This window comes from Apis laboriosa, unplaced genomic scaffold (assembly GCF_014066325.1).
Source record: "Apis laboriosa isolate Shangri-la unplaced genomic scaffold, ASM1406632v1 scaffold34_cov151, whole genome shotgun sequence".
NCBI lineage: Eukaryota > Metazoa > Arthropoda > Insecta > Hymenoptera > Apidae > Apis > Apis laboriosa.
Window position 1 is genome coordinate 434,624 of NW_025222928.1, and position 71,904 is coordinate 506,527.

At 28.2% G+C, this 71,904-nt stretch overlaps 8 protein-coding genes across 28 annotated transcripts in view; 5 read left to right on the forward strand and 3 right to left on the reverse strand.

Moving 5' to 3' along the window:
* The first annotated feature begins 9,359 nt into the window (after positions 1–9,359).
* LOC122714840 (acetylcholine receptor subunit beta-like 2) lies at positions 9,360–12,655 on the forward strand. Of its 7 annotated transcripts, none has more exons than XM_043936544.1 (13): positions 9,368–9,452; positions 9,521–9,653; positions 9,813–9,970; positions 10,038–10,082; positions 10,140–10,249; positions 10,365–10,545; positions 10,694–10,850; positions 10,926–11,053; positions 11,128–11,303; positions 11,391–11,543; positions 11,606–11,730; positions 12,060–12,172; positions 12,371–12,655. In XM_043936544.1, the coding sequence occupies exons 2-13, from the start codon at positions 9,602–9,604 to the stop codon at positions 12,575–12,577; spliced, it is 1,605 nt and encodes a 534-aa protein (XP_043792479.1). In that variant the 5' UTR covers positions 9,368–9,452; positions 9,521–9,601; the 3' UTR covers positions 12,578–12,655. The 7 variants fall into 7 exon arrangements, with proteins under 7 accessions (XP_043792477.1, XP_043792479.1, XP_043792481.1 ...); XM_043936546.1 differs by having other exon boundaries at positions 11,618–11,730; XM_043936542.1 differs by having other exon boundaries at positions 9,360–9,452; positions 9,530–9,653; positions 10,038–10,249.
* Positions 12,656–13,072: 417 nt separating this feature from the next.
* Positions 13,073–17,469, reverse strand: LOC122714839 (E3 SUMO-protein ligase PIAS3). 4 transcript variants are annotated; one of them, XM_043936536.1, is made up of 9 exons: positions 16,748–17,469; positions 15,721–15,887; positions 15,380–15,478; positions 15,091–15,232; positions 14,635–14,925; positions 14,452–14,553; positions 14,123–14,363; positions 13,608–14,024; positions 13,073–13,511 (listed from the first exon to the last, which is right to left on the reverse strand). In XM_043936536.1, exons 1-9 carry the CDS (start codon positions 16,769–16,771, stop codon positions 13,303–13,305), a joined length of 1,692 nt encoding a protein of 563 aa, XP_043792471.1. In that variant the 5' UTR covers positions 16,772–17,469; the 3' UTR covers positions 13,073–13,302. The 4 variants fall into 4 exon arrangements, with proteins under 4 accessions (XP_043792471.1, XP_043792472.1, XP_043792474.1 ...); XM_043936537.1 differs by lacking the exon at positions 16,748–17,469 and adding an exon at positions 16,426–16,737; XM_043936539.1 differs by lacking the exon at positions 16,748–17,469 and adding an exon at positions 15,571–15,608 and having other exon boundaries at positions 15,721–15,861.
* A 483-nt stretch (positions 17,470–17,952) lies between these two features.
* LOC122714947 (DNA polymerase iota) lies at positions 17,953–20,722 on the forward strand. Its single transcript, XM_043936757.1, has 3 exons — positions 17,953–18,254; positions 18,447–18,623; positions 18,727–20,722. The coding sequence occupies exon 3, from the start codon at positions 18,816–18,818 to the stop codon at positions 20,511–20,513; it is 1,698 nt and encodes a 565-aa protein (XP_043792692.1). The 5' UTR covers positions 17,953–18,254; positions 18,447–18,623; positions 18,727–18,815; the 3' UTR covers positions 20,514–20,722.
* Positions 20,723–22,522: 1,800 nt separating this feature from the next.
* LOC122714652 (chymotrypsin-2-like) lies at positions 22,523–25,115 on the forward strand. 2 transcript variants are annotated; one of them, XR_006346682.1, is made up of 6 exons: positions 22,523–22,751; positions 23,654–23,813; positions 23,896–24,145; positions 24,287–24,424; positions 24,517–24,707; positions 24,890–24,933. XR_006346682.1 is itself a non-coding variant. In XM_043936172.1 (5 exons), exons 1-5 carry the CDS (start codon positions 22,736–22,738, stop codon positions 25,037–25,039), a joined length of 714 nt encoding a protein of 237 aa, XP_043792107.1. In that variant the 5' UTR covers positions 22,523–22,735; the 3' UTR covers positions 25,040–25,115. The 2 variants fall into 2 exon arrangements, 1 of the variants encoding a protein (XP_043792107.1); XM_043936172.1 differs by lacking the exon at positions 24,517–24,707 and having other exon boundaries at positions 24,890–25,115.
* Positions 25,116–26,383: 1,268 nt separating this feature from the next.
* On the forward strand, positions 26,384–33,184 carry LOC122714760 (tripartite motif-containing protein 2-like). 6 transcript variants are annotated; one of them, XM_043936406.1, is made up of 12 exons: positions 26,384–26,816; positions 28,594–28,855; positions 30,199–30,361; positions 30,439–30,612; positions 30,689–30,892; positions 30,981–31,229; positions 31,338–31,524; positions 31,671–32,107; positions 32,183–32,365; positions 32,458–32,565; positions 32,678–32,816; positions 32,886–33,184. In XM_043936406.1, the coding sequence occupies exons 2-12, from the start codon at positions 28,698–28,700 to the stop codon at positions 33,122–33,124; spliced, it is 2,241 nt and encodes a 746-aa protein (XP_043792341.1). In that variant the 5' UTR covers positions 26,384–26,816; positions 28,594–28,697; the 3' UTR covers positions 33,125–33,184. The 6 variants fall into 6 exon arrangements, with proteins under 6 accessions (XP_043792341.1, XP_043792346.1, XP_043792342.1 ...); XM_043936407.1 differs by lacking the exon at positions 26,384–26,816 and adding an exon at positions 27,913–28,012; XM_043936410.1 differs by lacking the exon at positions 26,384–26,816 and having other exon boundaries at positions 27,924–28,728; positions 28,852–29,597.
* A 3,236-nt stretch (positions 33,185–36,420) lies between these two features.
* Positions 36,421–44,758, forward strand: LOC122715071 (protein FAM117B-like). 2 transcript variants are annotated; one of them, XM_043936987.1, is made up of 9 exons: positions 36,421–37,668; positions 38,641–38,801; positions 38,962–39,059; positions 39,224–39,363; positions 39,450–39,616; positions 39,795–39,924; positions 40,263–40,343; positions 41,336–41,471; positions 41,750–44,758. In XM_043936987.1, the coding sequence occupies exons 1-9, from the start codon at positions 37,428–37,430 to the stop codon at positions 41,928–41,930; spliced, it is 1,335 nt and encodes a 444-aa protein (XP_043792922.1). In that variant the 5' UTR covers positions 36,421–37,427; the 3' UTR covers positions 41,931–44,758. The 2 variants fall into 2 exon arrangements, with proteins under 2 accessions (XP_043792922.1, XP_043792923.1); XM_043936988.1 differs by lacking the exon at positions 40,263–40,343.
* Positions 44,759–47,571: 2,813 nt separating this feature from the next.
* LOC122714948 (sorting nexin-29) lies at positions 47,572–52,220 on the reverse strand. 4 transcript variants are annotated; one of them, XM_043936758.1, is made up of 12 exons: positions 51,811–52,218; positions 51,001–51,263; positions 50,305–50,606; positions 50,106–50,231; positions 49,784–50,030; positions 49,589–49,718; positions 49,262–49,503; positions 48,973–49,188; positions 48,731–48,887; positions 48,501–48,641; positions 47,860–47,999; positions 47,572–47,726 (listed from the first exon to the last, which is right to left on the reverse strand). In XM_043936758.1, exons 1-12 carry the CDS (start codon positions 51,811–51,813, stop codon positions 47,642–47,644), a joined length of 2,052 nt encoding a protein of 683 aa, XP_043792693.1. In that variant the 5' UTR covers positions 51,814–52,218; the 3' UTR covers positions 47,572–47,641. The 4 variants fall into 4 exon arrangements, 2 of the variants coding, with proteins under 2 accessions (XP_043792693.1, XP_043792694.1); XR_006346746.1 differs by lacking the exon at positions 47,572–47,726 and having other exon boundaries at positions 47,863–47,999; positions 48,501–48,570; positions 48,636–48,641; positions 51,811–52,219; XR_006346745.1 differs by lacking the exon at positions 47,572–47,726 and having other exon boundaries at positions 47,921–47,999; positions 48,501–48,658; positions 51,811–52,220.
* A 6,533-nt stretch (positions 52,221–58,753) lies between these two features.
* The window catches only part of LOC122715063 (pikachurin-like), a 189,036-nt gene continuing 175,885 nt past the window's right edge, over positions 58,754–71,904 (reverse strand). For both annotated transcript variants that reach the window (XM_043936974.1, XM_043936976.1), the window contains exons 10-15: positions 69,259–69,482; positions 64,706–64,955; positions 62,181–62,464; positions 61,496–61,741; positions 61,269–61,372; positions 58,754–60,039 (exon numbers count right to left, since the gene is read on the reverse strand). In XM_043936974.1, coding sequence (XP_043792909.1) covers positions 59,891–60,039; positions 61,269–61,372; positions 61,496–61,741; positions 62,181–62,464; positions 64,706–64,955; positions 69,259–69,482 — 1,257 coding nt within the window. In that variant the 3' untranslated portion in view covers positions 58,754–59,890. The remainder of the gene's footprint in view (positions 60,040–61,268; positions 61,373–61,495; positions 61,742–62,180; positions 62,465–64,705; positions 64,956–69,258; positions 69,483–71,904) is intronic.

The window sequence follows — 71,904 nt, forward strand, 5'->3', positions numbered from 1 at the left end:
TATATATATATATATATACATGTGTGCATAGGTGTCGTCGCGTTGCCCGTAAGCGTGCGTCCACACGGCCGAGGGGTTGGAAAATACACGGGCAGACCATATTCGAGCCGCAAGAATCAAAAGCACCTGCGTGCGAATTACGAGGTGACTGGTATATCGCGATATCAAGTCGGAAATACGTGAGGGCGCGCGTAAATTCACCCTGTTTAATATGTAAACGACCCTCTCTATCGATCAGAGAAAAATCGAGGCGCGCGCTAAGCTTATGCCACGCGACAATATATATCGCATCATATCGATGGGAATCACTTCCACGGGATATGATAATTTATATCCCTTAGAAAAGATTTTCGAAAAGATCGCTATTACGATCCCCGGGTGCACGGCTAGATCGTTGGAAAATATCGCGCTTAATTATTGGCAGCCCGTAAATCAAGGGCGAGGAAGGGGTTGAGGGTGGTTAACGATAACGCTAATAGGTGAAAAACGTCCTCGTTCCAAGTAATTTTTATTAATCGGTCGTCGTACATCATATAACCGATATCTGTGTCGTTAAAGGACGGGGGGAGGGTCGTGATTAATGATTAATATAAGTTAAATTTGCAAGTCGGCTCGAACACATAAGCCACGATTCTGAAACTATTTTTGAAATATTAAAGATGAAGCGCGGAAGAAGATTTGCCTATTGGTCGATTTTTCTGGAAATTTTTTATAACTTTTTCTTTTATATTTCATCGTTTTCCTTCATTAAAGGAATTATTGAATTATGAAAAGTGATGAAATTTAGAGATGGAAACTTTGCGCTTAACTTGTAATAGCTTGACAAGTATAGTAGAAAAATAATTTTATTATCGTAAAGAATTTATTTTATATATGGATACTTTTATATTCTCTCCGTTATGAAGTTATTCTCATTGATCGACAAAATCACAGAATTAATTGCAAAATAATCCACGATACTTGCAAATGTTAAAATTGTCGAAAAATCCTGTGCACGATTCGAGGCAAGTTTCTAGATAGATACTCTGTATAATATTTTCTCATGCGTTAAAAAATTGTCACGAATTTTCAGAAATAATCCGGTAAAAATTCGAGAAGCTCGAATATCTTTAAAAAAAAAAATAAAGAAAGAAAATTTGGTAATAACCACGAAATTGCGTACTCGAGAATAATCTTAGAACGAGCGAGCGAGTACTCGAAAATTCTCAGAGAGACTCGGTGTCCTGTTTTCCCCTCCGAGGCCCAATGATGTTCTCTCGCCCTCTCATGGTAAATATTACATCCAACGTAACGCTCTTAAGCGTCGTTTTGCATAGAACGTGTCGGCTTTAAAGCGAATGGACGCAGTGGATCCTTCTTCCCGGATCACCGGCTTGTGCATTCGGAAGGATATCCCGGGCTAACTCGAAAAATCTCAGAGCTCGACCGACGTCGGCGTCGCGTCATCGACACAAGAAATCCTCGAATTTCATTATTCAGATGAGCATCGTTCCATGACTGATCGATCGCTAGGCAAAGTGAGTGCAGAATTACATGAATAATCTATGTCGCCCTGAGTGCCGGATCCTCCTCTTTCGAGCTTTCAGACCATATCGCCTTTGAGCCAATTCATCCACTTCCGGTAGAGCGCGCCACTTCCTTACCGGCCTGCCTTCTCTCGCTATTTCTTTTCGCTCCTTTCCCTTTGGCACATGAATCAACCAAGCTACATGTATCACGTTACGCTTGTGCATGTGTTTATACACAAGTGAACAAGTTTGATTCGCGATCCCAAAAGTTCCACTTTTCCCTCAACTCGTGCAATTTAACGATCGTTTGTATCAATCGTGAAAAAAAATTCTCGTCTCGATCGAAAGATTCTGCTTAAGCGATGTTTTGTCGAGTTAATGCATGCTTTATTCGAATTTCAATAGCAAACTGCAACAATGAACGGTGGAGTTTTTAGTTTGGAGGGTTTAGTTTGGAAAGTTTTTAAGTAAATAATATTGAGGAAATATCATAAAGGAGAGGAGTTTGGAAAATTGATTGAAAAATGAATAGCTAATGATGTTAGCAAGAATCATTATCATTATCGTTAAATTCATCGATCGATACATAACATTACGTGACGACGGTATTTGTTGAGATATCTTGCAATGAGGATAGAAAAAATTAATTACTTTCTCATTTTTAATATTCTTAAAACAGTTTATGCTAATCGTGAAAATCTAGTCGTTCGTGTGTATATTCCATTATCTGATTAATAAAAAAGAATCGAAGTGCGATAGGATAAAGTGTCATGAATGATTAATGAACGTTTCTAAGCCACGCTACGTATACGAGAATTATCGAACAGGATTTTAGAATAATAAAAAATAAATTGCCCTGTTTCACGATTCACGAAAAAATGTAGTAAATGTAGAAAAATACTTAAAGAAATGACGTTAATTCGGGAGAGGAGAGAAATGATAAATATTATTCGCGGGAATAAATTTACGCTTAGCGTAATTAGAATGATAAACGTGGATGGTTTATGGGTAGGCGTCAATGAGTTACACGAAGGTTGCGATCGTAGTTGCATAAATTGATTTGAAATTCATTGTCTGCAGTAAAACAACGATCGGCGCCCGCATTAAGCTCCATGCAAATGAACGTGAAACAGAATCACAGGACAATGTTCTACATTATCGTTTACATCGTTAATACCGTACCATCCTGTTCGAACCGCTTCAGACATTCGACATTATTTTTTATGGAACATCGACATGTAGCTGCAATAATGATCAAGGAGCACTATCAATAGATCGAATTCTTATGATATTTAAAGAATAATATTTAGTTAATTCAAATAAACTAAATATACAGAGATCACTTAAATAATCAAAGTGTTATTTTGAAAATAGATTTACGTTTTTGGAATGAAAAAGTTATTAGAATTAAAAGCGATATGAAAAAACACATTTAGGATTTATTAAAACTCGTCTCAACGAAATCGAAACGCCATTCAAGAATCATTTTAAGATTATTTAAAGATAAACTTTAATTTTAAACTCAAAGGATATTAAGATAATTCAAAGTAATAATTAAAGACGTCACGCAATTAATTTTGATTATTTCTGTTCGAAAAAAACATTTACGAACTCAAATTCAACAACAGCATTTTGAGAAATGAAATTTCTTCGAATACACGTTTCCGATATCTTCTTTTTCCTCCTCTATTTTTCCATAAATTCATTTTAACCGATACGTGTCTTTGTACATCGCGCAATTTGTACACGGTTTACAGAAACAGGCACAATAAAACTTCGGTTAAAAACAATTATTTATCCGGATCCCGCTGTTCCCGCGCAATGAGGGAAAATGAGTCGAAGTTATAAATAGTGCGGCCCCCGCGGGTAGCCGACCGTATTTCTGGCTATACCATGGAAAGGATAAAAGGGGAAGATCTATGGAGGACAGAGGAGTCCACGGAAAGAAAAATAAATCTATTTTTTCAGTTTCACCCTTTTGTCCCGCTCGACCATTGCACCGCGCGAACTCGAAGAATTACAGCGCGGCTCTTAAGTAACCGGATGTGATTAGAGAGTAAACCCGCGGAAACGCGATATCCACTACCCAGATGTATGTAAACCCTGATACAGATAACTATAACAATCTGCGTGATACGTTTCTAAAACGAATTTTAGAAAAACTCTTTTGCATCTCTCCTAATTATTGTAATTTATTTTATTTACATTAAATAGCGTCTCTTAGCATAATTTCCTCTCTTAAGTAAAGAAAACAAAAAATATTAAATACACGTGCAATATAAGCGATTTACGCTTTATTAATTGAGAACCACCGAGATTAATTACATCCACGTAACATTGATCTGCGTCTACATTGATTATTTTCCGTGGGTAAGAAGCTTATGCCGAGAACATTATGTCGAGAAATCGTTCAAAGGAATCGAAGAGCAAAGAAGCAACCGATTAAAAATATATCGTTTCATGGACGAAGAAACGATGGTTGTCTCGACGACGGATACTAATTCCCGCAAAAAATAAATTGATCCGGAATCGGTCGACGTGAGACCGAGTTCGACGGGCATTACAGCTTGCGTCGATCGTTTCCAATTTTCAAACACGTCCCCCGGGGACATAATTTCTTCCACGTTCTACCCTTCGCCCATGGTAACTAACACTTGCGACTGCGCGCTACCCTACGCTCGATCTATTCGTCGTGGTTTTTCCCCCAAAAGAAAAAGGAAGAAAGAAGGGAAGAAGGAAAAGGAGGAGGAGGAAGGAGGAAGGAAGAAAGAATAGAAAAAAAATTCCTGGCTGAAAAAAGAAATGCTACGTAGACGCGTAGCCGGATACGATCGTTCCCGAGTTGCAATAAAAATAGTTGGACACGGTTAACAGGGATCGAAAATTATGGTCCACCCCCTTCGGGGCCGGCCAGTGTATCTAACGTTGGTAATATCGCCGTCTGGTAAACCGCACATTGCGACTCATACCGATCCGGTACGATGTTAACCACCGTACACGTGTGTGTCTCCATACCGCGTGGCTCCATCCCCCTTTCCTCATCTCCCTCTCCTTCTCTCCCTCCCTCTCTCTCTCTTTCTCCCGATACAACCCCTCATTCCAACCGTTTGTCCACACCATACACTTTCGACTAAAGTAGTAATGAACGCGTTCTGCAGTTTGCACTCGGCGCGACCCCGCCATTATTACATTGCTCGAGCTAAATAAATTATTCCGACGTGCTACCCCCGTGGCTTTCGTCCTATCGTCGTCGTATGCGGGAATACTCGCACGACCCGGTCCCCATATCATGTCCGAAAATTCCCTCCGCCGCAATTCTTACTTCCCTGTCGACTCTATCGTGTTCCCAGTCAGGACAATTACGATGTGTCGATGTTTATGATGTATGCGTTCGATCGATATATGTTTTCAGATATAAAGTGCATGTACGGAATTTTTCATCGAAGCACCTCGGATAACGAAGAGAGTTTGTACGAATGATGTAAATATAATATAAATTTGTTATTTAAAAAAATTCTTTCGAGCAAATATTATCTTATATCAAGAAAATAGAATGTGTATAAAATGAAAGGATAAAATCGTTGAATTTAACTAATCTTCGCAATGATATGCTTCGAGACATATGATACTAATTTCCAATTCAGAGAGAGAGGGGGAGGAGGAGGGAGAGGTAGAGAAATAGATGCGTACGTTCGTAGTTAAATGTAGCAATGTAAGACAATAATCGGGAAGATAATTATATTAATAATTGTATGGAGGTCAAACGCGACCGGATGGCATGTGCTGGCGTGCATACGATAGTAAATACATCTAGGGTGCGTACGTGCGGAATACATATGCACGAGACTGCATCGTGGTTGGTTCGTAACTCACCAGGATATTGGATACTCTGTTATCATAGTAAACCTCCATCCCTCAGTGAAGCCGGTGACGACGTAATTATCTCTAGTAATTAAAGTACACACCTACTTTGCTCGATATTGGCTCTTTAGAGCCTGCCACGGACGAAGTGCGCGGAATTATGGAAATCATAAGCAAGCAACGACGTTTAACTAACGTTGCACGGGAACGATCCTGACCAGAGATAACGTGTACCATCGTCTCGGTTCTCCACCGATATTGCGCGACTTCCGCTAATATATTCGTGAAAAATAAATTACGCTAACATGGTATTGTCGCAAAGAGCTTGTTTTATATTTAAAACATAAAACTTTTGATTGAATCCTCTTGTTTGATTGAATCAAACACAGAACGATTCGATGCAAATTATACGTTCTGAAAATAATAGTTTTAATTGAAGAAACGTGTAGAATAAATTGGATAATATATATATCGAAGATATTTAGTTAGATTTGAAATATTGTTATAGATTTTTGAAATCAATATATAGATATTTTTTTCAATTCATATTTAGTTTCCTCGATTATTTTTAATCCAATCCAAAATATATTCATATGTAGGTATATAGTATAATGTATTCATTAAAATCCATTTTACAAACTATTTCGATCAGTTTAAATGGAACACGTATTTTTTCGAATGGCTCTCGCGATTCGCATAGATTGCGATAGAAAACAAGAATAGCAGTTACTCACGTTATACGATGAAAGCATTTGGCACCTGAAGCCTTGCATTTGCAGATTTGTCTGCGTCTCTTCTAGACGTTCGCCACTCTCCTTTCTGGAAAATTGTAATGCGCCGTCTTCTTGCGGACCACCAGCTTTTAAGGGATTTATCGAGCCCCACATTAAATGGCACTGATCTTAGTAAATCCAGATGGAATTCTCGTGTTTCCGCCACTTGGCGTAGCTTCCAGGATTTGGCGGCAACCGTCGTACCTCTACGCCAAAAATCGATTTATTCGCATTAATCGTCGGCTTGCGGAGTGCACGACATATTTCCATATTAGAATTAAGTGCTGCGTCCCTAAGTGACAGACAAAAAAGCGATGAGAAATGTCCCCAATAACGACCAGCTGTTAGTTGTAACATCAATGTCGCGACGCTTTCTCGTTTCACGTGTTGTAATAAATAAAATTCTGTAAACATTATAATTTGCAGAATAACCACAAAAATGATATTGACTATTCTGCGTTTATTGTTCCATAAACATGAAGAGTTTCAATAGATGTTACCAGTTTTATCTTCGTTGTCTATGTAACTTACTAAACAATTCGTATAATACTATTTAAAATTAAATGTCATTTGTTAAAATTAATATATTTCTATGGTAAATATAAGTTGAGAATATACTTACATATATATTGTGACAGAAATTATACTTAGCAATGTTAAAGATGAAAATTTACCTACGCATAGTTATCACGTAGGTTTATGTAATGCTAGCATATTACCAACTGTAAGCATTATGTGTCCAAAGTTCAGTCAGTTCACCATTCAAAGTTGCTTTGCGAGAACAAAGGATTAGGATCGTGTGCATAGCTATTACAGTTACAAGTTCTAAAGCTAATGAAAACAGGTTTGTAATTGGCTCGGCAACAATTATATATTTTATATAAAATAATCTTCTCTACTTTCCTATAGTTTCTCAACTATGAAATCATTGTTGATGATTTTGTACTTAAGGAAAACTAAATAAAATACAACTAACAATTCTAATTCTATATTTCTATAAATTACTCTATTTTAGTTCAATAATTCACGATCTGTCGTCTCAATTCATTCCATTTTTTGTCCATCAAGAAAAGAATAGATTATTTATAAAAAATTAATTGTAAAACACAAAATATCAAAATGACTATAAATTTTTTTCTTTTAAACATTCTTTCAAATATCGAGAATACATAAAAATTAATAATACACACGAAATATCAAGGAAACTATAAAATTTTTTTTTAAATGTTATCAAATTATAATTCGACAAATCTATAAAACAAATCCCTCGAAAACCTATCAATTTTATAAAGCTATCATTACTTAAAAACTATCTTCTGGCGGAATATATAGAGAAATCGAATAAAAAGCTGTGATAGAATGACCGATAGGTTTGGTGGATTGGTGCATCTTGCACTTACGTTTCTTTCTGTAAAATAGAAGAGGGGTGAAGAATAGACACAGCGGAGGTAGTAAGTGGCCTAGTAAGTCTCACGATAACAGTTATAAATGACCCTCTCGAAGTATGGCGCCGTGCCATCCAACCCTCAGCTATACTCTAGACACTGGCTCCTTCGTAATCTAACACATGCCCAGACGATATAGTCGTAAAAGGTACTAAACAAACATACGCTAAGTGGCCTGGTCACAGCGTGTGCACGACTATACTACGGGCTGTTTACGTATCCTTGATCGATAATCGTGTATGCTGTTATGTGGTTTTAGATCGATTCTTTCTCCTAAGATTGTTACACCACGGATATCATTTTTGAGGAAGATATCTCTATTTCAAATGTAAATTTTATTGAAACATGGCCATAGTACTTTTCGCATTTACTACTTTGACATAATTACGATGTTTTCTAGACCATTTAACCATAACCATCTAAAACGAACAGTTTTTATTAGTTTTTTACTTTAATTTATCCTATATTTAGGATTTATCCTATATGGATAAATCTTTGAAATATTAAACAAAGAAACAAGAATTTTATTATTAATCTTTATTATTTTTTAGAATTTTTTATAACTCATTTACTTAATAGATTATTCCAAATCTCCAATATTTATTATATATTATTATATATTATTATATATTATATACATTTATTATATATTATTATATATTATTATATATTATAAATCACACATTACTCACATTGATGTCACATTGCTTAGTCTCACATTGTTTTTAAATAAATTTTTTGTATTAAGCAGATTATCTTTGATTATCTTCTTCTTATTAGAAAATATTAATTGAACATAACCAATAAGCAATCTACAAAATATTAAATATCTATAAATAATCATTATGAATTTTTATAGAATAGTTTAAGAATACTTTTAAAAAATATTAATAGATAATTAGACATATTTAATAATTAATTATATGAAACAAATTATAAAAAAACTATAACAAATATTCTTTAGATTATGTTTAGTAAATACGATTATATATTAAGAAAATGCACTTCTAATTGCATTAAAAGTCAAAATATAATGATTATCATATAATCACAAAAAAAATTATTATCAATCAATTTTACACTGATTTCTAAATATCATTTAAAATAGTTTTTTTATAATTTTTACAGCAAACTGTTAACCATTTCATACAAATAATCTGAGAATAATTTTCTAGAACCTTGAAAATGCATCCAAACGAGATGTTCGCGAAATCTCATATAGAGTGCGTTACTTGATGAACAAGGTTTATAAAATGTCGGTAACAAATTATAAGAAGAAACCATCTATGTTAAAATTCATATACGACATTATGATTGATAGATTATATTTTTAATGAAGCAATGCATATGATCATGCAATTTTATTAGAAAAAATAATATAAAAATATTATACATGTAAAAATTATTCTTACAATTTTTCAATAGTTTCTCCAATAGTATATAACCTTAACTATTCAAACAATTTAATATTCGTTACTTAATTAAAGTATACAAGTAAAAAACTAATAATTTTGTTTAATTTATCACTAAAAACACAAGAAAGAATATAAATATAAATTAAATATATATAAAATCTGTGAAAATTAAAAGAAACAAAGATTTGAATGGTAAAATATATGTACACTAATGCACACGAATTTGCTACTAACTAATTGTACTAAATACATGCGATTTTAAAAAGATATGCGCGCGTCATTAATACGCATGCGCAGATATGTGAATCTGTAATACACAAAGTACAATGAAATGCAGGTTGGAGCAAGTGTCATGGCGCTAACTTCGGATATCGATTTTGGTCCAGTGAGATGCAGATTATTCGTATTCTATTGATAGCATTCCCAATTTATGTTTAATGTTCAATTTAAGTAAGATAAATATTTATAATATTAATTTTTTTATATTTATTAATTTATACTTAAAAATTACTATATAGTATTCGCAGATAAACGTATTTTTATTGGGAGTGGTCATTGCATCTTAATCCTATATAAATTTGTAAATAGTTTCGTTTAAAATGCGAATATTGACGCTCGGTGTTCTTTTTAATACTCTTCATATTATATATAGTAAGTATTTTATCTTTTTTCATCATAAATATTTGAGAATCATTTAAATCTTTTAAAAATTTTGTTGTACTTTTTTTTATATTATTTTGTCATTTACTTCGATTGTTTTCTATACAAAAAGTAGAATGACAGAAAAGATTTATATTTTTTTGTATTTAGGTGTTGCTGGATTGAAAATTTTCGAAGCAAATCCTGACACAAAAAGACTTTACGATGACTTATTATCGAATTATAATAGACTTATACGACCTGTTATGAACAATACCGAAACTTTGACAGTTCAACTCGGTTTAAAATTATCACAATTAATTGAAATGGTATTAAATCATACAATTTTTTTTTTTTTTGATAAAGTAATATTAATAATATTACTTAAATTTACAGAATTTAAAAAATCAAGTGATGACCACTAATGTCTGGGTAGAACAGGTAAAATTAATGATCGAAATAAATGTTTCATTCATTGTAAATTTTATATATTTACAGAGATGGAATGACTATAAACTAAAATGGAATCCAGAAGAATACGGTGGCGTGGAAATGCTATATGTACCTTCCGAAAATATTTGGTTACCAGATATTGTCCTGTATAATAAGTAAATTTTAATTTATATTATAATTTATTAATGAATCAATATATAAAATTATAAAAGAAAAAATTTGAAAATTCATACTTATATAAATAAATATTAATGAAATATAATTTTATAGTGCTGATGGTAATTATGAAGTGACACTTATGACAAAAGCTACATTAAAATATACTGGTGATGTATCTTGGAAACCGCCTGCAATTTATAAATCATCTTGTGAAATTAATGTAGAATATTTCCCATTCGACGAACAATCGTGTATTATGAAATTCGGTTCATGGACTTACAATGGCGCTCAGGTTATAATTCAAAAATATTATTTATATTAATGAATATTTTTTAATAAAAATCAAATAAAAATAAATTAGTTTAAGAGATTAATAAATAATTAACTTAAAATTAATATTATTTACTGAAAATATATTTTGTAAAGACTTTTACTAATAGGTAGATTTAAAACATATGAAACAAGAAGCTGGTAGCAATTTAGTTGCAAAAGGAATAGATTTGAGCGATTTCTACTTATCAGTAGAATGGGACATTTTAGAAGTACCAGCATCGAGAAATGAAGAATATTATCCATGTTGCACAGAACCCTATTCTGGTAAATAAATTGCTATAATATTATAATATTATAATGTTATAAAATATAAATGCATTTTAATAATTATTTACACAGATATCACCTTTAATATTACAATGCGAAGAAAAACATTATTCTATACGGTTAATTTAATAATTCCTTGCGTGGGTATTACATTCCTTACAGTACTTGTATTTTATCTACCAAGTGATTCAGGTGAAAAAGTAAGAATTATAAAAAGTAATAGACAAATAAACAGATATTCCATAAATTTCTTTAAAATATTTAATTTCTATAGGTATCATTATGTTCTTCCATTCTTCTCTCACTGACAGTATTTTTTTTATTATTAGCCGAAATTATTCCACCAACATCTCTGGCTATACCACTTTTAGGAAAATATTTACTATTTACTATGATTTTAGTCACTTTGTCGATATGGATTACTGTATGTGTTTTAAATGTCCATTTTCGGTAATCTAAAATAATATTAATTTTATACTGTATATTAATTATTTTATCTATAAAATATTTAAAATCATGTTTAATTGTATTATATAGATCTCCATCTACACATAATATGTCGCCATGGGTTAGACAAGTATTTTTAAATTGGATGCCGCGAATTTTAATGATGCGTCGAACACCATATTCAACTCCAGAATATGATGATACATATATGGATAGCGGATATACTAATGAAATAGATTTTAGGTAAATATTTTAATATCTATCGAATTTTTAAATAGAAAAAATTTCAAAAATATACATTACAGTTTTCCTGATAGCGTTAGTGATTATCCACTGGAATTGAAAGGAAGTCCTGATGGATTTGAAAGTGTTACCTCTCAATATAAAAATATACGAGAAGATGATGCTCGACATATTCCACATGCATCAGGTAAATATTTAGATTAATGTATAATATATCATATAAAATCATTTATTAAATTTAAATTAAAATAAAATTATTTATTAAATTTATATCAGTGCATTGATATTTGAATAATCTCGCATGAATATTATGAATATACAGTATTTTTTAATTTACAAAATACACAATACATATAAAGAATTACATGGCAACAAAAAAATAAATAATCGCATATTAGAATAACGAAATAATTCGATAATTCAATATTCTATACAATGGCGTCTCACATTACATAAATAAACTAATGTTATGTAATATATATTTAAATATATGCTAACAATAAAATACTGTTATAGTCACCGATAGTGAAAATACAGTCCCAAGATATTTATCTCCGGATGTTATCTCAGCTCTTAAAGGTGTGCGTTTTATTGCTCAACATATAAAAAATGCAGACAAAGATAATGAAGTAAGTTGAATACATATTGTCTAAGTATTCATATGTTTTACTTTTGATACTTTTTTTAACATTTCAATTATATTCTTTAAAAAATATTTATATATATATATATATATGTGTGTGTGTGTGTGTGTGTGTGTGTGTGTGTATGTGTGTGTATATTCTTAATCTTAAATTTTTTTCTTATATATTTTTTTATATTTTTAGGTTATAGAAGATTGGAAATTTGTAGCTATGGTTTTAGATAGACTTTTTCTTTGGGTTTTTACATTGGCATGTACTGCAGGAACACTTGGCATAATATTTCAAGCACCAAGTTTATATGATACAAGAGAACCTGTGGACCAACAACTTTCTGGAATATCACTTCGCAATTATATGTATCCAAATGTAGAAATTTCTTCAGAAGAATAAATTTTGAAATTCATAATATGTATAATACGCGTAAAAAAACTATATATAATATAAAAATATTAAATCATTAATATTCTATTTATATCTATTTTATTTCTTATAATTTTAGATTGACTTTTATAAACACAGAATTTATATCAAATATAATCTAAAGTTTTATTAACCCTGAATTAAACAATATTCACAACTAAATATTTTATTTAAAAAAGCAATTTTAAAAAAATTTTTAGGTTTAGTTATATTAAAATTTGTAGTACAAGTATTTACATTTTATATTTCGCTCTTTCATTTACACATTAAAGTTAATAAGAAATTTATATTACAAAATAACCTTAAAATTCAAAATGACTATTATTTTAGACAAAATTATATATGATTTTATTATGATAATGAAAAAGTATAATAAAGCAATTTATTATTTAAATTAATTTGATCTTATTTATACATTATGAGTTAAATACCAAACAAATAATGTATCATCTCTACATATCTAATGAAGGAATGCTAGATTATTATACATATATAAAAAAAAATATTTTGCTTATTTTTGTCAAATTTTAAGTACCAAAAGTAAAAACGTTATGAATTATACTTATTATTATACAGTAACTTTTTTGTAAGACAATCACAAAACTATTAAACTTTTAGTTTTTCTTCTGTACAAAATTGCATATTTGTTTTAAAATTTGGCAATTTGATAATAAATTTAATAAATACAAAAAATTCTACTCTAAATCGATTATCATTAATTCTGGCGATTCACTTGTACTGCTAATCGAGCTAGTTTGTGATTTTTTTGGTGAAGAAGTACCACTAGCTATTTTTTTTGTACTTTGTGTTGGTGTGGTATGTTCATCATCATCATCACTATCTGATATTAAATCAATCACAACAGCTCGTTTCTTTTCCTTTTGAGGTGTAAGGCTGCTTTCATCTAAACAATTAAATGATTATATTAAACATTTATTAACATAAAAACATTTATTTTTAAATTTGCGATATATATTTATAAACATATTAGAAATCTCACCAAGATCAACTGTATCTACATCGATTTTACGATCTTGCGAATTTGTAATAACTTTTGTTTCATTCTTCTCTTTATCCTTTTCTTTTTTTAAAACTAAATTTTCCCAAGATCCGTCTTGCAATAATTGAATTTCATTTACATCTGGTAATAATTTCTTAGAGTTTAATACTTCTTGAAAATATCCATCGATAACGAGATTATCATATAACGCTGGTTTATCACAAACTGGACAATTCCATGTTGGTTTTCTTTCATTCATTTGAAGAAACAATGATGCATCAAAACATTGTAAATGCGAACATGTTGTCGCCCGACATGGTGTACTCATTCGCATTTTGCCTAATGGACAAGCTAAAGATACTCTAAGCGAAGTTGTCGCTATTTCACTATCTGCATCTTCGTTAAGTTTTTCTTTAACTAAAAAAATCATAATTCATAATAAATCATAATAAAATCATCAATAAAAGTTAATAAATTTCAGTATTGTAAAATATTCTAATTGTAGAACTACTTACTTAAACCTCTTGTATAATCCGAATGTCGAACACCCCTACTTTTTAACCTTGATAATAATTCAGCACTTGAAAGTTTTCTTACTAGATATATCGCAATTGCATATCGTCTACCATAATCAGCCGACCACGTTACGTGAATTTGATTTGCTACAGTAGGAGATAATTTAACTAAAGGACTAATATTAACAGGCCTTGGTGGCCTCTTTGGTTCTACTCCGGGTTTATTAGTAGGTATTGGATTCTGAAAAAAAAATTAAATATTTTATTTATAAAAATTTTAGTTTTAATAATATTATATTTATATGTTTTCTATATTTTTATAAACTTACAGGTAAGGGACACAATTTTCCATTAACTTTTACAGCAATACTTGGTGGAAAACAATCTTCTTGTTCACATGAAGTCTCTTGTAAACAAAATCGCATTTGTATCTGAAATAACCATAGTTTAAATTATGAAATATTCCATACATATTTAATATTGTTTTAAAAGAAATAATTTTCAAAATGTACCTGTACTGTATAATCCATTTTACTTCCTGCACGACAATCACGCGAACTTGCTACATCTGTTGATTGCTGTGGTGTTAAATGAAACATAAACGTATTTTCTTGAAGTCGCATAGATCCCTGAGGCATTAGACTAGATGGCTTTAATAACTCAGCCAATAAATCAAAAAATGGTAGCTTTTTAAGTCTGACATCTGGATGAACAGGATACTGACTTCTGGGTTGAATTTGTAATGGTGATGGTAAAACTTTTGGTGTATATGGATATGGATTGTAAGCTGCACTTGTTGTTTGCTAAAATGTTAATATATTAAATTAAATTAAAAAAGCAAAAGCAATTATCTAAGACTAATATATGAATAAATCTATTGATATAAATTTTTATATATATAAAATGTTAACTAATATATGAATAAATCTATTGATATAAATTTTTATATACATAAAATGTTAACTTACTTGTGGTGTTACACTAGTATATCCTGATTGATACACTGGATTGGTTCTAGGTGCTTGAGGTAGTGATGCTTGATGAGCAGGTGGTAAATCTTTTCCACTAGAAACTGAAGACTGTGATTGTTGTTGCTGACTGATAGCTTGTCTTCATATTAATTGAAATAAGAAACAATATTATCAAATCTAATTTAATATAATAATTTAATATAATAGATGTATATAATAGATTATATATTTTTTTTAAAAATATGTTCTTTACATTTCATACATTCTATTTGCTTTATGTATTTACCTTGTATAATAATTTCTGGAATGCATGTTTTGATCTATCTGTGGCTCACCAGAACTACCTGTTTGACCATACATTTGATGTGCAGCTAATTGATCAGCTCTAAACAAAATTTTGAAAGAAAGAATGAAACTAAGGTTTTATTTTAATGACCCATTGATATTTATAACCTTACTATAAAAATAATAGGATACCATAGTAGATATGGAGAGAAAAATATTTTTCAATTTTACTGAAATAAACAAACAAATAAAATATATAAAAATTTGATAAATCATAATAGAAATTTTTAATAATTTAATATAATCAAATAAATAGTTAACATTATTAAGCTTTATACTCACTGTATAGTTTTATATAGTTCACGTATTTTGAGTTGAATTGGATGAGACCTCAAACGTAACAATTCTAATGCACGACCTTGTAATTCGTTTTTTCTACCTGATTTATTTCTACCAGCAAAACCAAGAAGCATCTGAAGTTCAGATACTCGAAAACTCAATATCATATTCTGAAATTAGAAAATTATATGTATATATTTTATATAATTCATTGTTAAAAAACCTATTATTTTAATAAAAAAAAAATATGTTACAAATATATATATATATATATATATATATATATATAAGTAAAAAGAATTAATATTTTAATTCATATTCAATTACAATAATTCAAATTTTATATAACATTTATTTTGTATTTTATATGTTATATTGGCTTATATGAATATAATTGTAGAAATATGGAATAAAATTAAAGATTCAGGTATAAGGATCATACTTCATATCAAATATAAGTTTTTTATTTTAACAAAAATCATATAATATATTTTTATCAATATCCATATTGCATTAAATAAGAATTTATATTAAATTTATACAATAATAAAATAAAATTTATTTTTCTAACCACAAATAATATTATTTATTTAACAATATTTACAGAAAATTCAAATTTTTTGTTATTAATTATTAAAATATATGAAATTAATCACAAAAAAATATTGAAAATGATTTTAAATCATAAAAAGTAAATGTTTAGGTTACCTGTGATTACGAAGATATGGACGTGTTTTGAGAGCATTATTCAGCAAACGTAACATAATTGTAAGCACAATATAACGAAGAAAAAATGCTATTGATTAATCTTAATATTTCACTGAAGAAAGAAAATAATTATAAGAATAATGAAGAAAAACGCGCTCAAAGGTGTACTAGGCGTCTAGTAATACAATTCACCGACGTAAATCATAAATCGCTGATACCCCGGATATAACCACGACAAATTCACAATGCAGACGTGCCGACTTTTCTCTAAAATTTCACACATAGTCTAACTGCACTGCACCACTTCTAATACTTCACTCACCTCTAATTCTTTGGTCTCCGCCATCTTCTTAGACGATTTTTTTTGCGAAGCCGTCTTGCTTATATTATTTCCAACTTTCAATAGAAAAATTCTCCTACCCCTTTCTTACTCGAGTTGTTTGTATCGCAACTCGCCTGTATATTTTTCTTACTTTTAAATGCAACTATTGAATAATATTATTTTATGGCGCGAAATTAATTTTTACATTTCAATTTTGAAGTCGCTTTAAAAAATCTAACTTTTCTAAGAAAGCAAAATTCTTGTAAAAATTTTTAGTTCAGTCGTCTGAGATGAAATAATTATCGATATTTGACACTTCGTTCGTTCGAAATGCGAAAAAGGATTTTCCAAGATGGCTGCTTTCGCTTCATTGGCTTGTTCAACTTTAATTTGTGTAATTCAATAATTTTGCAATATCAAAATAATTTCATCATCTACTAATATTAGAAAAAGAGCAAGTTATTTAAGTTTTTTAAAAGTTATGAATTGAATAGTTCTTGTAACTTTCAATTAAATCTATATAAATGGAAAAATCTTTGAATGTATTCTGGTTATGTTTCATCTATAAGATTGCAAACATCCAACCAAATCTTTAGCATTACTTTGTAACTAACGTGCAATACATTACAAGATATTATAAAAATATAAAAAACTTATTATGATATATACACTTTTAAAAATATAAAATAATTTTTAGATTTTATAATAAGTTCTTTAATTTTGTTAAAATGCACATTATAATAAAGAATCACAATCATATATAGAAACACGAGTGAATGATGTAAAATAAAACTTACAAAATTTTCTGGAGAATCTTTATAGTAATTCATTTTTACTATATTCGTAATATATTTTTACTAGATGATGTATAATCTGATTGGATTATATCTAGAGAAAAAATACGTTTTACTGTAGATTTTATCTACATATTGTCAATCATTTCTTTATGTTATTTTAAATATCATTGGTTGTTAACACATGAAAATGAGCCATTACATATATTCATAATATTCTTTAATGGAAATATATATTTATATTATATACTGGTTTATCTTAAACATTTATTTGTATCAAATTTAGAATGAAATTTTATATATGTATATATTTATATAAAACATGTATATATATGCGTATGTATAAATATATAGATATATATATGTAGTATATAGAAAGATATACTATGACAATTCAAAACATGGCTACCATGTGAAAAATAAATTAGTCGCATTACAGTTTGTAAACAAATTTCTATTTAGTTTTTACGATAGTTTTGTTTCGTGTTAACAACGAAACTTAACAGCCGTAAAAAAATATATTTCTTCAATGAAATTTATAAAAAGTTTCTGAGAATTTCGGAAGTGAAATATTCGTGTTTTTAAAAGTTCCAGTTACAATTTGATGTCTATTTAATGATCTAACGGATTTCTGAAAAATAAAAATATTTCTGTATTTTAATGTTCTTCGTGGTTGTGAGACAATATATCTTTCAAATGAATATTAAATAATGGTAACCTTACTTTATAATTTAAAGAAAATTCTAAAATATAATAAAATAAAACTAATTTAATAAATGTGTTTCGAATTAATTTATTTAAGAATAAAAATGATAACTAATTATACAATTATATACCTCCATATGTAAGTTAAAAATAATAAATTATTTATATGTTTTGACTGAAGAACTTAACCTATTTTTTAGATATACATCTAGTTAAACATATCGACAAATAAACAATTATATATTCAGAAATTATTATATAAATTTGTGCTAAAGTGTGTTAATAACAAAAAGAAAATTATTCTTTGTTAATATCATAAATAATATGAAAATATGCATTTAAAAATATATTTTTAATCAAATCTGTTTTTTAAAAAGGTAATAAATTTTGCTATATTATAAATATATATTATAATAATTATTTGTAAATCAATTATTTTTATTATTTCTAATATTAATTAAATATTTACTATTTTTACAGATTATACATGTTAAAATATTAAATAAAATATTTATGTGATAAAGATTCTATGAATAATAGTGTATTACATTATTTGTAAATTGACCTCAATGGATTCCATTGAATTTGATGCAATTATAAGACATCCAAGAACTATAATTCATATAGATGTTGATTGTTTCTATGCTCAAGTAGAGATGCTAAGGCATCCAGAGCTAGAAAATAAACCATTAGGAGTACAACAAAAAAATATGATAGTGACAAGCAATTATATAGCACGAGAATATGGAATTAAAAAATGTATGTCGGTACAAGAAGCTTTAAGGTTATGCCCAGGGCTGGCCTTGGTAAATGGTGAAGATTTAACAAATTATCGTCATTTTTCTGCTAAAATATTGGAAATATTACATCAGTTTACTCCATTAGTTGAAAGACTGGGTTTTGATGATAACTTTATGGATGTAACATCTATTGTACAAAAATATATGAATTCTGGAAATAATTCAGAATTAAATATAAATATTTCTATGGAAGATGAAAATCCAGTTGGTGAAATATTTGGAGCTTCTGAAGAAGAATGTCCTTGTGGTTGTCATGCTCGATTAATTATTGCTTCCAAAATTGCAGCAGAAATAAGAGAACGAATTTATAAAGATTTGCATGTTACATGCAGTGCAGGAATAGCACATAATAAACTTTTAGCAAAACTAGTAGGATCATTGCATAAACCAAATCAACAAACACTTATATTCCCATGCAGTGCTCCTATGTTATTATCTAATATAGGATCTGTATCTAAAATACCAGGTGTAGGACAAAAGACTACACAATTGTTAATGTCTAATAATATAAAGACTATAGATGATTTACGCAAAACATCTTTAGAAACCTTAGAAATGAAAATTGGCATTGATCTAGCAAGAAAATTAAAAGATAATGCTGAAGGTATTGATGAAACTGTAGTAAAACCAACAGGGAAAAAGCAGTCTATAGGTTTAGAAGATGGATTCAAAAGTGTTTCATTAGTAGCAGAAGTAGAATCGCGATTAGGGGCACTTTTAAGAAGATTAACAGAATTAGCTATGGAAGATGGAAGAATCCCGGTTGCTATGAGATTAACAGTTAGAAAACATGATTTTAATAAATCAAGTTCGGGTAAAAGGGAAACTCGGCAATGTGCTTTACCAAAACATTTACTGCCTTCTTCAAAATCTGGTGTTTATGATCATGCTAAAATGTTGACATTAGCAATGAAATTATTTCATCGTACTGTTGATGTTTCTAAACCATTCCATTTAACTCTTCTAGGAGTTGCTTTCACAAAATTCGAGGAAAGATCTTCCGGAAAAAATAGTATTACGTCTTTTTTACGAAAACAAGTCGCAGTTCAGTCTGTTTTAGATATAAGCTCAGAAGAAGGTATTTCCGATATTAATCTCGGGTCGCCAATGAGTGTGAATCAAGATAGTAATGATGGTTCTGCAATGAGTACCACTTCATCTCCAATTTCGAAGTCAATAGGTACTAACAATCAGAATACAGATGATGATTTATTGAATGAAATAGAACCTTTACCAAAAAAAACAAGATTAGAAGTATGGTTAAGTGGACGCAGAGAATCTCCAAGTAATGAAATGGCTGATCTTCGCCTCAGTCCTTCATCACCAATGCAATTGTCTCCAAAAATTGACGCAGCTGTTCTTAAATCTTTACCTATTGATATACAAAGAGAAGTGACCCGTTCTTGGCCGACAACTAGTAAACCAAAACCCAATAATATACTTAAATACTTTATAGCCAATAAGTGACGGAGTTTTATAGCCTAGAATATAATATAGCCATCATTCTGTATACACTTACACACCTACAATATTGGATGGCAGCACCATGTGATATTATGAATTTAAGTTACTAAATATTTTAAATCAATTTGCGATTTTGGGTATTAATCTTCTGTATACATATTTTCTACAACATTTACATTAAATGAATGTTAATACAAAGTAACTTTATCGTATAATTTTGGTTACTTCATTAATCATCATTAAAAAAGACCTAAACTAGATTTGCACGATTTGCATATTTATTTATAAATATAAAGCATATTTTTATTTATTTATCTTTGATCAATTCAAACACAATTGATTAAATTAAAATAGGCAGATTTTTTAGTTGGTTTAAATTTAAAAAATATTCTCAACAGTCAAAAACAAAAAAAATAAAAATATAAATTGACTATTATTAAAAGTATTCCTATTTAAATAGAATTCTCTCTAATTCCTATTTTAAGTCAAAGGTAAAAAGCATAAAGTAAGTTTTATTTTCATTTTCCATGTGCATATTTCGTATGATCTTTAATTTTGATATTCATAAATATTCTTCATAAATATTCTGATTTTCATAAATAACGTTTAATATTATTCAACTGAATAAAAATTAAGATTAAGTAAGTTAAATATTTTTGTATTAAAAATTTATTTAATTCGTTACTTTTTTTTTTCTTTTTCTATATAATTTCTTTTTTATTACGTCTCTATGAGTATTTCAACGGCAGAAAAATATTTTCATTTAAATTTTAATAATTTTTTGTGTGTGATTTATACATTTTGAAAAGATGATCCGTTTCGTTCAACGGGTGCTGGCATTTAATTTTGTATGTACTAGCTATTAAATTATAATTGTATGATTTTTTATGTTTAAAAAAATGAAATAATGTTTATATTTTTAGTATATTATCGATGTTATTCTATATGTAACGAATGTTACAAAAGACATGCCGTACAGAAATACTCACTCACCCTTAAAATACTAAGGAGCATCATTCGAATGAGAAGGCACAATTTATAATATACAGTTATATTCAGAATATTAGACAATCATAAGGTTTTATCGGTTCGATATGATACAAGGTCAATAATATATATTTAAACGAACACAAATAAAACAAAAAGAAAAAAAATAAGCCTATGATCCACGCTTTTCAAATATTATATTACACAAATTCACTTTTAAATGATTTACCGAAAAAATAAGCGTGCATTAAAGCGTGGTCACTGGCAAGTGATACTGTAATAGTAGCTTTTGTAAATGATCATACTTATATAAGGGTACGGACAATTTATACATATATATATGTATATATGTATATATATATGTATGTATATATATGTATATGTATGTATATACATATATTCTCTTTATATATACATATATATGTACATACACACACACACACACACACACACACACACACACACACACACACACACACATATATATATATATATACATAAATAGCTCGAATAACAAAATAAAGAAATATATACGCGATAGAAATGATTACTTATGACCAAGCTTTTTTTTATGTTTATTTATTTACTTATATGCACGGGAGAAGCGGTACAGTTCTGATTATTAACTTCTGGTTGTGAAATACATGAATATTTTATATATATATGCAACGAGGAATATGAGCAGTTGCGAAATTCACATGTATTTGTCAATACTGAAGTTCTGATTAATAAGAATAATACGCAATAGTTCGCATTTTTTAGATAATTCTCAGATAATTGATAATATTCAAGAATTAAAAACAGGGAATATAAAATGAAATTGATTTTTTTAAACAATTGATTTTGTATAAACAATATTACATCGACGGTTCATATTACCTCTAATTCATTTAAATAAAGGAAGTTCAAGTTGTACGATTTTGTTGTTCTCTTTTTTATTATTATTGAATAATGCTCCTCGTTCCTTATCTATTTCACAATATATTTAATCTGTTTTAAATCACAATTAATAATTAAATCATCGAAATAAATTACACATACAATTTCGATATTGAAAAAAAAATTATTTTTGTTTATATATGCTACTACGCGTATAATAAAAATATTATCTTAATAATAATATTTAATAATACAAATTTAATTTAAGCACACTGTACGTTCGTGTGTGATGACAGAATTAGACCCTTACCACTACCATGTAATTTGAATGAGGCCAATCACCCAGCCACCATCTCCGAATGGAACATAATCAGGGTGAGTCATGTCATAATGGAATAAATTGTTAGCTTTATGCCTTTTTAAATTATCTTGCGCACTCGTTTAATAAGACCCTTAAATAATCCCTTTTGAATCATCGATGTATAGACACAAATCGAATAAACCAAATAATTTTTAGTGTATATCGAAACCAAAATTCTGTTGTACAAATATAATTTATAACTATTGCGTTAATTCTTTCGAAATTAGTCATGTAACATCATGAATTACATCAGCTTTCAAACAGAAAAATATTTTGTAACTGTCAATAAAAATAATTTTAATAAATTTTCTTTAAAAATAAATTTGAATTCTTAAAAAAGTGCAATCTAAAAAAATTTTAAATGAGGACAATATCAGTGAAAATAAAACAAAACTGAAGATAAAATAAGGTAGACAAACCTGTTATCTAAAAATAGCAAGATTATTCTTTGTTGAGCCATAATTAGGAAACCCCCATTGAGAGATAAACGAATACATTTTTAATATTGTTAGTCTAGGATCGTTTTCCTCTTAAATAAACAACATGAGTTTTCTTAGTTATTATCATAGTATATGTGAGATACATCTGAATAAGCTTTTTAGGTAATATCTGACCTAAATTTAAATACTGTCCAGGCATATCTTTAATTTCCACGGTCATTAAAAGTATAAATACTCCTCAAATATATCCAGTATGCCAAGTTGACAGTTTACCTATTGTCACAAAAAACCTATTATCTTAAAATGTTTTCATTTTTTAATATTTTTATTGTTATTTTTATATTTGAAGCATCAGGTAATAATTTCTTATTTAGAAAAAAAATAAAACACCGTAAAAACTGTAAAAATCGATTAAAAAATTATTAACATATTAAATTAAGAATCCACATTAATTATTTATATATAATTAAATATAGCTGCAAATATAAACGAAATTCCAAAAATTGTCGGTGGTTCTGTAGCAGAGGATGGGCAATATCCCTATCAAGCCTCACTTCGTTATAGAAATCGTCATTTTTGTGGAGGATCAGTATTAAATAAAAGATGGATACTGACAGCTGCTCACTGCTTATCAAGGTTGATAGTAATTAAATTTCTATATACTCTATATTTCTAAATAAATGATTTTCCTCTTTTTTTTACCTATCGATTATTTTAGTTTTAATGATACAGCAATAACTGTCGTATTGGGTACTAATACTTTAGACAAAGGCGGTGATAATTATCAATCTGAAAAAATAATTGGCCATCCAAAATACAGTTCTATATTGATCAGAAACGATATTGGATTGATCAAGTTGGATAAGAATATCATTTTCGGAGATAAAGTGAAGCCTATTCAATTACCCAATGAAAACTTCAATAAAATAGATTATCCTGCTGTATTATCTGGTTGGGGAACTACTAGCGTAAGCATTGATCTATATGAATTATAATTTTACAATTTTATTTTATTATTTATTATCATTGTACTTATATATTTATATATTTATTCTTATATATTTGAATGGCAATTAATCACAATACCAATTATATACAAATCATCAAAGTATCCTGGACAAGTGCCAAATGAATTATACTATATTCAATTGAATGTGATCGATCAAAAACAATGTTTAAATGTCAGCTTCCGTGTCACCAATGACAATATCTGCACACTTAACAAGAAGGGTGAAGGCGCTTGTCACGTAAGTGCATTCATGTCTAGTACTCTAGAAGAGGGCTCTTTCATGTCAAAGGATCCCTTAACTAAAGCGGCACTTTTCTTTCTTATTTGTAGTCCGTCGACGAAAACTGTGTCGACGAAAGCGTAACAGTGAGCACCATTGAATCCCACTCACCTAGTTTGAAAAGAATTACATTAACTATGCGGGATGTATCGCACCCTTAACTTTCTTACGCGATAAAATAAAATAAAATAATTGCCTTTTTATTCTTTTATTCGATGTACGAATTTTTTACACCAACAAAGTAATTATTGTATCTCTATATTGATATTATGACATTAATTCACAATTTCATTTATAAACATATAAATATGCAATAATTAATTTATCTTACTTATAAATAAAAGGTTTTTTTTAGATAATTTTAATAATATATATAATATCATAAACATTATGTGTATTAAATTATTCATTTTTGAATCACAGGGTGATTCTGGTGGACCCTTAGTTGCCGATAATGTACAAATCGGAGTAGTATCCTGGGGAACACCGTGTGCAAGAGGTCAACCGGATGTTTTTACTCGCGTCTACAATTATATTGATTGGATCAAAGATCACATAGAAAATAAGAATTAGAAATATAATTGAATTTAATTGAATTACATGAATATTGAATGATGAATTATATATATCTGCAATCGTTATTTCTGAATACAATGTAAAATAAATCATTTCATTAATTAAAAACATTATTTAGCTTTTTTTAAACATTATATATTTATAAGAGAAAGAAATATTAAAGAGAAAAATAGTAGTTTAAGAACCATAAAATGAATCTTGAAGAGACTAAATATACGTACTCTAATTTAATAATCAAAGAAATTATATTATATTTATAAAACATCAATTTGTAAAATAATTTTTTTTTTTGATTTTATTTTTAATTTATTATTTTTATTTTTTTATGTTTTCTAAATTGTAATTTATTTATATACATAATTGTTAATTTGTATATGTTATTATATGATCTACGCTTATGCAGATGCATTTTAAGGTGACACTAATTTTACATTTCGTAATACATGAATTAATGTTACGCATATCTAATGCGTTGAATTAAATAGAACATTTAAGCACATATATATAAAATACTTATTCGAAAAAGTATATGATCTTTTACAGATATAATTTAAATTAAATTAACTATTACATTTTATGTACATCCAATATATTAATAGATACTAATATAAGTAATATTTTTCAATTTTAAATTTCGATTCAAAATATATATTTTTGTTTTCTTATTTTTATTTTCTTATTTTTGTTATATTAATTATCTTTCGGCCAAACATCGAATGATCTGATTTTAATAGCGCATGCTTGAATTGTATGCATTAAAAATTATTTCAGAAATAAGAAAAATATTATGCATAATAACATTTTCAAATATAAATCTTATATATCTATAAAACTATGTTTTTCTAATAATTTTACAAGATATTAATTTTAAATTAAATATTTATCAAAAATTATATAATGGAATAATGAAACAATTAATCCAAATAATAAAGTTTTTTTGCAAACAAAATCTAACAAACATTACGATAGCTTTAGAAATTCTTTTGACTACACCACTGCTAGCACTTATTCAAAGATTGCCAACATCGAGGCCAAGGATGCGCACTACTACCCCGATCTCGTCAATGTTTACAAAACACATATTCTATATCAAATTGCCAATATTTAAATTGTATAAGACATCAAATTGATATAATATTGATATATTAATTTTTTTCAAACTATAATAAACAATAATCCTAATTTTAATTGAAAATAAGAAAGAAAACTCTACAATGTATATAACTAATGTCCATTTGTCATATGTATGACCTAAATCATAGTGCGCATGCGCAATTGAGCAAGGACAGTTTAGAGGTTGTACTTTCATCCCCTGTTTCTTATATTTCGCGATTTCTCAGTGCCATGTTTATTCGTATCATTTTCTGAGAAAAACAACGTGGTGTGAAAGACGAGGATTGGTGGCCATGCCACCTGCTGGAGCTTAATGTACATTATCTGAAATCAATATCGCTATCCTTATCTTTCGTCTTATGAGCAACGTCATTCTAGTAGTTTGCACTAGAGAAATATGAGCGCGGTAGAAACTGTACTCGGGGGATTGTGTTAAGAGTGGTAAAACCTTCGGTGTTTGTAGTGAGAAAAATAATGAATGCCGATCTATCATTATTATTAAATTTTTATCAAATAAAAATACTATAGTTACGAATTTGTTCTATTCAGATACTGTTAATAAAATAATTTAATAATTAAATGTGAAAAAAATATCGTGTGTACAAAATACAATTTGTATGTGTGACACGATTGCCAAAATTGCAAAATTGAGCATAAAAAGGTTAATATATTGGTATAATCTATCTGTTCAATATTATATAGGAAACGATGCACCACTAATACTGTTTTGACTCATGTATTGGAGATGTATTAATGTTCATCAATTTTATTGTTTAGAAGTGTGACAACGAATATTAAATAAAATCTATAAACGTATATATTTATGTTAATGCTTTTATATCCTGATGTTGTAAAGTTCTTTTAAAGTAAAAAATATATAAATGTTTTAAAAATATATAAATAATGTAAAAGATATATAAATGTTTGACTATATTTCGGCATTTTTCATTTGTGATAAAAGATCAAACGTTCAGTATTTGAACATAGCTCATTGGAAAATGCTGTTGTAAACAGTCATATAATATTGAAGATCTTGCTACACTTAAATTGCTGTATCATGGTGCTTTGTTAGTGTGCATATCACGCCTGTGTAAGATCCTTGGGACGCCATAAATAATATATCGCGCCAATACTGCTTGTATAAAAATAACTTATCATCTGAGTTTATCAAAGGAAGCTTCATGAGCTGCTGTCCATTCATGTAAGTATGTGACGAACTTTTTTAAGAAATGTGTATACCTTTATAATATAAAAATTTACATAGTTTACATGATAGTACGTGATTCGTATTTTAAGGATTGATAAAAATGAAGATAAAGATATATATTAATGCTTTAAAATATTATATAAAAATAAATTCATTTTTTGTTTAAATAAAAATGTGAAAATATGTTTATAAAATATAATTATTATAAAAAATTAAAAAAAGAACAAAATATTTTCAAAAATAAATTTTTTTAAATATATATATATATATAAATATAAATAAATTATAAATAAATATAAATTTAAATATTTATTTTGTATTAATTTTTATAAAAATTAATAAATATATATGATAAATACAAATCAGATTTAATTTTTTGGAAAAATTGATAATATTAATAAAATTTTTATTTTTTTATTTTCTTTTAATTATACATTTTCTGTGACTTTCATTAAAAATGTAATTATTTTTTTCAATAAAACAAGTTTCTAATCAGATATGATTATCGTGTATGACTGAATTCATAAGCACTTAAAAACCATATTATAAAGTGAATGTAATGCTGCATATAGATGAGAGTTTATAAAAACATGAAATTCGTGACTATAGAAAATGTACAGCTGTCTGAGAGCCGGCTGTAGCAAGTGCACGTAAGTAAAGCATCAGATGCTACACCTTTTAATGGGCGACTGCGCAGTAGACAATTCAGCCGACTATGTAACCGTGTACCTCGCACAAGCATACCAGGCATTTCTCCGTCTTTGTATAGCTGCCGTTGGTGTTGTACGTCTCCTTACCCTTCAGGAGACGCGTGTATCTCTCTTTCTTTATCATCGCTTTCTCCTTTATATTTCTTCTCACTCTTGTGGTAAACGCTTGATGGTGCGCCAATACTCAGGGACGTATTACATTGCGCACAATACTTAACATAATATTAATGCTTTAACTTAATATTTTTTAACAAAATAACTTCATTTTATTCTTGCATTATAAATGCTATGCTTATTTGTCCTACGTTAATTACAACATATCAAAAATTCATACATAAAAATAACGCATTTGTCAATGTTATCTATTTATGATATTCTTCATAAAAATGCGCTTATCTATTCAGTTCAATTCTAAACAAGAAATTGTTTTTATCATAATGATTCAGATGAATTAATTATTGAAATTGTAGTTTTTATTTTGTATAAGAATAGTATTATATTGGTTGAAGAAACTTTCGCAGAAACATAAATGAAGAAAGGAAGAAACACATCTTGATAGATCGTAGCCGCGGGCACCCGCATAATATACCTATCATTTCGTCCCTGGTAGTGGTGCCGGCTGTGGATGCAGGCGAGAACGTGCGCAGCTGTAAAACGTGAGTCGCTGCGCTCCGCAGCTGATGCGGTTCGTTGTTGTCCGTGTCTGTATTTATTTGGAAAAATGCGACAGAAGAGCAACGAATTTCGACAGTGTTTTTGCTATCATCTCAAGGGAGTAGGCACGTATGTGATTCCGCTGATATATTGCAAGTGATAGTGACATATATAATAAACATTTAAAATGATATTAAAAATTTGCAAAAACAAACAATTTTAAAAGTGAAATAAAAATAAATCTAAAGTTTAACAAAATTGTTCTTTGTATTTTTTAATATAATTCACGATTTAGTAAGCTTTTTAGAATATAAAAAAATTCATCTTTACAACTATTTCCGTGTCAGGGACAATAGGTATTAGAAAAAAATATAGACAGAGTATACATCGGCATATGCTTTGTACCTGGTGGTTCTTTTATGATAAAGATTATGAAAGAAGTGTTGTGTTCATTGATAATATTTTATATGAATGTGTATTGTATTTGAAGTTATTAATACTTATTAAGAAAGAAAAAAAGACAATGCATCAAGTAATTTTATTTGAAAATATTATTAAAAAAAATTGCATGTAGAAAGTTCCTTACTTCGATAGCACTTGGAAACAGTATTTTCTTTTTGATATTGATATATTTTGACATTTAAATTCTTCAGCATGAAATTAAAAGATATAATTTATACAAAAGTCATTTATTGAACTTATTAATATTGTTAAGTTCATTTGATAATGAAAATTTATACGAGAAGAAAGAGATATATTCCAAGCGTGCATCGACACCCCGCTAAAACGTGTGCAATGTAACGGATGTATATATTTCTCAAAGCAACGACAGGGCTATCTCCATTATGGAGGCACTGCGTTTAGCTATACAGTGAGTTTATTATTCAACAAATGTTTTTATAAATAATTTGTTTTAATATATTTAATACTACAAAATTTTGTTTATATTTGTTCACTTATTATAGCCAAACAATTAAAATAAATTGTGAACGTCAAAATGTATACTTGTTCACAATTCATAAATTTTTGCGACACCCTATATATTTTTTATTTTTATAAAATTAAACAGAGAAAATAATATTGTCATAACAATTGAGTATGTACAGCGTTAAAAAATTAATTATGATATATATAAGAAATTCTTTCATGAGTATATTATAATAATATTTAAATTTATTAAAATTATTTTTTATATTCTTGAATTATATTTATTTATAATATTTAATATGTTGATAAATATATTTTTCTTTATTAATTTTACTTATATTTTTCGAGATTATATATAATATAAAGAATAATATTTTATTCAAAAATAATATTTAAAAAATACATAAAATTTTCTTAATATTATTTATATTATATTATATCAAAACAAATTTTTTATTTTATAAAAATTTACAAAATTTACATTATTTTATATTTCATTTAATTACAATTATAAATTTAATTGCGAATTATTTTATATTTTACAGGACACGGCTAGGGGAGAGGATGGTTAGTATGAGCTCTATGCTCGTGGAAACTGTTAGCATAAACTATGAAGATTTTAATGAAAGTTTTTTAACATGTGGTACATGTCTTTGTGTTTATGATGGTGGAGAACATACCCCAAAATTATTACCATGTTCACATACTGTAAATATTATATCAGTTATTTTTTAATATCATTTGTATTATTTAAATTATAACTTATTTACATTTTATATGTATAGGTATGTTTACATTGTTTAACAAGAATTGCTGCATCTCAAACTCGTGAGACTGGTGCTTTTCGATGTCCTATTTGCAGAGAATTAATAACAATTCCTCGTGGTGGAGTTCCTGCTTTACCACCTAGTTTTCTTGTAAATCAATTGCTTGATCTTATGTCTAGACAAAGAAGAGAGGTTTGAAACAATATTTTTTGTATAATTTTTTGTTGTGAATATTAAGTATTTTATTAAATTTTATTTATTATTACAGGTTATTCCAAAATGTTCAGTTCATATAAATCAAGAATTATTATTTTGTGAAACATGTGATACAGTGTTTTGTACAGTATGTACAGGTGGTAATCATGCAGGAACATCACCAGGATGTACCGAGCATACTATCATACCTTTTAGTATTGCAATAAAAAGAATGTCTGAAATATTGCTTTATAAAGCTAATGAATGTATATCTAAGGTAATAATATATTTTTGTCATGATTTTTTGAAATTTAGTAATCATAGAGTATTATAGTATATTAGTAATCATAGAGTATTATATTTAGTTAACACAAGCCCAGGATTCTGTAAGTACGGAATTACAACGTTTGGAAGCTTCAACAGAAAAATGTTTGAATGCTGTAGATACTGAATTTGCAGAAATTATTTCAAAAATAGAAAGAAGGCGTTCAGAATTGCAAGCAGCTGTTACTGCTGCTGCAAGAGATAAGAAACATGTCTTAGAAGAACAACATGCTCTAATAGAAGCTGAAAAAAATAAAGTGCAAGGAGAATGTGAAGGTTTACAATATCAGGTATGATATTAGTAGATATTGGATATGGTATTACTAATAAGGATTAAAATATACACCTATATCTATTTATTATATAAATATAATAAAAAATGTATATTCCTTTTAAAGGTTGAAGTTCGAAATATTACACAAAGAATCGGTAGTTTATCTGATCAACTTGATGCGGCATCAGCACTTAGTGAACCTAAAGAAAATGCTTTTATTACTTTTGAATTTAATCACAATAATGCTCTTTCTCAACTAGAGGAAGCTCTTAATAATTTGGGAAGAGTACGTTCTAGTACAACATTGCCAGGTATCCTGAGGATTGATAATACAGTAAAGTACCTGCTTCAAACTTGTTATTAGTCATTATGCAAATGTTATTGCTTTATATTTTTAACTTGCCATTTATAAAAAAATTATATTATACTTAAAATAATAATATATATTTTAAAACAGGTTTATGCAGAGCCCGGTTGAAAGATCCTGCCATAGTTAAATTACAAGCAGCTGTTATAGTAGAGACTGTTGACTATCATGGACATCCTAGAAATGTTGGAGGAGATCTTATCACTGCAGAATTAACTTTAGCAGATAGTATTCATTCAGAAAACCAAAGTTCTAGTATTGAAACTGAAATATTAGATTTAGAAAATGGTACATATGAAGTACTATTTCGACCTCCATCTGCAAGTCGTTATATTTTAAAGTTATCAGTTTTTGAACGGCCTATTAAAGATTATCCTTTATTTTTTGATGCAACTGAACATAATGAACCTATTAAGATATATGGAAGACGAGGAAATGGAAAAGATGAATTTCATCAACCAGTAGCAGTTGCTGTTGATGATGATGGCATGATATATATTTTAGATACTGGGAACTCACGAATAAAAGTATACTGAAAAATTTAATCTATTATAAGTATTTAAATTCTTATATTTAATTACATATTTATATTATATTTCTAGGTACTCAATTGTGATTTAGAATTTCAAAGGCATATAACTAATGAAGGTCTAGAAGGACGTAGTTGTACAGGAATTGGTATATCTCAACAAGGTATCGTTGTTGTTAATTGGAGGACACGTAAAATAACTGAGATGAGTTCTTTAGGAGATACTGTTAAATCTTTTTCCCATAATGCATTTCAAGTTAGTATTTATTTCTATAATATTATAAAATAATTTTTATTATTTGATTATTTATCATATTAATATATTTATTTTTTTTATTTATTTTATAGGAACCAATTGATGTTGCAGTTGATAGGAGTTATGGCCATATACTTGTTGCAGACAATGGTCAAAGTTGTGTTTTTGTATTTGATTCTGATGGCAAAATTCTCTTTCAGGTTGGATAATATTTAGGTTCTTTAAATTTATAATTAATTATTATTTTTCTCTTTTATCATATATATATATATATATATCTTATATATATATATCTTAAAAATTAATTAATAGGTTGGAAAAAGAAGTACATTTAAATTAATTACGTCTGTGACTGTTGGACCCAATGGTGAAATAATAGTGGCTGATAGTCGTATACAAGTATTTTCTGCTAAAGGAGATTTTTCTGAAGAAATTTATTTAGAAGGCAAAGGTAATTCGTATTTTCATTATTATTATATTATTATATTAAGTACTATATTTATTATTTCATATATTATAGGAAAAGGTACTTATGGAGGCCTTGCTGTTGATACAGAAGGCAGAATACTTGGTACTCGTACTGATAAAGGTCGCAGTATAATCCAAGTTTTAAAGTTAGGAGGAGGTAATATTTTAACTGAAATTGATTCACATAGTTCAAAACTACGACGTCCTTCAGGTATTGCAGTACTACCTGATAATCATTTAGTAGTTGTAGACTTGGGAAATGATTGTATAAAAAAATATAGATATTGGTAAAAACAAGTTGATTTGAAATCAAATTTATCATATATTCACAAAAATCATTCATACATTGCAGTTATATACCAAATATGCATTTAATATAATTTAAATTATTTACTTCTATAAGACTTTTGTTACGATTTTATGTATAATTTTAATTTTTATTGCATTTTTTGTGTATCATTTTTTGAAGTTATTGATTTGGATAAATCAAAATAATTTTTTTATTTTGATTTAGAAAGAAAAATTGGTGATATTTAATATAGATTGCGTGTAAATATATATATGTATGTAACGTTTATATATAAAACAAAAATTTTTATTTATTTATTTTAAATTTTACATAATTTGTTCTTTTAAAATAAAACAGATTTAATTAATATAATATAATTTTTTAAATTTTGTATCATTGTATCTGTTAATTTAATTTTTTTAATTAAATAATAATGAAAGTGATTTTTTTTTATTTTTTTAGAATAATTTTGGAATATATATATGTAATAGATATTTTTCACTGCCATTTCAAATTCATGACAATTGTCATCAGAGTTCTATATATTTCAAAAAAACGTATTGTATAAATGTAGTAATAAATTCTTGAAATTCATATATATATAATAATATCTATATAAGGAATTTATGAGAAAATAATTTAAATGTTAAATGAAAGAGTTCCGTTTATTTACAAATTCTAATATATAGAATACTTTTAGAAATTTTTTAATAGATAAATTTCTTTTTTATATTTAAATCTATTTAAAAAAAAAAAAATCATTTACATTTATTCATGTCATCAATATTTTGTAAAGAATATCATTGAAAAATCAACTTCACAATTAGTAAAAAATTTAATATAATTATAATTGTTGTTTATATTTATTATAAATGAAAGAAAGAGAAAAAAATAAAACACTCACTATAAAATTAAATTATATAATAAAAATTATATTTATTTTCAACAAAAATTTAAAAAAGAATGTTTCGATTAAATATATCTTAAAGTTATTTTTTTTTTATATTAAAAAATATATTTGTATCATTTTCATTAAATCAATGATCAATAATATTTTTTATAATAAAGAGCATAGTTTAATTTTATGAATATTAAATTTATAAAAAAAATATATATATATACATACCTAAAGTGCTTTGTATGAAAATCTTATGTGAAAAAATGATGATAAAAAATAAATAATTCTTTAAATTTTATTTATATTTCATATTCATCTCAATATTTAACTCATTTATTTTACAAAAATTATTTCTTATGAATATTAACTTATTTTTGATTATCATTCAAAGCATTTGTCATAATATACTCATTAAATTTTTTGATTTAGAAGTTAGATTGTTTTTTTTATTAATTATAAATTTTTTATTAATTTTAATTAAAAATTGATTAGTGTATTATAAATAATACATATTATAATAAGTAAATAAAAATAACTTAATATTGTGTGCTAATATTTTTCCAGTATTATTACAAATTAAAATAATATATTTTATTTGTATGAATTTAAATGAATTTTGTATAATATATAAAATTATGCATATACCATTTATACATAAATGTATATAAATATAAATAAATATATATATTTATGTATAAATTATTATAATTATTACATTGCAAATATTATAATATTTTACATATTTGTAAAGATGTCATTTTTATAATGATAAGTATCAATATATAATTTATGCATAAATTTATTTATTATATCATGCCACAATTTTTTTATTTGTAAATGATTATTAAAGAAATTTAGATAAAAAATTCAAACTTTGAATTTTCAATAAACTTACATTAAAACTGATTATTGTGATAAAAAAAATAAAAAGAGTTTAGCTAATCTTAGTTTTCTTTACTTATTAGAATTGTTAAAGCTTAAAATTTATTTTTATCTCAGCATTTATACATTATCTTTATATTAGAAATTAGTTTAGAAAAAAAATGTTTATTAAAAAAAAAGACAGTTTTTTTTTTAGTATTGATAATTAATAAATATAAATTTAAATGGACTGACATACAAATTAAAACACATGTCAGTATTGTGTTCAATTGTTTCTAATAATTAAGAAACAAACTCCTATAAATAAGAATAATTTGTTATATTATTATATATACTATATATAATATTTCATTATTTTAAATTTATGAATTTAGTCATTATATTTATATTTTTCATTCATTAATAAATATAATTTCATTTATTAATAATGCTAAGAAAAGATATATAATATTCAACAATTAATGCATATACAAATATATTTTTACTCTTTTATTATTATTTAAATAATTATATGTATGTTAATTTTTTGTCTTTATAAGTATTACTAGTATTACTCTTTATAAGTATGTTACTAGAATAATAGAAAAATTCTCTAAAAATTGTAAGATACTATAATTTTAAATAATTATTTTTGGAATTGATATACAGCATTTCCTGTAAATTATTTTGCAAAATAATTTAGTATTATTTACAAATATTGTGTGCATATACATACTTATATGTATGTATATGCATATATAAAAGTATAATTAATTATAAGTATATTATGTCATTAGTTTTTAGTAAGAAGCATGGCAGTGCCTTTATTAAACAAATTTCCATGCAATATAATATAATATAAAGTTGTGTCATTAATTTTAATATTTTTATGCTGACAACATATGACAAGTGACTTAATATGCTTTTAATATAATAATTTTATATTTTTTAAATTACATATCATTATTTTATAGTTTTTTTACATATAAATAACACATGTCATACATAAATCAATGCTTTTAGGATTTGCTTTAGCTTTATTTTCATATTTCATATTTCAATTAAAACAAAAATTTTATATTTTATCAAAATATTAATTTTATATATATATTTACTAACACATTAAAAGTTTTGACTGATTTTTCAATATTTTAAATTTGATATTATTTAATCTAGTCATATGTTATCAATAATAACTTAAAAAATATATGTAATAAAAAAACAGTATAATGTACAATATTGTAAATAAATATATGAACTTAATTTATAAAAAATAAATGTTATTATCCTGAATTATTAAATATTAAGAATAGTTTTGTTAATATTTATAAAAAAATACAAATCATTTAAAATAAACAAAATTTTGATTTTTTCAATAATTTTAAATGGTAAATATAATACAAGTAATTGAAATAATAATTTTAATTATTATTATTTAATTAATTTTAATTAAAGAAATTATAAAAATTTAGAATTATCAATAATATCGAAATCAATCTCGCGCGTAAATATCGGTTCGATAGTAGTAAATTGAAACGATTATCTCGAGATTTTTCCTAGCGAGAGTATCGAATGAATGTAGCGTGCACGCGCCGTAGCTGAAAAACGTAAGCTCGGATACTACGCTTGTGCTAGTACGTGCTCCGTACACGAAAGTTATTCACACACGCTATTCATCGGCTTGTGCTCCTCCATTACGTACATAACGTGAAACGTAAGACGCTACATACTGGTCTATACGTGTGTCGTGCAGGTGTATATAAGCAGAGTTGCGCACGTCGTACACGAACACCAAAACATCCTTTCGATTGAGATGTGATTTTGTGCTAAAAAATGTGTTTAAAATGATTCGTATAACCTTCAATATAAAATTAATAGCTAAGTGACGTTTGTAAGAAAACTAATAATTCACGAATATCAAGAACAACCGTTAAATAACATTTTCGACGGGACATCAAAGTAATCGAGAAAGGGCGAATTTGAGGGCCACTGCACAAGCGCGAAGACGAGAGAGAAAATTAGAGAACGAGAGAGTGAGAAAACGATAGGACGCTAGGTACGGTGCTACGGTGGTAGTGAATGGAACGCGGCCCCCACGGGTGAGCGTAGTACGACGCTCCACGGGCTAACGTTGCACCAATGACCAGCCGGGACGGACGATCACGTGACGTGCGTGCCGAGGCAGCAGCAGAACATTGCAAATGACAAGACGCGTAGGGCATTGTCGTCGCGCCGCCGCTACCAACGTTCTCGTCGTAGTTGCTGGTGAATTCGTCGCGCCGTTGTCGTCGTTGCTACCATTATCGTTGATGAGATCTCGTCCGCCACCGAGAAGGCAAATATTATAAACGATTCTGAAATCTGTCCTCGCTGCTGTCGGCACCACCGCTGCTGTCGCCGCGTGTGCGCGACAAAGTCGCGGGTGCTCGGAGGCCTCGTGCCCTGAACGGTGCCCGCGGCGCCCCGTCCTTAGTACAACATACTTGAAACAGTGTATCAAACGCACCAGTATCAAAGGCCCGAGTGCCACCTGCCTATATGACAAAATGTCGGGATCACAGCGAATGCGAAAATCCTCGCCATGCTCGACATCGAAGCAAGGCCCAATGCGCGCGACTCTACCCGTAAGTTCGCTGCTAAGACAAGGCCGGCAGGGCAGCAGTCTCAGGAAGAGCAATAGCAACAGTCCCACCGTATCGCCAACAAATGCGAGTGCGTGGCGGGCCCGCATCTCGCCGGAGACTTCTTCCTCTGGACAACGAAGCCCCGGTTCCCTCTCTTACAAAGGTATTTACGTTCACTATTCTACATGTCACGTACTTACTATACACTGTTATCTTTCGCTACACTTTGTTATGTCTGTCATTTTAATTTTTTTCATATCCTCCGATTGAATCCTTGATTAAGGACTATTATTTATTCCCATTTCCTTTTTTCAATGTCAGAATACAACCAACTATAAATGTTTATTGTGTATTATATATGCATAAATTTTTAAACGATCTTATATTTGCAAGTTTATCGTAATTTTTGTCGTTTGTAAACATGTTAATGTTTTTTATAAGATTCCATAATTTGTTTATATATATCATATATATAATTAATTGTAAATATTATAGCTAAGATATCAAATAAAAAATGTTATATGTATTTTAAGTTCTGTGATATATTAAATTTTCCTAAATTTGTATAATTTTTAAACGTTTTGTATGTTATTTAATAAATTTATTAATTAAGCACGTTAAATTTATATTAATTTGCAATTTTAAAACAATTTACTTATTATAAATGTAATTATGCATTATTGCTTTCATTATATTTAATAAATATATATCAGTAGATTAAACAATAATAAATGTAATATGTAATATATAATAATATATATAATAAATTATATATATATATATATATAAAATATTTTAATGTCATAGGAAATAAGCTAATCTTTTTCTGATTTCTTTAATTATAGATCTATAATTATTAAAATGAATAATTCGGTAACCGAATATAAAATTTTAGATCGGTTCCACAATAAACAGTTAAAAAATTCATTATTTCCTCTTATTATTCAATTTTTATTTAAATTTTATTTATTTTATCCAGTAACCGAATATATTTTTCATGGTCCGGTTCTGGTTTACATAATCCAATTTTAATTTACATATACACAATAACAATACATTTTTTATTTAATTTCCTGTAATAATTATTACATTTTTCATAAGAATTATGTTTATTTAAAATTTTTGTCATACACAGCAAAATCAAAAACATTAAGTGGAAGATGCAGCGAAAGTTTAAGTGGAAACCAAAATATTCGAAGGACAGCATCATTAGATACAATCTATTTAAAAGGACAATGGCCTCGTGATTCATATTATATTCATTCCAGTCTTCTTTTGGTTGATAAATCTACACAGGTAAATTTTATTTTATTTCAAATATTTATTTAATTGCATTTAATGTTTTTATTTTTATAAAAAATTCATTATGGCATAATATTTTATCATGCAATGTGATGATATTTCATATTTTTTATATCAGTATAATATAAGAATCAATGAAGTTATTTTTCTATAGACAGAAGAATGGTCCAATGAACCAAGAAAATTACACACACGTCATCCTACAGAACAAACAACCACTGATGAAAAATTGGAAAAGTATTTTAGGCACCGGTATGTATATTATCATTACATTTATTTTGTTTTTATTTTTTAAATGATAATGAAAAATTTTATATTATAAAATGATTAATAGATTTAAAATATAATTTTTTTTATGCAATATATTATTATGATATTTATATATTTATTTGAATAAAAAAAGATATATAATATAGGTTACAACGTACAAATAAGGAAAGCACCAGCAGTAGAGAACGAACAGCAGTATTTGGACTTATAATGCCAGGTGGACCACCGCCAGCTTTTCCTGCAGATCATACAGTTTTACCCAGTATTGCTTCACAAACGTCTATACGTGAGTTCATTTAAGAATAGGGACTCATATAAGAAATCTTTTTGTTTCTAGAATTGATTGACATGTTAGTTTTATTATTGTACCAGACAATCAATTTGGTTTGAGTACAAAGGCAAGTCCTATGAATATCCCTGTGAAACCAATGAGGCCTCCAATGCGTTCTTCTATTGAAGGACTAAATCAAGAAATTGAAGGATTAGTTCTCAAATCCACAACTAACCCTAGTGATCCTGATCATCCAGTGGAAGATAAAGTATGTATTTATTTATATATATTTATTATAATATAAACATAATTATTTTTAATAATGTAATCTATTTATTATAATTTTGATATATGATGAATAAAATAATATATTTAAAATAATTTTGAAGTGAAATTCAGAAATATTAAAAATTGATTTTAATTTAAATATATACTTATTCTTGTAGTATGCACGATATCGTGAACAAATTACACCGGAAGGTCATCGTGCACCATTAGCAGATTTATTGAGGGCTACTCGTAGCGTGAACACACAAACACCAGCTACTGATCTTCCCTCCAGTTCTTATTCTTCAGGTAAGTTTATATTTTACTATATATTATTTAATAGTATTTAGATTATAAAATAGCTGTTAATGTTTTTAGAAAATACGCGAACTATATAAGTTTTGTTAAAAAATTATGAAAACCTAATCCAAATATTAACACTGTAAAATTAATAATTATATGCAACATTTATTATTAGTATTTACAATTCAAATAGTTTTTTTTTGTACTTTGAAAAATATAAAAATATTTTATCTATTTTTGTTTTTTTAATAAGAGTATATAAATATATATGCGTGTGAAGTATTTCTGGTTACTGGTAATACTATAAATAACAGACTAACTATGGTGTGTGCCTGTTGAGACAGGCCCTCCATCTAGGAATTCTGAGTCTCCGCTGATTCCTGGTCTTATGGATGCGTCCCGTCCGCCTAGCGATCTCTTACAAGGTTGGCGCATATTTGCGGAAACATACTTTTTATTTTTCATGAAATCCCTTTTGATCAAATATATTTGTTTTTTTTTTTTCGTTTTTATTTTTTATTTTTTTTTTTATCTTTTTAAATGTTCATATACATATAATTAATAGAATTTTATATATCTATTTATAAATTTTTTATTATTTCGTATATGTATCTATTTCGTACATCTATATATATATATATATATATATATATATACACACATTTATATTTTAATCTAAACTATATGCATGAACTATTTTTCTTAAATATAAAATTTTAAAATTAAATATTTTATAAAAAACATGAAAATTAATAATAAAATTGGGATATTTTTAATTTTAAACAATTATATTTTATATTTATTAAAATTTTAATATATTTTCACAGAATATCAAATCAAATATTTACAATACATATAATATTATATAGTAAACAAATTTATTTTTAATAAATTAAAATATATTTATTATATCCTTTATTATTTTATTGATATTTGCATGCACATGCAATACTTTGTTTCATATAGGTGTTTCATATTATATATATTTTAATTTAATATTTGTAACTATTTTTATTTAAATTATTATTAAAAAATAAATTTACATCATTTATACAAATAATAATAATAAAAATAATAAGATTGAATATATAATTGCATGATAAAAAAGAAATTTATTAAGTTAAGATTTATACCAACTTGTTTAATTCATAATTTTTATGTAAAGAATTTTAAATTAATAATAATATTATATTCAAATATTATATAAAACATTTAATAACTTTTAAATTTGTTTATATATTCTATATGTTNTTATTTTTTTAATGAATGAATTTTTAAATATGTAAATCATATAATCATATTTATGTTATTAAAAGCATGAATTAAAGATGTATTTGCTTTTCAATTGATATATGCAATATATTTATGCATTAATTTTATATGATTATTAATTCTGATATTGTAATTTATCTTAAAGGTGGAAGTCGTGGTTCAACTCCTGAACAAGATAGAGAAGGACGTCTTGGCACCTCTCCTCACATTAATAGGTTCCTTGCAAGAGAACCACCTGATGGCTGTGAGAAAGTCAATCTCAAATTTGTAGAGGATGCCAGGTAATTTTTTTTAATTAATATAGACATTATTATTTTGTAATAATATATGTAAAAATTTTATTTGTTATGTGTTTTTTATTAAATTGTACATATCTCATTTAAAAATCGCATAAAATTCGTATTATTCAAGAAAAAATAATTTAAATTCTCTTAAATTGAAATTTATTTAATAATATCTAACATTATTTATTATATTTATTATATTTATATTTATTATATTTTTATTCAGAAATGTAAATATTTTAACATTATTGAAACAATTATATTTGTATGTATAGGCGACCTATGATAGACTTGAGCAAATTAGACTATTGCCCAAAGCCGTGTGTAGCATTCCAGTTAAAACCTAGCTTGGGATCAGCGTTCCTGCCATTACAACAGCCAGCCAGTCCAACAATGGTTGCCAGTGCATCACCTTCTTCGCATACAACACCAACTACACCTCCTCCAAATCCATAGTCCTGCTCTTTACCTTACAGAATAATGTTCACAAACCCGATTGGTATATATATTTTTTTTTAATGACCTCATGGGTAGAAAGTGGTTTACTTTGATATGAAAGCTTATACCAACAAAGAAAAGTTACCGAAAAAACAGCCTGTTTCCAGTGCGACCCAATATTCGGGCATCGTGAATGTGTAATTAAAAAGTTATAATTGCATTGATATAAAATATTGAAAGCATCTGAGCTCCGTTAATGTTTCAAACAATAATAAATACGAGGAACAATAATTTGTGATAACTAAAAAACGACATTTAGGAATGAACATTGTGTTCTACAGGGAGAAAGACTAATAAAAATTGTGTATTCTAAATTTAGTGCTAAAATGTGCTAAACGACTTTAGTTTTGTATACAGGGATAAATATTCAAAATGTCAAAGAGTATTAAATTTGATTGTTGGAAAAACAAAATTATACAGATACAAAATGGGTACATGTGCCTGGATATGTACATCGGTACCCTTTTATAAACTTTTCATTAGATCTTTATCACTTAAATAATTCGAATTCATAGTTAAACAAAAAACACTCGTTAGAATTTTGTATCGTTTTGTATTATTACTCATATGCTAAAAATATTCAAATTATTATTATATGAGGAGCTCGAAAATATGTATCCCTATGGTACATTATTTTTTAGAATTATATTCTCTTAGAATTATACACGTACATTCTTTACTACTTTTTTTAAGAACGCGTATGTAAGATAAAGCATAAATTAATTGTCACGATATTAGTTTATTTTGTATTACGTGTACAAATGTGCACTTTTGCATAGCTTCTTTTTATAGTAATGTCTCTTAGGCAATAAGTTTCTATTTTAAAAGTAAAACAAGCACTTTGTTCAATTATAGTGTTCAGTGTCATAAAACAACTTATGGAAGTTAAGTTAATTGCAAGAGTATATTCTATTGTTTAATAATTATATTACCATAGGGTTACAAAATTTTTGATTTAATATGTTATGTTAGTTTACTATCTGAATATGTACAACCAATACAGCATGCAATGACAGGTTGATGGATGTATGATAGAATGAACCTAATGATATAAGGTGGAAATGTAATGAGTAAAAATATGACAAGTGGTAAAATTAAACATTGATTGAAGTAACAAATAACGACATGTGCTTTAGCCAGTGTGGTATCAGATGTGCATACAAATGGCTCCCTAACTTGGCACAGTATGGGTGTGCGTGTAGGGTTTTGTATAAACGTGGATCATAGTAAACAAATTTATAATCTACGTTCTATACAAATAAGTATGCATGTGTTGTAATATCAGAATCCTGATTAAGCCATCCGCGAATAACAGTAAACTTTATTATTGAAATATTATATTATAAGTATTTGAAGTTTTATATCTTTAAAACTTAGTTATTTAAATTTATGATAATATTTTTTGTATTTTTATTATGTTAATAATTATCAATTGTTTGTTCTTTTATTAAATGTTTTTACAATAAAAATAATCAAAGAAATATCAAATATTGTTAATAATCTTTATATAAACAAATTACTTGCTCTAAGAAAAAGATCAAGAGTTATTTGTGTGATGGCTTAACTTATTATTTAGTATATGCAGACATAGCCACTCAAGAAGTTCAATTTATTTTTTGCTTTCTAATACAAAACGTTTTGCAAACAATTTTATAGTTATGGTCTGAGGAATAAGGATCTTAATATAAGATCAAGAGCAGGGAAGAACAGTTTTTTAAATACAATAGTAATATACTTTCTAATATTATATTGTATCTAGCTACAACAGTGAAAAATGTTAACACATAAAGTACCTGGCACACTGGTCTATGCTCTCTTTTATCCAGCTCACTAGAAAGTTCATGCCTTAGAATGCGTGGCAAAGTGTGCTAAATAGACAGGAAGGTTAATGAGAGAGTCAGGATATATACAAAATGCACTGGCTAGTTAACAAGTATACAATACAAAACTAATCTGCTATCTAGCTTAAGAAGATTTTCTTTTATTTATTTTCGCTATGGACCTAAATAACATCTATCCCATTGCTATAAAAATACATGAATGTAAACGTAAAGTTTGCAGGCGCTCTAAAAAAAGAAAAAATTTATCGATCGTGTATTTCATCTGTTGGCGTATTTTTACTTAAACAGAGAAAAGAAATGTTTTAACGTTACATGTATTAATCATAGTGAATAAAAAGTTTCATACTTTTACTAATAAGCAAAAAAGAAAATTACTTTAGAAGAAAGCTAGCCTTATTATTTTTGACTACACTCATGAGGCTCCACTTTTTAACCTTCATGTACTTGCATAATGTGTTATCATTATTGTTAGCTTTTGTTGTCAATTTCACAAACAGAGGAATGTGTGTAAAGACTGCTAAACTAAAGATTACTTGTTATTTGGATATACCTAAATTTAAAGTTAAATAAAATTAGGCTCAAATTTCTCCGAATACCTATGAAACAATATAGGTACTCTTTAATTCGTTAACTAAATGATCCTTATGTGACTACTGTTCGGTACATTCTCTTTACATATCTAAATCTGAGCAGGCTTCAGAATGGCAAAATGATTATGTCAATTACGAATTTATTTATCCCTAGGACTGTCCAAACGTATCGTTGTAGTATCTCGCACAATAACAAGAAAAAACACAAAGATTGTTGAGATTTGTAAGATGCTCAGTCTAAATTTTTTATTACGTAAAAATTGTAAAGAGAAACTTTGGAAATTTTATATATTTGGTAAAATTAAACGCAGCGTTTATTCATTATTTTTTAATAAATATTTAAAATATTATTTAATCGTTTTTTATTTTTAGCAAACGAATACAAAACCTTTCTGTTTTTTTTTGTAATGATATATTATATATAAATTTATAAATATATTTTAAAATTATTTAATTATAAATTTCATATTAAAAAAATTATAAATTATTTTGAAATGAATAATTTTTTATGTTATAAAAATTTACTATTTTTTGAATTATTCAATTATATAAAATTTTTTTTAATAAATGAATTATGAAATGAACTAAATCATTTTTTAAAATAAATTTTTATATTTTATAAAGAGTATCTTACATGCAGTCTTGAACATCCTAATAGTAATTCTCAACGGTACATCGAAAATCAATAATTTATACATAAGGATCTATCTACCTTCTAGTCTGTCCTAGGGCTAAATCAAAATTAGTCAGCGAAGAAAGCTAGTGAATGTAAATAATAATTTAAAACAGTTTATGATGAAATCTTTGTACGGAACGTAGTGACTAAGGCCAACGAATTCTGTACTTTTCGTGCGTCTCGCGAAAGTTCGTTGAACGAAAAAAAACTTGTGGATCAATGCGAACTTTAAAAAAATATATGTATAAAAAAATTACCATAATATGAGCTGTCCATAGTCAACAGAGATTAGACTCCTTTTCTGAACGGCACAATGCAATTGTCAAAATCATAGTAAATATTTTTTTTATATTAATTAAAAGATTTTTTTTATGATTATATTTCAAAATATTCAAAGCTATTAATCTTATTCGAAATTTTATATATTTTTTTTTCATTTTTATTTTTTATTAAACGTATTTTATAATTTATTGTCGTTTGTTTTTTATTCGTTTAATGTTTTGCTTATCTTGACAAGTTTAAATGATAGTCACACGCATCTCTGTGAATCGTAAATTAAAAAATCAATTTAATGAATATTATTATCATTTTTCAAGTAAGTACCGTGTATCAGTATTGTAAAGTATGTTAATTTTTTGAGATCGAGATTTATTTTTTCTTTAATCTTGATGAATTTTCATGAATATTATATGTATAAATGAACTTATATTTTCTACGGAATAAAATACTCTTTAAGTAATAAGTTATACATTGTATTTTTCGTGCATTATCAAATTTCAAAATATAAAAGCAAATTAAAATATAAGATTTAGTACGTAAAAGATATATTATTGTCTTATTTTTGAATATTTTATCATTATGATTATATATTATTTATATTTGATATTTAAAATTTTAATAATCCATATTTTTACAAATATTTTAATTGCTTTCGATAGTAATTTTTGTTTTTTTTTTATATATTTCTGTTAAAGAATTATATTTGTCCATTAAATTTAAATATTGAATTATATTCTTATCGAAACGTTAAGAACTTATTTAATAAATATATACAATTATTTTTTTCTTCCTATTCCAAGCAGAATATTATTATATTATATAATATCAACTTGAAATGAATGTATCTGATTTGTAATCAATTTTATAAGTAATATAATCATATACCATTATGTTACAAAACTTACTATGATTATGATGTTATGATTGCGATGCGCTATAAGTATAGATTCCATAGATTTGTTTAAAGCGTATGTAATTGCAATTAATACATTGACTGCCATACAATAATGTCTTACTTTTCGATACATTTGTATCGAATTAAGTATAAGCGACTATAATTTTTAAGATAACAAATATTTATCATTTATGTTGTTGCTTACGTGAGCTACAATATAAAACTCTTATTACATCATCAAATGTATTATAATATGTAACAAATATACGGACGTATCGTTGGTTCCTTTGTAATAAAAATACATTATGGTTCCACATTCGGCAGTCAAAGTATTAAGGATGATTATATTAATGATTCGATAAACTTTGCTATTATAAAAAACTTTTATATCTCAATATGGAAAGGTAAAAAAGTCTGTGTCGCTCAGTACAAATACTAATTCATATTACGATTGAAATTTCATTGTTATAACGTATATTTATTTGATAAGCGTCACGTTCAAGAAATAAAAATTTACGCGAATACATTCTTTGATAATTGGTTTTTTGCAAAATTTTCTTATCTTACCTCTCCATAGTGAGACTCCTATGCAACTTGTTAAACCTGTGAATCTTATATGCGATTAGTTGTATTATTTACCAGCATAATACTGTATGTACTTGTTCCAATAACAATATGCACTTTTATTTTTATCATAAAGTATAAATGGAAAAGTGTACCTTTTTATATTACTGTTAAGGCGCCTTACATGAATAAAATTTTTAGAAAACGAGATTGAACACGATATTATAATTTAATTATAAAAACAACACATTTTTTTTATATTCTTTGCATTGTTTTTTTTGATTTAAGTTTCTTTATCATTTTATCAAATAATATCTTTTATATACATTTTAATTAAAATCATTTATTTTTATCTTATATTTTCAAATATTTTTTCAAATATTTATTTTAAAATATAGGATATATAACAAATTTATACAATATATAAGAAATATATTTTTTTATCTCAATAGAAAATTAAAAACAGGATTAAGTTTTTCTTTAAATAAATTAAAGTTTTAATCAATATTTCACATAAATGTTCACATAAAAAAAATAATACATATTTTTGTAGAAAAAGACTTAAATTTTAATTATTTTTACTACATATTATTTTTATACATATATCAGCTATAAACAGCATGTGTCAATATATATTAACTATACTTGTATACATACAGGCATATGCTCGTATCTTCAATTATCAACAATATATATAATATATGTATAAATATATATATATATATATATATATATGTATAGAACAACATAAGTATTTTATACATTAAATTAGAAAGATTTTTTATATATACAAATTGTCTATAAAAAAAAAAAAATATTAATAATTATAAACCCATATATTGAGGGGAAGAAGAAAACGTATTTCTTGCAGAGTTGTTTTTTTTCGAATCTTCAGTATTAAGATTATCACTAAAAGAAGGTAATATTTTATAATAAAATCAAGTTATCAAAGATTTTTTTGCAATTTTTAAAAATTTTAGAAACAATTATCTAATTAATTAATAAATAAATTAAATAATATTAAAATTATGAAATAAATTACCCAAAGAAAGGCATCAAAGATATAAGAGTTTGTCTATTTGGTCTAGATGCAAATGCTGGAGAACATTGCGCTAATCTTCCAACAATTCGTCTTAACCATTGTTGTAATTTTTGTCGTCGCTCTTCTACAAATTTAGCATCCTAGAGAATAAATAGAAATAAATAATTTTTATATTTTCTATATATCCGCTTAAATGGTCACAATTTAAAATCGAAAAATAGATTTTCAGGAATTGAATATTGTTATATATCAAATCAATTTTTCTTGTTCTATAAATGTATCCAAGATTTAAATGAAAAATTGAAAAAGTAAGATAATGCAAAATATCTTAATGAATTGAATTAGAAAATATTGCATTTTGTTTTTTATTTTATAGAATATGTATATATATTTAAAAAAAAAAATAAAATACAGATAAAAAATTATTATATATTGTAAATACATATGATTGTAAAAATCTCAATAATTTTTTATTATAGTAATCTTAAAATAATAAAAGCATAATATGTTTTTATAAGCAGTTTCAGCAGATGATGATAATAAATTTATAATCATTTAAGTAGACAGTATTATAATTATTTTAATTTTTTTATATATAATATATATAATATATATAACATATATATAACATATATAAATACCTTATTTCCTATTGTCTTCTTTGGTGGAAATTCAAAAGTAGTAACAATTGCATCATGTTTCTTTAATTCTCTATAAAGTGCATGAAATTGAGCGTATCGTCTATATATATTCCATTCAGTATCTCTAATACGTACGTATATCTGTAACAATTAATAAACTTGATACATTTGATAATAATTTTATTAGAATTACTTTATATTAAACATTTTTATATTTAATTTAGATTCACCTGGTAAACATGATGTATATCAGAAGATTGGCCAGTAAGAAATGCAGATGGAATCCATATATGTATAAGACATGGTGGTTCCAATGGTAAATCATCTTCATTTATAGGCCCACGAAGGCACTCTAATTCAGCTTGTAACAACTTAACTAATCTATCTCTGTAATTTTTCAAAATATTAATATAAAATATAAATGTTATTAATAATAATAATTATAATAATAATAATATATAATAATTTTTACTTGTCATTTAATTGTAAAGTTAATCTAGCATTAAATTCCATTAGTTCTGCATGCATGTCTGCAACCTGAATTAATTTCTCTTCATATTGTTGAGCTTCATAATGATAATCTAATGATGGATCTTCTTCAGAAACTGTAGTAGAATCCGAATCTCTTCTTAACATTTGTACTGCTGTTACATATTTTCGTAATTGTTGTCTTAATAATTCATTTTCTCTATTAAATTAGAATTGTATTAAAAAATATAATTTATTTCTATATTTAATAGAATAAAATCATACAAATTTACCGATTTAATGCTTGTATTTGTAATTCATGTCTTTCGAGATAATTTTGATGTTGTCTTTGTAAACGACCAAATTGTAATCTACTAGTCATAGCATCTTCTTTAGCCTGTTCTAACATTTCAGTCATAGCTAAAAGTTTAACTTGTAATGTCTCAATATCTAAATTATCATTATTTATATGAATATCCAAATCTGTAAAAGGTTCAGTAGCTTCAATTGCAGGTTCTGCAACTTCAGATGAATCCTATATAAGAAATATAAAATGAATTAAAAATAATAAATTAAATTAAAAATTAAATATATTAAAGTTTAATATATTTTAAACATACATCTAGATAACTTGGTAATGTTATTAACATATCATCTAATGTTTGATCTAAAGGTGAGACAGGAACAAGTCCACCCATACTTCCAGAATTTGTGATTGGTGTTAATATTTTTTCTTCTTCAAAGGTTTCACTAAAATAATGAATATTATTACTTAAAACATTAAATTGAAAGTATGGAGTAATATGCTTACTTACTTATTTTCCCAATCAGAATTTTCTTTATTTGTTATTGTAGTAATATTATTTGTTTCTATTTGAGATTGTGAAACTAAATTATGTGATGTAGAGGTTTTTATTGATGTTACTGTAGGAGAATTGAGACAAGTTGGAGGAGCACTGACTGAAATGGAAACTTCTGTGTTTTCTTGTTCATCATTTTCATTATCAAAAGAAATTATATGGACTGGTACTTTTTTTCTTTGTTTCTGTTTTAAAGTAGGCCCTAATTGAGACATTCATTATATTTGTATAAAAATTATATTTAATTTTATATATTTAATATAAGAGGTATGGTTACCTGGTATTGAAGATGATATAATTGGTTCAGATAATGAAACCTTTTGTTTATCCATTTCTCTGCCTTTTAAATTATTATCTAATTCTTCATTATCTATCCTAATTGCAAATAAAATACTACCAAGTCCTAGAAGATCAAAATGATATTTAATTATTTTATACAAATAAAATATTATGATAAAAAATTAATGTTTTTATACCTGCTGCTACATTTGGCAATACAGCACTTCGTTCCTGATCAAGTAAAAATGCCCAATCTTCATAAAATGGAAACAATATTGAAGGATCAAGTATAGCATGTAAATGACGTTCTAAAGAACGTTCATTTAAAACAGCTCTGAGCCATGCTCTACCTCTGCCATAATCTGTATGAACCTTTTTTAATACACTAAAACGTTCTTGTTCATGCCATGTTAATTGTTCTTTTATACAAGGCCAAAATGCCATATCTGATGTATTACATGATTTTGTATTACTACCAGACACTATGTCTGAAACATGCCTGTAAAAATATAAATAATATAAAATAATATAAAATAATAGAATATACTTTATATTATTAGTTATCATACAATATCATCTTTCAAATATATCTATATAGTCACATTTGAAATGATAAAATATAAAAAAAAAAAATGCATCATTATATAAATAATTATATGCACCAAATACACCAATATACCAAAATTATTTTGAGAAAATATAATAAATACTATTTCTATATTTCTAACTTATATATATTCTAACTTATATTTATATATTTTATATTTTATAGAATATTGTAAAAATTATAGATATTCTGATTAAATAAATAACATTTTAATTATATATATAATATAAATTATATTATAATATATATTATTTATTTTAATACTAATATATATATTGTTTTTTACCTTAAAGCTGAATTAATTTTTTCAATACAGTTTATACGTAATCCATGACTAAAAATTGATTCAAATATATGACATAATTGTGTGACACATATATCTGATTCAGTTGCTAATTCAGTACGCCCACCAAATCTAATATGACACTTCTTTGCAGCAGCCAATAAATTTTCCAACAGTTTCTGTCGTTCTGATGCATGGTCATAACTTTGATTAGAATCAATTATATTATGTGTGCTTGGCACTATTGCTGACATCATACGTAAAGCCTAAAACATGTATATTATAATATGTTTATATATATAATTATTTATAAAAAAAATTAATCATATATATGCAATTATATATTTTTTTTTATTTTATAAAAAATCCTATTAATATATCTTAAAAATTATTAAATTTTTAAATAATTAAAATATAATGAAATAAACAAAATATTTTTTATTATTTTTTAATATTTTTTTATATATATATCAGATATGTAAATTATGATGTAAATTATTATATTATATTAATTAATTTTAAATAATTTTTTAGAATAATTAAATTTTGTATATATTTAAATCAATTTTTTATTTAAAATGTCATTTATATACATACCATTTAAATACAATATACTACGCACATAATACGCAATTTCATTTTAGTACACAAAAGAAAGTTTACAGCTATTTTCGACAATTAATATAATGATTAATTATTAATTATGTTAATTAAAAGGATATGTTGTATAACGAAATGCTAATTAATTTGTGAAAATAATATTGACAATATGTAATTTAATAATTTGACATTATATAAAAAATAAATACATACCATGAGTAAAAATTAGTAAAAATCACATTAATTTCCTTTCAAATCGTAGTTAAAATTAAAAAAAGTTGTACAAAAAGCGTATATAAATATACAATCACTTTTAGAAATTGTTATATGTACAAAATTTGTCAAAGAAGTATTATAATATTATAATTATCTCATGACAACAAACAAAGGCTTAATTTTTCTAGCGAATAGTATATAAATTTATATAGTAGAAAAACTTTAGGGGCGGAAACAGTCCCCTCATCTTCGCTCTTTTTCCTTGAACACAGATGTGTCATGTGAATTATATATAAAATGGGCATAGAAAAAGTGACTGCTTGTCGACAATTTTAAGTATAGTGCGTTGATATTCTATAGTTTTAATGTATAGGAATTTAGTTTTAAAACATTTTTGTCAGTTTTTATAGCCTTGATACATTTACGAACGCTTATATTATAATTATAAAATGGTTAATTAATTAGTGACAAATATGAAAATATTCTTGTGATATAGAATTGTAATAAAAATATAATAAAAATATACCGTATAACCACAAACTAGTTATAAAATAGATTTATATAAAAATATAATAAAAATATAACGTATAACCACAAACTAGTTATAAAATAGATTTATTATCTAATGCATTTTTGTATCATATAATCCAAAAATTATTTATACAGTCATTGTTACTATTCTTGTATAATATGTCATGTTATCAATTCAAAATGGAATATAATAGCGTTGCAAAGAAAGAAATTATAATTAAATTTATGATTAATATAAAGATAGCACGTGATAATCTCAATTATCTTTGACATAACAATTATAATTATCATTTATAAAATACATACAGATTTATTATAGAACATTATTAATTATTTGAAGAATTGCAAGAAATATCATCAATAAAAATAATGTTAATTATTTCCTAAGACTTTTATTATTTGAATATTTGAGAAGCAATCTCCCAATATATGTGCAATGTAAATTATATATATTAATATTTTTATAAACTATCACAAGTGTTTATATTTGTCATTAATAATTTATGTAATTAGTAAGACAAGAAAAATAAATAGTGAGAAAAGGACAGAGATAGTATAAAAATATGGGAATCATCGCCATCTTCATAGTGCCGAAAATGAAACACATGAAAAAAGGACAGAAAATAAAAGAAAAAGGATAGAAAATAAAGAATTGATCACTAGCGCCATCTCTCGAATGAGAGAAACTAATTGGTGGCGCCATCTTTTCGATAAATGCTTAAACTGGATGTCAGAAACATGTAAAAGACTTTAACTAGTGTCGCCATCTCTTTGAGAAGTGTTGAACCTAGAAACATCTAGATTTTAACTAGTAACGCCATCTCTTTGAAAAATGCTGAAACTTAATGAAATTTGAAACATCTAAAGACTTTAACTAATAACGCCATCTCTTTGAAGAATGCTCAAACTTAACATTTCTTGATATTCGAGAGATGGCACTAGTAGTAAATTCTTATTTTATCTCTGTCCTTCTTCAACTATTTTCTGTCCTTTTTTCATGTGTTTCATTTGCGGCACTCTGAAGATGGCGCTGATTCCCATATTTTTATACTATCTCTGTCCTTTTCTCACTATTTATTTTCCTTGTCTATACTTTACAATATGCGACAATATATATCATATATAATCATTTGAAACCTTAATGTCTTATCTAAAAGACATTATTTTTTTTAATAAAAGAAAAGATAAGCATATTATATTTTTATCGTATATATATCGTATATATATTTTTATATAAGTTTTTATATATAATATAAATGATAAATTTTTATAACATATATTTTAACATTTTTTTATCGCATTATTATAATAAAATTTGAATAAGATTTTTACAAATGAATGACAAGTTTTTTTATAATAATGAATTTGAATTTACGGCTTTAAACGATTCATAATATTGCATTATAGATAGTGCGCATTATGAATTATGAAACGTGATGTCAAATTTAATTTTCAACTAAAATCCTTACTACTATTACTTCATTAAAAGTATATACAATATTTATATTTATCTATAGAATATATATAGAATATATATATTTATCTATATATAAAAATTTCATATACTCATGTATTCATATATTTATTTAATGACTAAAAATATTTAAAAAAAAAGATATTACCAATTAAACAAATTAATTAAACAACTTATTAACAAATATCGTAAAAGAAAAAAGTAGGAATTAAAAAGGGAAATAAATCTCTGATTTACAAAATCTCTTTTTTATTGATGCTTCGACAACATGGGCTGAGACACACACATTTGCTCATATGAATTTATACCACTGCGTGTTTCAACATATACATACACAATTTCGTTAAATTATCGCGCTGCTTAGATGTAATAAATAAATTAACTTAGAATTGTTTCATATTGTTTGATAATTGTTGAGAGAATATGAAAATTCGAATATTAATCATTTTTTAATTCTTTTTATAAATTATTTAATTCTATAAAACGTACAATTTATCACAAATATATTTGCAAATGTTTAATAAAATTATTTTATTTTGATATTAATCTTTCATTTAAATCAAATTGTTTTTTCAATCTTAATGAAAAAGGAAGAATTTATTCAATATAAAAGCAATAAAAATTTATGAATGAAACCTTGTTTCTTGAAATATTTTCTATTTTTTAATAATAAAAAAAAACATTTAAACAGTATGAATCATTATCATTTAATTATAAAGATATGTTGTTTTTGATAATTATTTTTTATGGCAAGTAATGAGACAAAGGGTACAATTCCTTTTTCGAGAAAATACAACGATGCAAAAAGTTATAAACCTAGATGTACAAGTGTCACGATAGCACGATTCTAATGAAGTGATTCTCTGTGCGCAATTGCGTGATACGATCAGATTTCGATAAGCTCCTTCGCACGATTAATCATCATTGAAATTATACTACACGAATAGTAATTTTTTTTGTCCAAAGTGAGAGAGCGAGAGAATCATTTATCCTCTTTTTTTTTTTTAATTTACTTTCGATATCAAACGTCTCGTTTGTGATGTGTGCTCGTTTCTTTCGTCATCTTTTCTTTCTTTTTTTTTTTTTTTTTTACGTCTTTCTTTCAATTTTTGCTTCTTTTTTTTTTTATTTTTTTCTTTGCAGCATCGAAATATGAAAAATTCATTTTCGACCATTCTATATGCATACATACATGCATACACACACTTACATATATGTATATACATATATATTCGAGGAGATCCACATGGGTCGCAAGAATAGGTTGACAGGATAGACTCTTCTAATAGACTTTGCAGACGGACATAATAGAAATATTTAATATATAGCATCATATATTAATATAATATTTAGTAATAATATAATATCTATTATATATTAATATGTATGATATTTTTTTTGTTTTTAATAATAGCGTTCTTTTTCTTCTCGCTTTGTTTGAGGTGTGATATCCAGCGATCTTTCCTTCTTTTTCTTTCTTTTTTTTTTCTTTTTTTTTAATTTTCTTACATTCAAATTTAATACGATGTAAGTACGATTTTCACTTCAGCCTTATTCGAATATACTATATAATCCTCATTGAATTATATCAGGCATTTTGTACGACCTGTCGACTCATACAACTATCGTCTGGTCGTTTCACAACGTATGCGTATTCTATCGTACGAAACGAAATATTAATTTCCTTTGAAATGATCTAAAAATGAAGATATGAATGATAAAAATAACGATATATTTATATAATATTATAATTTTATGTAACGATACGTTCTTACTATTAATTTAAGCATCTTGTTTCTATAAATATATTAAAATATGGGATAGATGTTGTACAAAACAATACAGAGAATATTACGAAAAAAAAAAAAAAAAACATTTTTACTTTTCTCTTTGATTCTTTAATAAAAGGATCAATGAAAATCGTAAGATTTATAACATTAAGGGACAAAGATATATAAGTTCGTTAAAGTTATCTAAGAAATTTACTAACGTTTGAGTATATAAATATCTCGAAGAAAACACCATTATAGCATAAACTTTTCTGGTTCTATCATTAGATTGTCTCACAAAAATCTTCTTCGTTTCACGATCAAACAGATTATATTTTACATTTGGTTAAAGGAAAATAGTAAACGTAATATATTCATTTTCAGTTTCGTTTATTAAAATTTTTAAATATTAAACATTATGAAACAATCTAATGTATCCACCCAACGTACAATAAATAGAATCTGATACGCTACAATTTATCGATACAAGTAAAACGGTTTAAGAGTTAATTTATTCAATGATTCCTAATAAAAGCCAATTATTAAAATAATATATAAAATTTGTGTAAACGCAACATTATCGAAAGACGCAAGGCAATGTAAAATAATTTACATTTACTGTTTCATAAAATATATTGTAATAATAGATATCTCAGTTGTACAAATAATAATCCAAAAGGAAAAATTATCGCAGAATTAATTTATAAGAAAATGAAATAATTATACTAATAATGTTAAAAGAATTAGAATTAATTAATCAAAATTGATAGAAAAGAAATTATACATGCTATATTAATTCAACATTAATCCTTAAGTTCTTAATTATCTGATATTAAAAAAAAAAAAAAAAAAAATCAATCTTAGCATACTTAAACGAGGAGATCTAAATCATGATAATCGAGAAATGAAAAATACGCATGGCTACACGCTAATAGTGAAAAATTGTCGAGGAACCTTGTTTTCAAGCGTGGATACCAGGATGGAAGCGAGACGCACAAATATGAAAAAAGAAAAAAGAAGAAAAAAAACAACAAAACGTATGGAAATTTCTACGCGTGGCACAAAAGTTTTTTCTACTCATTGCCGCAAGATTTTTTCTTTTTTTGTACAAAATTGTTTTTTTCGTATTTTCAGCAACGTCGCGAAACGATCTCCACGAACAAAGTTTATACAAGCGTATTACGAAGCTTGGAGGATCGTTCAGAGATTGATACACGCACACACATACGCACGCACGCATATACGCACAGACACATACACCGACGTTGTTTAAAAATTGTGCAGAGAAATGAAAGAAGGAAGGAAGGAAGGAAGGAAGGAAGGAAAGAGGAAAGGAAGGAAGGAAGGAAAGAGGGAAGGAAGAGGGAAGGAAGAAGAAAGGAAGAAGAAAGGAAGGAAGGAAGTAAGTAAGTAAGAAAGTTAGAAAAGGAACGAAGTAAAAGAGTGTGTCCCCGAGAGGCTGGGCTAAAATATTTTCACCTCGTGCTTTATACCGCTAGACTTCACGAATAATCGTTTATTATTATTATATTATATTTCCCTACATAACTACCATTCATCTTTGATATTTCTTTCGTCTCTCTCTTCTCCATCTCCTTCATATTATATAATTTCAAGAAAAATAACATCCGTACAAAATTGACTACAGCCGATTGCTTTTATATGATGTGTTTGAGTTCAAATCATTCCCGTGCAAAACGGAGAAATCAAAGTGTATACCCATCTATCTCTTTAACCCTTATTCACCTTTCCTCTTTTTAGAGTTTCCATTTTTTTTTTTTTCTTTTTTTTTATTAAGATATGACATGTATACGTATTGACCTGACCTTTTGATCCCGACCGACTCCTTCAACCCATTCGACACAAAGATTCGACGTTTATCGACGAACAGTTTTGCGTTACGACTGCGCGAAATCGTTTCGCCGATACACGATATATAACTTCTCCTTAAGTAAAACTTTATTACCACGCGAAAATAAAGTTCGGTTTGGCGAACTGTTATCTTGTCTGTCAAATCGATTCGCAATGGAAAAGCCAATTTTACTGTTTCTTTAGGGCCCGTAATATGGCAGGATACATAGGAACGGTTGATAGGATTATCGAACCAGGATTTAGTACCCGATTAATTAGCTTCAACCTGTCGATAGATAGATAGGTTATCGATGAAACAATCCTCTTCTCGAAATTTAATGATCGTCCCTTGCGATAACGAAACGTGGCCACAATTTCGGATTATATTTTTAATTCTTCTTTTTTATTTTTCGTTTTACTCTTGTTTTCAATCATGTCGAAGGGGTTAACATTGTAACGTTGGATCCGTTCGTTCGGGATCGCGTGGGAAAGTCTTGTCGAATTAAGAAAATATGCGGGGACATCTTCGTAATTAAGTTGCTACATTTTATACAGATATTTAACCGTTAGAATGTGCAGCTCGGTGCTTCTTAAGCGGAAACGTCGAGGAGCGTACACTGCCAGCTACGGAAGTACCTTACGAAGCATAGTGTGGTTATTGTGAAACACGGGCGTGCAGCGTATTCTCTGCACGCACGATGCCGATCCTCTTCATCTCGCGTGCGTGTCGAGCGGATGCAAAAGCAACGAAAATTTCGAAAAATATTAATTATACACGGGGAAAATTATTTCTGAATGCGTCTTCCTCGCCACGTTTTATTTTACACTTTTTTGAAAAATATTTAAATACAACAATGGATTTCATCCATCGGATAGTTCAAGATGTTATTAATTAATTCGAATAAATTAATTCGAAACGCGCTAACGAATGGAAGAAATTTACCCCCTATTGGTTAAAATACCTTCGTTAAAAGAAGGTATACGATACAATTTCTCCGTGTATAAGCATTCGATTTTCTTCGGGAATTCAAGTTACCTTTGCATCCCCGTTTAAAGGTGTTAATTGCTTTTGGTCCTTCTTGTACCTTTCGTAATTGATTTAACTGTTCTGTTCTGCATCTAATCCTCCCTATCGAGTGTTCGAGGCGTGCTCGCTCGAACGAGAAACGAAATAATTGTTGCTAAACCGCGTTATTTTGCAACCATCGTGCAAAAAAGAAATATACGTGGAAAATCTTAGACAACGATCTAAGAAATCTGTCGCGTATGAAGTTGATTGGACGTATTTAAGGTGCCTCGATACCCTCGATTTGAGTTTTTTTTTTTTTTTTTTTTTTTTTTATTTTTGAATTACATTGTAATCTCAATTCATATTTTCCTATCTGCTGGGATCGAAACTGTGTGGCAATGCCTCGCAATTCAAAGATTTCGCGTGGCATCCGGTCGGAGAGCTTAATAGAAATTGACGCTTTTGAGGGGTTATGCTCTCTCTCTCTCTTTTTTTCTTCTCCTTATCCTTCTTCTCCTTTACTTCTTTACTTTTAATCTTATTAGGCCATAAAGCGTCGTCTTCGAGACGAGCTCTACATCGAGTTCTTAATCCGGCCGGAGATAGTCCGTGGCTCTGTGACTAGACACACGTTCCTTACGTAACAACTTCCGTCCAACGCGCGATAGGAACGACGATTCTCAGGAACTCAGATCGTGACAATGTATCTCAACATCGTTCGATTCGCGTTTTGGATCGATTTGCGCTCGAAATTTCATCGAAACGCAACACCACGGGGAATAGGAAAAGCTAGAAACGTTCTATTTTTTTTCTTTTCTTTTCTTTTCTTTTTAATAATCGAATAATATATAAGCTCTCGATATCGTCCCGAGATCGAGTAGTCCACGAGACACGAGGGTGTGTTTGTGCAGACAGGAAGTTGTCACCGGAATGGAAATATCATCGTGAGGCGACTGATAGATTTCCTTTCGTTTAATATTTACAGTAAGCTGTCTATTTATTATTCGACGGTCTGACGCGACGATATAGTCTTTCTCATTCATTCACCTTTTCCTTGTTTTTTTTTTTGCTTTTGTATTTTCCTTAGCCTTTTCCTTTTTTTTTATATATATATATATATTTTTTTTTTTCATTTCTTTTTCTTTTTTTTTTCTTTTTACTTTTATCATTCCCTTTGGAGGGGAGAATTTTAATTAGTCGTTGATGAATGTCTGTACAAAAATGATGAATCCGTGTGATCGGTGTGTATAAATCGTACACGCGTAGACGTGATCAGCGTTCAAGGCGTATCAAGGCAGCCGCGGTTCAGCCTTAAACGCTGGGCAACGTGGACGTCGACCTTCTCTGGCTTGGCCAGCTTTTATTCATCGTGATGCATTTTCATATCCTAAGCGCTGGTCCACGAGGACCTGACCATCTAACGTCGGACGGCACGGATGTCTTTCAGGGGATGCACGAGTGCGTGTTGGTAGCCTGTCCCGGTGACGACAACGCCACGGAAAAGTCCGAGTCCAGGACCAGATCGCTGATGCATCCCACGATACCCTTTGCGTATCTTCCTCCCGTTGTCCTCACGATATCCGGCGCGCCACCTGTTAAAAACATTACCAAAAATTGTTATTTTTCAGAAAAATATGAAGAAAGTGGAATCAAATGGAAATTATTTGCGAATATAATTATAGTTTCTCTTTTTCCAAGGCTGACAATTTTTATTACTCCGTTCGAAACAAAGGGAAAATTCTTTTTTTCTGTAAAATTTCATGCGATTCGTGTTGTTCATATTGAAATAAAATGGCTAAAATTGAAAAAAGAAACTGTAAAAGATTTAAATTTTGATTTTGAAGTTTTAAAAAATAATTTAAGGGAAAGAATAATTGAAGCAATGAATTTAGGGAGTTGAGAGTAATTTTGAAAGATTTTGTATGTTTGATCATTAAGTTGATGGAACGTTGTAAATACAGCGTATTTGATGAATTAGAATACGCCTCTATAAATTTTCTGAGAGTACAGCGATGTATCAAGCTGTTTCTTTATGAGTTCAACAGCTTAGCGGAAGTTGCCGAGAATTCGTAACGCGCTCTCGAGGATGACCCACTTGGTAATTTCAGTAATAACTCAAGGACAGCTAAAGCTGGATGTATAAGTTGACGGTGTTGAAATTTACGAGTAGTTAATCTTTGATACTTGATGATTTTCAAACCGAAATATTCGAAAAACATTTTTTACAACTTTCCAAATATTCTGAAATATTCGACAATTTTTCAAAAGATAGATTTCAAGTTACAAAGACAGTTTAAAGCAAACAGATTGTAAGAAGAGATTTATTAAAAAGAATTGATAGAATATGAATTACGAAGAAAAAAAAAAAAGAAAGAAAAATACTTTAAAGAAATAAAAAAACTGAAATGTTATCTTTTACAGTTTATTTTACTAATAAATTCGCAAAAAAGCAATACTTCAAATTATCTTGAAAGTACCACAAATATCTATCTAGGCAAACCATGAGCAAATAAGTAGTATAACTCGATTATAATCAAACAGGCAGCATTGCAAACCAATAATTCAACAATTAACACAATCAATTAAGATAAAATAAATACAATAATCATGACTAATCAAATAGCACGAGTTAACAAATCAATGATGATAAGACAAATAAAATAGATTCGATCATAAACAAGTACAATATCGATCCAATGATGGTTAAACAAATAGAACAAACCAATCACGTTCAAACAAGTAGAAATCAATCACCAATCACGTCAGAAAAATGAGAGAAGATCAAATAATTATTTTTTATCGATTTAAATGCTTCACTTACCGACGTAAAGACCCGTGTCAGTGTTCAACTGTCTGAGCTGTCCAGGCGACGACGCGGAAACGCCTGTACCGCTGTCGACGACAAGCGACGCCCACTGTTCGTTCCTGGAAGGAACATCGATCGATTTCATCAAAAACATTGGAACTCGATTAAAAAGTTTTCGTTGTACAAAAAAAAAAAAAAAAAACAAACGATACACGGATGAGAAACTTTGTAAAGGTTGTTACCTCACTGCTCGGACCCGATGCCATAGATCATCGTCCAGTCTCGTCAAATTGTACCGCAGAACAGCCTCGCCCGAGCCAAGATTGTAAGCTAAAGTCAAATAGCCACGATCCAATCCGAGGGCTAGAAAATCGTCGTTCTCGTCCCTTTGCTCTTGCGGATCCGCTTGCCGCCCGCTCCAAAGCAGCAGCCCGCTACTGCTGCTCGCCCTGAATCTCATATTGATGTCCACCCTGTAGCTTATTATCCTGTAACAGACAGGATAATTTTTTTTTCGCGTTAAGAAGGATACGAATATTTCTCTCAGGGGAATATAGAAAGAAAGAGATTCCGAAGGAGCTTCTTCGTGGATTAATCAGGATTGAAACGAAGACTGTATTTTGGAGGGATTTCTCCTTGATTTGTACGTAAATTTTGATTAAAATAAATAAAATATATTGTTATATCGTTGAGATAATTAGTTTAAGATTTTTGATCAAGTTTTTATTCATCTTCAATAACGTTTCATACTAAAGTTTCAAAAATAAAATTTTATCAACGCACAATTAATAATGTTAAAAATGTTTAATGACTCTTATATATATATATATATCTCAACGATTTAACTTCAATTTCCTTTACACTAGTTTCTTTTACTCTGAAAAAAATTTGGAAATTTTACATTCCATCTTCCCATTCCCATCTCACCTCTTCATCGTGTCCGCGTCGTTGTAGTGGAGATAGCTCTCGCTGCCCGAGAAACTGGGCACGGATCTCTCGAACCGCGTGGCAGCGTTCGGTTTCGAGGGTGAGCTGTCCAAAATCGTGTTGTCGTCCGGCGCTGGACAGGGATGCGGCATGCCAGGTCGACAACGACACGTGAATCGGTCCCGAAGAGGACGGCACTCCGCGTCTCCGCACGGTCTCGCCTCGCACGCGTGCCCGCAATTGCCCACGTTCACCCCGCCCAAAGCCTCGGCCAGGATTCCGATCTGTGCAAACGTAATCGCTTTGTTAATGACGATTAACACGGCCGCGACAGCTTGTCACGAGGAATGATCCCCCGAACGTGGACGAACCGCAGTTCGGCCGCAACCACGATCGACCAAACCTGTGGGAATAATGACGATCTCGAAAAGTCTAGAGAATCTATGGATTTGTATTATCTATATTGGTAACGATCTTATACGTAGACCTGTACTATTTATCCAATATGTATAGAACATTTGTATAGAGCTTTATTTCTTTGGTTATTTCTGATGAAATTTACAACATGAAGTATATGTGAGTAAAATGGAAATGTATAAAGATATAAAATGAAGTATTTAAGTTATAATAACGAGTAAATTTTTATTCAAGTTATTTCTTTTCAATTATAAGATTAATTATATTATTATAATTGTTATAAGAATTATAAGAATTTCATAAATTGAACGAAATTTATAAATAATTTATGATTAATAAATTAATGATAATTTATGATTGAAATAATAATAATTAATAATTTATGATTTCAGATCATAATGATGACTACTAGATGGTTGATGTAGAAATGAAAAGGATACAGGAAGCGTTATAAATTTTTAAACTATTTGAGATTTGAAAAAGTATTCTGTCTCGTTTCAAAATTACGATTATATGATTTTTAATTCTCTTACTCTTGGTGAAAGAGGTACGTTGAAAGTAACATGGAACATATTAAGTTTCGTTAAAAATTTAAAAAAATATGTAAATCCCTATTTTAAACACGAATGTCGTTTGGTAATAACCAATTTTCCTTTTAAGATTTTAAAAGCTTTAGAAATTCAATCGATAGAAAAGAATCGAAATCATACACACAGACCTATACTCGCTTAATGGTTACGAACGTAGACCTATATTACTAACTCCAATGGCTGTACACTTAGGACTTATACAACTTGCGCAATGATTGTATACGTAGACCTATACTACTTATTCTATAGCTATACACTCAGCACTATTGTACTACTTGTCCATTCTATTCTACTTTCCTGACCAATTTCTAGCTTATACCACTTGCCTACTCAGAGAGACCATACTATTTCCTTGCTGCATCAGCATTGACCTGTTTTACTGACCAATCCAGTGATCAAACTCTCTTCCACGCCACTTATCCTATACAATTTCTGACTATGCTACTTCCTAAACAACGTCCATGATATCTAATTGCATTTCTCATTTATACCAAGATTGTTTAACTATTTATATTCTAATTCCATAATAATCCAGAAAATCCATTTAAAATATATCTTAATTTAATCCAATTATCCATTTTAGAACAATTTGGTTCAGGTTGAATATACAGTTTCAGGTTACGTGCTAACATGGACGTAAAATATATTCGTGAATTTATGAGCCGACGATAATTCTTGCGTGATAAACGCGAGCAGACGAATGTAATGAAAGAGCAAGCTGCGTCACAAGCCTCGATTTAATTCTCCTCCGAATTGCCGAGGGAGAGAGGTAAGTGCATAATGTGTACATTCGTATGGAGTAGAATATTGCTTATTTAAATTTTGCAGGAAAATCAATTAAAAGAAAAAACGAGGAGAAAGAGGAAGAAGTGTTCGATAAAGATGGAAAGGAGAGCGGTAAGGAAGAGATAAAGAAGATATATGAGAAACTAGAGAAAAAAGGTTAGATAAAAAAGGTAGATAGGATGATCAATATGGGAAGCAAAAAGAGAGAGAGAAAGAGGGAGAGAGAGAGAGATATTATAGAGAAGAGGAAAAGAGTGATAAAAATGGAGAAAAAAGGATGATAAAAAAGGAAAAAGGTGTGAGAGAAGAGGAATAGTGATTTCTCATTTTAGTTAGGAGGAAAGGAAAAAAAAAAAAGATGGAAGAAGAAACGGGGAAATAAATTAATAAATAAATGGGAGCGAGGAACAACGTATATCTTGCATGATGTGACTTAATAGAGCTTTTAACCTTTATTAACGTGCCGTATTTCCATTATTTTTAATGGCAAAACACGATGGCAAAGTTGGTGCGCGAGAACCTAACAGAAAAAAAAAAAAAAAAATTCATTATTTTTACGAGAAACGTTCCATAATGATCAAGATATTTCGTAATACTTCACATCCTCCTAGCCTGCTCCTTATCTAATAACATTTATTACTCCCGCAGAATTCCAATTTTCTAAATGCATCGCCCCATCATCTTGGAAGGCCTTTTGCCCTTATAAGAGCGCGTGCCGGCAAAGTTTCTTACCTCGCGACGATTCAAAATGACCGTCTGAACGCATCCCACGAAACTGGCGGTCGTTTTCATCTTCGGGGAATACATGTCAGTGGATGGCGCGCCGCCCAAGTAAAGATTTAACGGCAACGACAGTTGTGTGAAAGCGCCTGGCGCTAGGATTTCCTGCGGGGGGTCGTCCTCGACTTCGAGCGAGGCCAAACGTCCGGTTCTCGACACTCGAACCTCCACCCACTCTCCAAGACGAACAGGATTCTCGCTTCTGCAATTGTGAATCGTTTGAATTCCATTAACATGGTATGGTAACATGGAATGAAACGTGTCTTTCGATATAGAATTTTTCCTTTTGTTGCTTGCTAACGTATACGTATTACGAATTGTGCATGTATATTGACTTGACTTTGTCAATGTTCAATACTATTAGATTATTCGAGAATACAATTTTTAATAGGAAAGGAGGATGATTGGTGGCAATAATCAATTTGTTAATAAAAAAAATTGGAAACTATGCGTGATGTAGAATGTAAAAGGAATAAATATAAATAAAATAGGATCTGATTGATGAATGATATTCGTGGTTAGATTACATATGGATTATTAATTTTCTAGAGACTAAGATATTATATAGATGGCCTTTGATGCGATGCGATCGACTTCCCGATATTAACTAAAATCCCTCCCTTCTCGTGATCCAAGAATCCCCAATAGAAAAAGAGGAAGGATTTTGTGCTACTTAGAAAGGAAAAAACCAACATTTCGCTATGATGAAAATGTGACGCGACTGTAGAAGAATCTTTAGCGGAGGGAGAGGGAAGAAAAACCAGTCAGAATGGCCGCCGTAATTCCGATCAAACGTCGTGAATGGGAATGAAGTTTGCTCACGGATGATATTTCGATGGTTGAAGGGTACATCAAGGATCGTGAAGGGTGGAAAAGTCGCGTATTAAATCGGTCTCACGAGCCAAAGGCAGGGAAACTTTCTTTCTCAAGGAAAGAATCGAAATGTTGCGTAGCCTCTTAATGGGCGGAAGAGCAGCGTACTCATGAATATCGGGGATTTGAAGAGGGTGTGATCGATGAGTTTCTTACGCTTCTTTCGAGAATAATATTGTGACAGATTTGTGAATTATAATCATTGTTGATGCTTTCGTTATAAACGTATTATTTAACAATTTTGCGCAATGGCAAAAGAGATTTAATGAGAATTAATTTGGGGCAATTGATGATGAATAACGAGCCGTTCGCCATTAGATTAAGATAGCTAATTATAAAGCTGATATTATAATAATTTGCATTATTATAACATTATTGATACAAAATTTCAATAATATAAATTGTCATCGAATTTGATAATTAATTAATACGTTTATTCAATTAATATTCGAAAAAAATCTCACTATTCAAGACTTCAAGATTTCAAGTAAATAATACGAGTTAACATTAACACGATAAATTAATCGTGCAGTAAATTCTATGGTTTATTAATGTAATATTATCGTAACGTGTAACACGTGAAGAAATCTGATCATTTATAAGCAAAATTCACGGGTGAAGCTAATTTTCGGAGTAACATTGAAGCAGCTTGTTGCATTAGCGCCATTTTGCACCGTATAATTAATAATATTTATATTTGTCGTTGAATATTTATGTTTGCCAATTAATCCGATCGAAATATGTTTGCGTGTGTCGTTAAAAATAAAAAGTTCTCGCAACTCGTAAACATCATCGATCATAATTTCTATTTTATATATATATATATACATTAAATAAATGCCGTCTCTGAACAATTTTGCAAATTGGTAAAGAAAAAAACCAAATTTTGTATCCGATTGATTAATATCGATGGCTGATTAATATCGAGAGAGAGAGAGGATTTTGGACGTATATTATAAAGTAGTAAAGAAATAACGGCGTCAAGATTTATCCAGCTTGGCCACAACAAATGAAGTTTGCCTACGGATATTATTTCGTCGAGACGAAACGTTGTCGACAGCAAATAAAAAAAAGAAAATAAAAAAAAAAAAAAAAATTATTTATCGATCGGTTTCATAAAGCAGGTAAACACTCGTCCGCTTGCCTCCGTGAAACAGAATGATGTTTGATTTTCGCGAATCAATGTAAAAACACATGGCCGAGCCATGTATTCGGTTAAATGAATCGGGATTAATTAACGGGGGAAATATTTTTCCGTCGGGTAGAATCTCGAATTTCCATATCCATCGCCATTGTATCGACGAGAAACAACGTTCTGTTATTATATATTATAATTTAATTGTCGAAATGCTTGCAAAATGAAAGCTGTCCATTGTGTTTGTACGATGTACGCGCGTTCGCGTTCGAAATCGTTATGACAGTTCAATTTTTAATGAAATTTCAGTATATGAATATTTTACATTATGTATATTTTTTAATAAAATTAATTAAAACCTGGAATATTTTCTATCCCACCCTTATTTTCGAGATACACAAAGTTCTCCATTATGGTATTGAAAGAATCACGTATATGTATTTTCTTCATTCTAAAATAAAAACTTTTTTTTTCAGAATACAAGACATTATACAAATCCAAAATTAAATCGTTTTATAATTATCCTCCTTTGAACCCTCTTATGGCCACGTAGAAATATCGATCCAGTAAGAGAATATTCTAAATCATCTCCAATTCAATCCTCCTGATCTCGCCTAAGGATTTTCCACCAGGGTAAGAGAGTTAATTCCAGGTTAACGGAAACAACAAAAATGATAAGCTAACCGGGACCTGATTAGAATCTCTGATCCATGGAGGGGCGTGTTTGCGAGCACTGATTTTCCAGCATGAATATTCAGAGGTTTAATTCGCGATGAGGCCGATCGACATCGATACATCGTTAGCCGACGATGGGACGGATTAAACGATCGGTCGATTCTTTCGACACCAACATCGAGCTTGGTTAATCGATCTCATTGCGCATAAATTCGTTATATAACTACGTTACAAGCGACAAGATAATCATTCGATCGTTGCGCGATATACGAACGAGGAAAATAATCATGTACGTATAATATTTTATTTATTTTTCCCTTATTTTTCTTTTTCAAGTTTTCCTTTTACTCGTGGCTCCTCGATCGACTTTGATTGGTCACACTGGATTATTCGAAAGATAGATTCGAATCGAGGAACTGGAGGAGATTAAGAGAAATGGGGGAACGGAACCTTGAATATTTTAATTGCGTTGAAAGTCGGTTGAAAATGGATGGAAATAAATAATGGTTTTATTCCAGGTGTAAGAAATAACGAAGAAAGTAATTATTCGTGAAAAATAGTTTGGATATAAATGATATATCTTATTTTTTCACAAGAAGAATAAAGAGTATAAATAAAACAGCTTGTTAATTACTAATATTTTTCTCAAACAATATCATACTGATTGTTTTTAATTTTCAAGTATTAAAAACAAATACTGTAGCTAGTACATGTGCTTCCTCACATGAATAATGGACAAATAAATAATGAAACAAACAATAAGACAATAAAATAGCCAAGTAAGTAGAATAATGTTATGAACAAATTAATAGAATAAATTAAACGAATAAATTAGACAAATAGAACAAGATTATCATCAGATAGAATAAGAAAATGATAATCAGAAGTTTAATAATTTCAATAACTAATTACAAAAAAAAATTATTGAATATGTTTAACGTAATAGAAGGAAAAAAAGACCTAAATTTATTTCCTGGAAAGTCTATTAACTCGCCACTACTTCAACCACAAATCAAGCCACCGCCTTCAACAAATTAAAACACGCTTCCCCATCCAATCAAGCGGGAACGAGGCATCCATAACTGGTCGACCCACTTCCCTTTTTCACCTCGTGCACCAGTCCCCGATAAAATTACAATATCCGTTCATCCGTTGAAAACGTTCGATGAGGGGCAAGCATGAAAACGATTCAATTAGACACGGTTAGGATTGAAAGGAATCGTGCAGGAAATTGAAAGGAAAGGTTTGTACATATGTAAGGTGTGTATCTATATGTATCTATGTATCTACATGTTCGTATATACAGTATAATCATTTGTCAGAATTCTGAATCCATTTTTCCCGAATAGAAAAAGATAAACAATAATATAAAGGGCTGATTCTTTCTATTGAACTTCGTAAATCACGTGGATGTTTCCCCCGTTAACATTTTTATTGACGCGTGTATTGTGTTTTTATTAATTGCTTCAATATATCACAAAGCCCGTACACAACTGTTGCATTTTTTTGTTTTCAAGCTGAAACGCAACAGTTTAATCGTCTGGCTTTATTATTCATTGGTTTTGTGACAGACCTTGTTTCAACCAACAATTCCATCCGCATAATAATTAAAAAAAAATTAATCCATCAACAATTTTCCTCGCCAAAATATATAATAAGAAATCAAGTTTACATTCACGAAATTAATTCAATCAATCGGAAAGTTCAATCCAACTTAAATTTTCGTAAAAAATTTCACTCGAGTGAAATAAATGAAATTCGGATTCGAATTAAGGTTCGTATGCGAACGTTGGAATAAGATTTCACTCTTCGGAGAGCTTACCTCAAACTGGCTGGCCCTGTTCCCAGGTCAAAGGTAAACTGAACATGGCCGGACGACAAGTACAACGCGATGAAATCGCCGGTGGCGTCGCTGTGATGGCCATTGTAAAGTATAACTCCATCTGCGACAGTTGGTTTCAACGTGACAGCCAATTCCAGCCAGGATAGCGACGTGTCGGCCAATCCAGGGTAACGCAGATAAGAGGATCCATTGAACGAAGGTACCTGTAACCGGACAATTCATTCGCAATGGTTATTTCACGGACTTTCAACCCTAGGAGGAAATCTTTCCCCAAGAATCTGATCCTTTCAGAGAGAATCGTTGTTTTTCTTGTAAATGGAAGGGAAAAAAGAAATGTAAATGGCTAAGAAAATGACCGCTCGACCCTTTGTTCTTTGCCAAGCTTCGTTTATCTCCGAGTGTTTTAATTTCTTAATTATAACGATTACAATGATATAAATCTGTGAAGAAATTTAGAAATTAACGCTACAAGCATAATGTGTATTGTGCTAAAAAAAATTAAATGATATGATCATCTTTTGAAAAGCTTGATTATACGTTTAAGTGAGCTAATGTGATAAGTTTTCTTAAGAGTTATGAATTTATTATTTGCATTAATGAATGAAAGTTTAATGATAAAATATAAGAAGTTTGTGAATTTTGAAATTTATTTTAGAAAGCAAGTGTTATATAATTTGTGAAGAGAAGTATACGTGATGTATATTTACGTGTTAATAATGAGATACTAGATAAGAAGAATATAGAGGAAGAGATAAAGGACAAGATAGACTTAAATGGAGATGAAGATTAAGTAACAGTTAATTGACTATGAACAGACTGCAACAGGTAATTTCGTTAACTTGTTAGCTGAGAAAATCGAGTTGGCACGTTATTTGACTTGCCACTATTTAAATTTAGTAATTCATTTATCCAAGAATAATCTTTTTAAATAGGCTGTCATATATCACAAAATCGAACAAAATTTAAAAATGAACAAAATTAATTTCAAGTTAAATTTATTTATTACTCAACGCCAGAAGAGATTTTTCAACAATTATGATTTCGCAAGTCAGATTTTAAAATTTATTTATTATAATGCTTTTGAACAAATAAATATTTATCCAAACAAAAATTTATTTACAAAAGGAAAAAAAGATTTTTTTGACATTTCAAGAAACTTAAAATCCAAACAATTACTCAATGAACTTTGAACCCACCTAAATTTTTCTACTTCCTTTCTTAAACGATCATCTTTCTTTAAAAAGTCATTTTCCAAAGAAAATTTTCATTTTTCGGATTAACCTCTATCGTTTTCTCTATCATGAGGTGAGGAAAAACAACGTGCAAATCGTTCGATGGACGGGAAAAATCGAGGCTTCCAAGTATCGAAGTCAACCGACGATGTTATTTCCCATCGGTCCGGGCCCCCAATCGTTATTTTCCCCGTTATCTCTCCGTGTCAATTTTCGAAATGACGTGGTTACCGAACAGGAAGAAGGTTCACCGTGTAGGATACAGTAAATTAAACGTTGCACAGTCGTTACACACCCGCGTAAATCCCATCGGCGCGCCCACACATTGCGTTGCCACGGACTTGAAGAAATGGAACCTGAACACGCCGTTATAACGAGACCAGGGAACACGAAGAGATGTTCACGGGCTCCCGTGAAATTTACCTTCTTCTTGGGGAGGGATGAAGACGTCGATAAAAAGAAAAATTCGCTTACCAGGGATGCACGATTGTGGGTGTAAGGAGAGATGAAATTTTTTTTCCTAGATTTTTTTCTCTTACGTGGATTAATTGTGAGAATGAATGGTGGAGAGATTATGGAGGAATATGATGGAATATGAGAATTCGTGTAAAACTGTATATGAAATGTGGAGTTATACAGGGATGTGTGGAATTTGATCTTGATTGTTTATGATGAAATATTGTTTAATATTATTTAAAAGTTAAAAATATAATTAATAGAGAGAGAGAGAAAGAAAGTTTATTTTATGCGAATATAAATGTTCGTTACTTTTTGAATTTATTTTCTTCAAGTTTAATAGAATTTTATGAAAGAAACGTATGAATAATGGGTATAAATGAAGTTGTGATATGTCCATTACACACTTTGTTAACGTTCAATTTGTAATTTAGTTAACATTCAATTATAACGAATTTCATGTTGTTTAATAATTGATTGATTACAAAGTAACAAAATTTAATGGATGATATTGATTAATTAAGTTTGAGAAAATTATAATTTATAGAAAATTATCCACAATATTTTATACTTGACATTTTACAATTGATATATTTTCGTAGTAAAATATTCGCTATTATATATTTTAAAAAGCGAATTCTGTTTTCCTTTAACAACTACGTTGTCAAAACCGGAAATTTCCTTATCTTTCACGATGCTCGTTGAAGAAGGAACACAAAAATGAGAATAAAGATAGAGATAAGCGAAATTTTTATGATTTATGATGGTGAATAGCGAGTGAAACAACGAAAAAATATAGGATAAAATAAAAAGAATTAAAGATGAAACTTTTAAGAAAATATTCGTGACATTAGATAGTCGATAAAAAGAATCAGAATAAATAGAAAAATATAAAATATTAAATAATGATTAAATTTTCGTTCAATCGATAAATAAT

Excerpts from the sequence above, each read along its gene's own strand:
- LOC122714840 (XM_043936542.1), top strand. The coding sequence starts at position 9,602 with ATGCGAATATTGACGCTCGGTGTTCTTTTTAATACTCTTCATATTATA. Across the intron at positions 10,250-10,364 it reads GATATTGTCCTGTATAATAA|TGCTGATGGTAATTATGAAG; the intron begins GTAAATTTTAAT and ends ATAATTTTATAG. Across the intron at positions 11,544-11,605 it reads ACTAATGAAATAGATTTTAG|TTTTCCTGATAGCGTTAGTG; the intron begins GTAAATATTTTA and ends TATACATTACAG.
- LOC122714839 (XM_043936536.1), bottom strand. The coding sequence starts at position 16,771 with ATGGCGGAGACCAAAGAATTAGAG. Across the intron at positions 15,888-16,747 it reads CGGAGACCAAAGAATTAGAG|AATATGATATTGAGTTTTCG; the intron begins GTGAGTGAAGTA and ends TTCTAATTTCAG. Across the intron at positions 15,479-15,720 it reads GAACTATATAAAACTATACA|AGCTGATCAATTAGCTGCAC; the intron begins GTGAGTATAAAG and ends AATTTTGTTTAG.
- LOC122714947 (XM_043936757.1), top strand. The coding sequence starts at position 18,816 with ATGGATTCCATTGAATTTGATGCAATTATAAGACATCCAAGAACTATA.
- LOC122714652 (XM_043936172.1), top strand. Across the intron at positions 23,814-23,895 it reads GCTGCTCACTGCTTATCAAG|TTTTAATGATACAGCAATAA; the intron begins GTTGATAGTAAT and ends CGATTATTTTAG. Across the intron at positions 24,146-24,286 it reads CTGGTTGGGGAACTACTAGC|TATCCTGGACAAGTGCCAAA; the intron begins GTAAGCATTGAT and ends AAATCATCAAAG.
- LOC122714760 (XM_043936406.1), top strand. The coding sequence starts at position 28,698 with ATGCAGGCGAGAACGTGCGCAGCTGTAAAACGTGAGTCGCTGCGCTCC. Across the intron at positions 28,856-30,198 it reads CATCTCAAGGGAGTAGGCAC|GACACGGCTAGGGGAGAGGA; the intron begins GTATGTGATTCC and ends TATATTTTACAG. Across the intron at positions 30,362-30,438 it reads TATTACCATGTTCACATACT|GTATGTTTACATTGTTTAAC; the intron begins GTAAATATTATA and ends TTATATGTATAG.
- LOC122715071 (XM_043936987.1), top strand. The coding sequence starts at position 37,428 with ATGTCGGGATCACAGCGAATGCGAAAATCCTCGCCATGCTCGACATCG. Across the intron at positions 39,364-39,449 it reads TGCTTCACAAACGTCTATAC|ACAATCAATTTGGTTTGAGT; the intron begins GTGAGTTCATTT and ends TTATTGTACCAG. Across the intron at positions 41,472-41,749 it reads AAATTTGTAGAGGATGCCAG|GCGACCTATGATAGACTTGA; the intron begins GTAATTTTTTTT and ends TTGTATGTATAG.
- LOC122714948 (XM_043936758.1), bottom strand. Across the intron at positions 50,031-50,105 it reads TATATCATCTTCAATACCAG|GGCCTACTTTAAAACAGAAA; the intron begins GTAACCATACCT and ends TGTCTCAATTAG. Across the intron at positions 49,719-49,783 it reads AATTCTGATTGGGAAAATAA|TGAAACCTTTGAAGAAGAAA; the intron begins GTAAGTAAGCAT and ends TCATTATTTTAG.